Source organism: Myodes glareolus, chromosome 7 (assembly GCF_982192425.1).
Source record: "Myodes glareolus chromosome 7, mMyoGla1.1, whole genome shotgun sequence".
Classification (NCBI taxonomy): domain Eukaryota; kingdom Metazoa; phylum Chordata; class Mammalia; order Rodentia; family Cricetidae; genus Myodes; species Myodes glareolus.
Window position 1 is genome coordinate 55216748 of NC_142032.1, and position 69184 is coordinate 55285931.

The 69184-nt window shown below is 50.2% G+C and overlaps 2 protein-coding genes, 1 long non-coding RNA gene and 1 pseudogene across 6 annotated transcripts; 3 read left to right on the forward strand and 1 right to left on the reverse strand.

The window, feature by feature from the left end:
• Window positions 1-4710: 4710 nt before the first annotated feature.
• Window positions 4711-11260, forward strand: LOC146893560 (uncharacterized). Its single transcript, XR_015003187.2, has 2 exons — window positions 4711-8976; window positions 9159-11260. It is a non-coding gene; the product is annotated as an uncharacterized LOC146893560 (long non-coding RNA).
• Window positions 11261-17823: 6563 nt separating this feature from the next.
• Ccdc88b (coiled-coil and HOOK domain protein 88B) lies at window positions 17824-33605 on the forward strand. Of its 3 annotated transcripts, XM_087908168.1 has the most exons (27): window positions 17825-17983; window positions 18245-18384; window positions 18573-18687; window positions 18760-18829; window positions 18920-18978; window positions 19064-19147; window positions 19716-19859; window positions 20004-20152; window positions 20255-20336; window positions 20455-20613; window positions 21128-21274; window positions 21449-21557; window positions 21708-21853; window positions 21946-23097; window positions 27474-27601; window positions 27673-27790; window positions 28033-28128; window positions 28204-28344; window positions 28773-29029; window positions 29332-29475; window positions 29642-29828; window positions 29934-30079; window positions 30277-30375; window positions 30571-30737; window positions 31252-31458; window positions 31599-31667; window positions 33114-33605. In XM_087908168.1, exons 1-27 carry the CDS (start codon window positions 17924-17926, stop codon window positions 33167-33169), a joined length of 4431 nt encoding a protein of 1476 aa, XP_087764294.1. In that variant the 5' UTR covers window positions 17825-17923; the 3' UTR covers window positions 33170-33605. The 3 variants fall into 3 exon arrangements, with proteins under 3 accessions (XP_087764295.1, XP_087764294.1, XP_087764296.1); XM_087908169.1 differs by lacking the exons at window positions 30571-30737; window positions 31599-31667; window positions 33114-33605 and having other exon boundaries at window positions 17824-17983; window positions 31252-31452; XM_087908170.1 differs by lacking the exons at window positions 17825-17983; window positions 18245-18384; window positions 18573-18687; ... (9 more) ...; window positions 21708-21853; window positions 21946-23097 and adding an exon at window positions 26467-27057.
• Window positions 33606-37007: 3402 nt separating this feature from the next.
• On the forward strand, window positions 37008-48150 carry Rps6ka4 (ribosomal protein S6 kinase A4). 2 transcript variants are annotated; one of them, XM_048458112.3, is made up of 17 exons: window positions 37008-37158; window positions 37246-37317; window positions 37986-38204; window positions 38298-38413; window positions 39601-39708; window positions 39929-40009; window positions 40083-40186; window positions 40290-40440; window positions 43416-43580; window positions 44943-45071; window positions 45243-45376; window positions 45465-45558; window positions 45924-46097; window positions 46182-46376; window positions 46589-46748; window positions 46907-47070; window positions 47258-48150. In XM_048458112.3, the coding sequence occupies exons 1-17, from the start codon at window positions 37104-37106 to the stop codon at window positions 47459-47461; spliced, it is 2325 nt and encodes a 774-aa protein (XP_048314069.1). In that variant the 5' UTR covers window positions 37008-37103; the 3' UTR covers window positions 47462-48150. The 2 variants fall into 2 exon arrangements, with proteins under 2 accessions (XP_048314069.1, XP_048314070.1); XM_048458113.3 differs by having other exon boundaries at window positions 37039-37158; window positions 37246-37271.
• LOC125416020 (U6 spliceosomal RNA) lies at window positions 42230-42367 on the reverse strand (annotated as a pseudogene).
• Window positions 48151-69184: the final 21034 nt, after the last annotated feature.

Below are 69184 nucleotides of genomic sequence, written 5' to 3' on the forward strand. Positions count from 1 at the left end.
TAAATATTTAACTATTAAAAAACTTTTCATAACAAAAAGAGACAGCTTGGCTCCTAGCAGCAGCACCCTAATTCCTCCAAAGAAGACAGAAGACAAATGGGCACAGAACTACGTCCATCTGCAATTTGCGTCAACTGCCAAGCGCTGACCACTGGGAAAAACTGCCTTTCATCTAAACTGAAGATCTCCAGACTGGACAGAATCACTGGAATTGACAGCCTAGCTGCTCAGGTCAAGGTAGGCCTGTCTTCCTACAGATTTCTTAGCCCACAGGATCTTCTGGAGTCTGGCAGGCCCTGTGCTAAACAGAAAAAGGCAAATACGACCTTCAGCGACCGTGGAGGACCCTGAGGAGTAGCTCTGGGTGCCAACCAAGTAAGTTCTCTGTCGTTTTTTAATCAGTAACTCAAGTAAAATTTTATCCTTCCCAAAGATCTCTGATGCAGTTTGACAGCTGAGAGGTTTTGTCAGTTTAAAAAGACAGCCTCACCAAATAAATTTCAGTAAATTACAAATACAAGTTATTAAGGTGTGTACCTGCAAGTTAAAAGGTGTGAGGACAAGTGCACACTATCAAATTTCTCTCTCACACTGCCTTCCATAGTCTTAAAAATACTTTTCGTTGTACAAAAATATCTGCCACAGTCATTCTGACATAAATCTGCTACTGTTTATACAATGTATACGTCTAAAACTTCTGTTTTCACAAACCAAACAAAGAATTCTTGTGAGTTCCTGGAAGCCAAATTGAAGGATCCACCTTAAACAGGTCATATACATCCCTCTCAATTCCCTGGTCCTAAATTTTTTTCCCTAAACTTATCTTTATCCTCTGTTCTGCTAATACCTTAAACAGGTGTAAGAGACACCAAACATTTGCATACCAAAAACGCCAGATAGGAACAAAGAGACCAGCTATGCCAGGATGTGACCAGCACCCAGCTTTCTCAGGTTCTCTAGCCAATGATGATGCCCACAAAAAAGCAGGAAGCAGTCTTGAGAATCCACCGCCCCAATTTCTTTAACCTGTGGTGCTTGACCTCCCGTCTTTTTATTATAAAAAAGAGATGGGAATGTAATGGTCTGTTCTGTCTCTTTAAGAGACAAGCCACGCCCATTCTCTCCCCAGGCCACTGAGGCAAGCTGATCTTCAGCTTCCAGTCTGAGTCTCGTCCTTTTTCCATGTCCCTCTCAAAGAGGCAGCTTCTGCCTCTCTCTACTTCTCTCCTTTCCCCCTTCTCTTTCTTTCTTTCCTCTCTCTCTCTGCTCCTCTCCTTATCCCCCTTCTCTTCCATAACCCACTAAATAAATATCCAACCTCACTCTATGTGGCATGCCTATCCATGTCTCTGTCTCTCACTTCCTTCCTTCAGAGACCTGCAGTATGTTCTCGTAGCATGCCCATCTATCTGTCTGCCCTCATGGCCTGCTGCAGTCACTCAGGGAACTGTGCTGTCCCTGCCTGGGCCTGACTGCTCTTGGGACCCGCTGTTCACTGCCTGCTGGCACATGGCCCACTGCCGTTGCTTGGGGACTTGCAGTATTTTTGTTGCTACAGCTGCTGGGGATCCTGCAGAATTTTTTATTTAATCTGTTATAGTGAACACATGATATTTTTAAGATTTTTTTAATTTCCGTATTGCCTCATTGTCTGTGTTCTGAGAACTACTAGTGATTTTACTCCTTAAAAAGGGGCCCAAGAGGTGGCTTCAGGGCTGCTCTTTTTTTTTTTTAAGATTTATTTATTTATTATGTATACAACATTCCTTCCATGTATACTTGCAGGCCAGAAGAGGGCACCAGATCTCATTATAGATGGCTGTGAGCCACCATGTGGTTGCTGGGAATTGAACTCAGGACCTCTGGAAGAACAGTCAGTGCTCTTAACCTCTGAGCCATCTCTCCAGCCCAGGGCTGCCCTCTTTAACCCGACATGGGAGGCAGTTGCTGGCCAGCTCTTGGGTGCACCCTTATAAAAATCAAGCTTGCTTCACATTTGACTCCAGTTGTGGTGGTGGTCTTGTTCTTGCTGCTGGCAAGTTCCTGAGACCCTAGCGTTAAGTAACACACACCACACATGCACATACACTAGGGATGAAGTTCCTGAGACCCTAGCTTTAAGTAACACACACACCACACATGCACATACACTAGGGATGAAGGAACAGCTCAGTTGGTAAAGTGCCTGCCACACACAGACAAGGACCTGAGTTCAGTCCACAGAATCTGTGTAAAACTGGGTGGGGGTGCTCTTCTAAAAACCCAGCACTAGTGTGTGTGTGTGTGTGTGTGTGTGTGTGTGTGAGAGAGAGAGAGAGAGAGAGAGAGAGAGAGCCAAGTGGATCCCTGAAGTTCCTTGGCTAGCCAGCCCGTCAAGGTTCAGTTTCATGTAGTTTCATGTTTAACAAGAGACAAGTGGTGGCCCGAGTCTGACCCTTGGAACCATGCAAAAGTACAAGGAGAAAATTGTACAAATTGTTCTCCATTTGCCACTTGAGTGCTGTGGCCCATGTTCCCACACGTAAGCATCACACCCACACAGTAGTGTAAGTCATGCTGGACAGCGATTGCAGAAGGGCTCAGTGTCACAGTTTGGCTTCCGCATGTATATGTGCCCACATGCACACATCCACACAGATGCACACACCACAACTCTAACAAATACATATCGTGTACACAAATTTTAAGATTTTTTTTTTAGGCTTATTTTTAAGTATGTGTTTGTTTTAGTATATGGCCTGTGGAAGGGTATCGGGGTGCACCGTGTAGCGCAGTTCGGTTAAAGAAAGAAGTAACCGCAAGATGAAATGTTAAGGCCTATGTGGCAGCAGGAAGGGCCAGCCTCTCCAATGGACCGAACCCTGAACTGCTGTACAAAAGTGTATTTATTGAAAGTTACACAAAGTATTTTCTCATACCAAGGTCCCTCATCTAATTCATGTCTTACTGAAGGGGGTATCACATGGCCCCCATGACTCTAGTCCTTTATTATGTAGCATTTGCAATACACAATAATACAAGAGTCTCAGGTGTGCCTGAGGTGTCTTGTGACCAAAGTCATGGGATGCCTGTTATGCCCTCAGGAAAACAATTCTACCAATCACGAGAAACAGGCACTGTTTGCCACAAGGATTCTTCAAGGTCAAAGTACAACTAAAAACAAAAAACAAAAAAAAAACCCAGTAGTTCATTCTAATATCTACCCAGCTACAGTGACTCTGTTGAATTCTTACAGCAGAGGGGGTGCCCATTAAGGCCATAGTAGAGCATTGGATCCCTGGAGCTGGAGTCACAGTGCCCTGTATGGGTTTTATGAACCCAACCTCTTGAGGAGCAGCAAGTACTTGGAATCCCAGAGCCATTTCTCCAACTCTAACACGTTAACACATTAAACACCTTATGCTGTGGGAACCCGGATGTATAGATGATTGGCATAGAGCACAACTAAACAACCTGCAGCTTGCGGCTGGCGTCTAGGATGGACAGTCTTGGGCAGTGAGCCCTCAACTAGTGGGACCTCATGTCATTTCCTGGAGAGTACCAGAACTGAGCTGGGTTAGAGGTCACACATGCTTGTCATGTGGAGATGCCTGCGTCTGGAGAGTTTTCTGTGTTGAACTCAGTGGCACGAGAACAGAGGGAAGGCAGGGTAGTCCATGCCTGTAGTCCCAGTACCAGCAAGGTGGAAGCAGAGGAGGAGGAGTTCAGGACCAGCCTCAGCTAAGCAGTGAATCTGAGGCCAACTTGGGCCACACGGAAACCCTGTCCAGCCGGGCAGTGTTGACCTTTAATCCCAACACTCAGGAGGCAGAGGCAGGTGGATCTCTGTAATGGATTAAGTAAAAATGCTGCGGATCCCCAAGTAGCTGCAGTGGCAGAAATGCTGCAGGTCCCAAATAGCGGCAGTGGCAGTGGGTTCCGAGTGCAGCCAGTTCCAGACAGAGACAGTACAGTTCCCCAAGTGTCTGCAATGGATCTCAAGGAGCAGCAAGTCTCACGAGGAGAGACAGACAGATGGGCAGACAGGTCTCTGAAGGTGGCTGGTTCCAGGCAGGGAGCCACACAGTGGTGGGTGAGAGACAGAGACATGGATAGGCACACCATGCAGAGTGAGGTTGGATATTTATTTAGTGGGTTGTGGAGGGGAAGGGGAGAGAGGATAAGGGAAGAAGTGGGAGGAGCAGAGAGAAACAGAGAATGGAGAGAGGCAGAACCTGCCTCTTCAGGGGAGAAATGGAAGAGAAAGAGACTCGGGCTGCAAGCAGGAAGGGAGATCTGCCTGCCTCAGCAGATGGATGAGGGAGTGGGCGTGGCTTGTCTCTTAAGGGGATAGAACAGACCTTTACAGTCTCTGTGAGTTCAAGGCTAGCCTGGTCCACAGAGTGAGTTCCAGGACAGGCTTCAAAGCTACAGAGAAACCCTGCCTCAGAAAAACAAAGAAATAAAGAAGAAACCCTGTTTTAGGGGAGAGAGAGAGAGAGAGAGAGGGAAAGAGAGAGAGATTGTTTTCTCCCAATCCTCACATGCATCACTACTTTGTGAGGTCATTATTGAAGTAAATGCCATTTGATCGTGAGTCATCTCTCCAGCCCAGCAAGTGCTATTTGGACCCAAGAACTGTGATACTATGACAGTCCAGCTGACCATCAAGACAGCTACTTAATTACTAATGGGTGGGTTGGTGTGGGATTTCCCTCTGTATGCTGTGAATGTATTTTATGATCATTGGTTAATAAAGAAGCTATTTTGGTCTCTGCTAGGACAGAATAGAGCTAGGTGGGAAAACTAAACTGAATACAGGGAGAAAAAAGGTGGAGTCAGAGAGATGCTATGTAGCTGCTGAAGGAGAAAGATGACAAAATCTTACTGGTAGGCCACAACCTTGTGGTAATACATAGATGAATAGATGAATAGAAATAGGTTAATTTAAGATATAAGAGCTATCTAGAAACATGCCTGAGCCATTGGCCAAACAGTGTTGTAATTAAAATAGTTTCTGTGTGATTATTCAGGTCTGGGTAATGGGGGAACAAAAAGCAGTCTCCATTTACAGAGGGTGGCCTATACAACATGAATATGCTAGCAAGGGTGAAGTAGAATGAGGTTCTACCATATTACTTAGGATAGTACATAGCTTCAAAAGTATGAATTATTTATTTCTGAAAAATTCTATTTAATATTTTCAGACCCTGATAAGTCACTAAAAGTGCAGAAAATTAAACCCGGGTAGAGAGGCTTCTATTATGTACCTTTCTCTCTTCTATCTCATCAGACAGAATTTAGTCTCATGGCCCAAACAGCTCAAGGGAACCTGGGAAATCACTTTCTTCTAAGAAATCGTATCTCAGCTAAAACTGAGGGTACTGTTGCCCTGTAGGGAAGAGGGACAGGACGCTGGGTAGACAGCAAGAAGCATAGGCTACTCAAGGACCACTTCTGAGATGAGGGACCTTGGGGGAGCCCATGGCATCCAAATGGTTAGTGTCACTTCTCTTGTGTTCTACCAGCTTTGGAAGCCAGGCATGGTGGCACGCAGCTCTATTCCCAGTTCTCAGGAGGCAGAGTCAGGCAGACCTCTGTGAGTTTGAGGCTAGCCTGGTCTACATAGTGAGTTCCAGATAAGCCAGAGATACATAGCGAGATGCTCTCTCAAAAATCCAAGTTGTCAGCCTTGGAAGTATGTGCTGAGCTGTCCCAGATCTCTGTGTGGCTTCATCTGCCTCTTGACCCTACCGTAAACCTCTGTTCCATCAACCTTGATCTTCTCCACCACTCTATTTCTATAGTAGTGGATCTTCCAGCCCCTCTACCCCGTTGACATCTCCCAGACCAGAAGACAGTTTCCGGGGTCAGTTCTCTTTCCCTGAGGGTTCTGGGATTGAATGAACCAGATCCTTGGGCTTACTCTGTAGCCACCGTTAATTCCAACAGTGAGAACAAGACCACTACCACAATTGGAGCCAAATTTGAAGCAAGCTTGATTTTCAGTGGGGTGCACCCAAGAGCTGGCCAGTGACTGCCTCCTAAGTCGGGTTAAAGAGAAAAGCCCCAAATCCATATCTTGGGCCCCTTTTAAGGGGTAAGATCAGGAGTAATTTTACAGAAGGGAGATAATAAGGCAATAAGGAAATACAAGGAAAAAAATCTCAGAAACATCAGGTAGTCACCAAGTGATTAGGGCGGGTCAGGTTGTGGGTAATCTTAAAACAAGCCAAGGTCATTGGCTGGGGAAGGTCAGGTTCTAGGAGACAGCAACTCAGCTCTTACAGTAAATAGAAACTTACAATACAGCACAATGGCTCCTGCCTTCAACATGGAGTCAGGCAGGTTCCTTGCCATCTTTGCTGAGTCTGCAGCCCCACCCCCCTCCAGGAGTGTTCTTACAGGTCACACTGTAGTTCAGGCTGCCTCAGGCTCCTGAGTGCTGGGATTACAAATGTATGCCACAATCCCCAGGTCCCAAAATGGATTCTTAATATTGGTGACTTCAACAAGTGAGAAGCTGTTAATCCCACCGGTCAAGAATACGATCGCTACCTTTTAAAGCCAAATTTGAAGCAAGCTTTAATTAACTACTGACCAGATGGATGGGCTCTGGCCAGGTCCATCTCTGGGTTTCCAGAATGGTTTGCAGTGGACTAAACATTTCCCATCAGGCCCAATCAGGGGCAAGCATACATCCTGACATATTTCCTGCCCATCCACAGTGATCAAGCTCATCCGGAGCAGATGGGTCACACAAACTTGTTCTTGCCCGTAAGCAACAGCTCCAGCATTCCAGGAACCGTCTGTCTGTCCTTGGACAAGAGGCTTTCAGATCAGAGGGATACAATTTTATACATTTTTATTTGTTTGTTTTTTGTTTTGTTTTTGTTTTTTGAGACAGGGTTTCTCTGTTTAACAGTCCTGGCTGTCCTGAAACTTCCTTTGTAGACCAGGCTAGGCTGGAACTAATGGAGATCTGCCTGACTCTGCCTCCCAAGTTTTGGGATTAAAGGCAGGCTCCACCACTCACTGCCCAGTAATTTCCTGTATTTCTTAGGCATAGTAATTAAAACTTAAAATGTAACTTTGAATCTTACAAAGCTATTTCTCCCTTTGAGCAGAGGAACTTTGTAGAATTCTAAGGGTAATGTTCGCATGTCTAGGGTTTCACATTCTCACCTCCAGGTCCCCTCACGGTCACACGGTTCTCACCTCCAGGTCACCTCACAGTCACAGGGTGCCTGCCTTCAGCAGCTCTCTGTTGAGTCATGTCTGAGTCCTTGCCTGGCATTCAGGAACTTAGCAGTGAATCTGCCAGGCATGGACTCGGGAGGTAAACACTGGAGAGTGTTCTAAGATGCAGGAGCGGTCTGTGCTAAGGTGGGGAGAATGGGGGAAACCTCGACAGAGTAAGGCAGAGACGTGTGGCTCTCTTCGCTTGGTGGAAACTTGGCATCCCCAGCTTTCAGAGGAGCAGGAGCTGCAGACACATTTCTCTCTTTCTTTCCTCTTGGACTCCTTCCTCAGGGTGTGTTCTTCAAGGTTGTGTCGCCAGGGCAAAGGCTGTGCTTTATTGACCCTCTTGGAGGACCTCATTGAGGATTTTGTACACCTCGCAGTTCACTTTCCTTCCGGACTTGGCTTTCCTGCTTACTAGGTGTTTAATGGTGGTGGTAGATCCTTAACATGCATCTTTAGTTACAAGGCTGGCTGGTGACTCCAGGTGGCTTCGGGCTCCTCTTTGCTACCTGATGTACATGGATGCTGGCCTTGTTCTTTCACTGGACAGTGAGCGGTCAGGGAGCTCTCAGAGCCCAAGGTGGTGGACTTGAGTTCTGCTCCCTCCATCCCCATCCAGTCCCTCAGAGTCTCTCTCTCTCTCTCTCTCTCTCTCTCTCTCTCTCCTTTGCTTAGGTTCTTACTATGTTGTCCAAGCTAATTTTGAATTCTGGGTTCAAGTGATCCTCCTGCCTCAGCTGGGACTATGGGACTAAAGGTGTACACCACCTAGTATTGAGGTGGCCTCTTTCTTTTTTTTCCTTTTTATTTGTTTATGTGTATGAATGTTTTCCCTGCATATACATATATGTGCTTGCCTGGTGATCCTGAAAGTCTGAAGAGAGCATCAGATCCCCTGGAACTGGAATTACAGACAGCCGTGAGATGTCATCTAGGTGCTAGGAACCACCTGGGTCCCTGCAAGAGCAACAAGTGCTCTTTTTTTAATCAAGAAAATTGAAAAATGTTTTATTTTTACATGTATTGGTGTCTTGCTTGTGTGTATATCTGTGCAGCATATGTGTGCACTGTCCTTGAAGGCCAGAAGAAGGCTTTGGATCTTCTGGAGCTGGAGATACAGGTGTCACATGGGTTCTGGGAACTGGATACAGGTCCTCCTAGAAGAGCAGCCAGTGCTCTTAACATCCCAGTTATCTCTCTAGTCCCTTTTTGTTCTTTTGCCAATCTCATGTGACCTAGGCTGGCCTCAATTTTGACACGAAGCTGAGGAGTGGATGACTTTGAACTCCTTATCTGCCTCCATCTCCCTGGCATTAGGATCACAGGTGTGCCCTACCACACCTAGCTGGAGGCTCATTTGCTTTGTCTCTGCCATGGGAATTCTCTTAGGAGCACAAGCTTGACTGCTTCCTGGATCTTGGCGCTGTGACTTCCTGGACGCGTGGCCTTGGGTGACTGAGGAACCTCTGTAAATGGGGATAATAACAGCATGGTTTTATGGGGCAGTCTGCTTGTCAGGTACATCTGTTCCACAGGAAAGATGAAGCCACCACAGAGTGCAATAGGTTTGGGAAGAAAGGAAAAGTCTTCTGTGAGAAGAGGGTAGTTGACTGAGCGGACTGTAGTGAGAAAGAGGGGCGGGGTTCTTGTGAAGAGGGAGAGGAAGAACAGGGAGGACAGAAGGACAGAGGGCAGAAGGACAGAAGGACAGAAGAACACGGAGGGGACAGAGGGCTCCAGGAGGAAGTAGAGGTGAGAAGATTGGATTAATGCATTTCTTACTCTTTCAACAAATAGCTGACAAAAACAAAGGAAGATTTTTAAAATTTGTTTATTCAATTTTTTTACTTCATTTTGAAGATTAATTTATTTTTATTTTATGTGTTTTGTCTACATGTATACTTTTTCACCACCTGCATGCATTGCCTGTGAAGGCCAGAAGAGGGTGTGGGAGTCCCCGGAACTGTAGTTACAAAAACCACCTTGTGGATGTGGGAACTCAGGACCTCTGGAAGAGCAGTAATCCTCTTAACTGTGATGCCATCGCTCCAGCCCCTCACCTATCTCCAGGGTCTCGCCTATCTCAGGCTGACCTTAAACTTGATAGATGACTGAAGATGGTTCTGACCTCCTGATCTCCTGCTTCCACCTCCCAAGTGCTGGGACCCAGGGCACTGGTCTATGCAGTGCTGGAACTTGGACCCAGAGCGTGTATGCTAGGCAAGAACTCTACCAATTGAGCCACAGACTCAGCTCATGATTTCAGAGGCTTCAGTCTATCGTGTTGGGGAAGGCACGGTGGAGCAGCCAGAGTCACAGCATGACTGAACAGGAAGCAGAGGGCAAGACAGGCAGTGGTCAGAAATAATAGGGACCCTCCCCCACCGCAAAGACTAGCCCCTAGAAATCTGCTTTCTCATTGTTTCCAGAACCATATCTGGGGGTCAAACCTTTAAGCCACAAGCCTGCAGGGGACATTTCAGATTCAAATCATAGTAGTCAGGGTAGTAAAGGGGCCTTTTCTACAGGGTCTTGAATGTCATGGACAGAGATTCCAGCTTGATTTGAAGTATAGGGAGGGGCCTAGAGCCCTGGAGACAGGCAGGGAAGGTGCCCAGAAGCGAGACCCTTGGGAAGGACAGGAAGAAACGGTCTGGTCAATTAACAGGTGGCAGGTCTGGGCTGGCTTCACTCCTTTCAGCTGTCAGGGCTACACTGGCACTGAGGGGCACACGGTGGGTGCTGCCATGGGCAGAGGTCAAAGGGCTCTGCTCCAGCTGGATCTGGCCTCCCACCTGGGCAGTATGGGTCATTGGGCATTTCTGGATCTGAACAGCTTCTCCCACAGGTGGCTGGAAAGGAGGGGGTCTCTGCAGAGAGACCAGCAAGCCCTGGAGGTTTTTCATGTTTTGACTTTCTGAGTCTAGGGGCCCTAAACAACCTGAGTACAGAGCTGGGATGCAGCCAGACCACTGCGGTACCAGGTGGGACTCTACACCGCCCAAACAGAGAGAACAAGCTTCTCAATGACTGTGCCTGTGACCCCAGCCGTGGAGCCCGCCGCCTGCTGGGCATCCTGTTGGATCATGGCTACACAGAAATCTCAACGCCGAAAGAGAACTGAGGGCTGCAGCCTTTCCCAGCCCGACTTTGCACCTGGAGAGAGCTCTGGGGCAGGGGCAGGGGGCAGGGGGCAGGGGGCAGAGGGCAGGAGCGCCAAGTCCACTGTCCTGCTTGTGTGACATTTTCTGCTCCTCTCTGATTCTCTTGGATCCCTCTACTGGACAGCTGTGTGAACTGAGCCCCTTTTAAAAACTGCCACCAGTGGGAGCCTGTGATCCCAGTACTTAACAGCCTGAGGCAGAAGGATCTTGAGTTTGAAGCCAGCCTGGGCTACTTATACAGTGAGAGCTTGTCCCGGACCAAGCCAAACCTGATAGCCTTCACTTTTTGTTGGTTCATTTGTTTGTTTTTTCGAGACAGGGTTTCTCTGTGTAACAGCTCTGGCTGTCCTTGAACTTTCTCTGTAGACCAGGCTGGCCTCGAACTCACAGAGATCTGCTTGCCTCTGCTTCCTGCGTGCTGGGATTAAAGGCGTGCGCTGCCACTGCCCAGCTAATTTCTACTTTTGTATTTTGAGACAGAGTCTTGAACTTATGAGACTACAGAGCCTAGCTTGCAATTTTCTTGCTTCAGCTTCCCTTATGGCCGGGAACACAGGTCTGTGCCACAAAGTCCAGGATTTTTTTTTTTTTTTGGACAGCACTTCATGTAGCCCAGGCTTGCTTCAAGTCCTTATATAGCTAAGGATGATCCTCCTTCCTCCTCTTTCCAAGTCTTGGATCATAGGCATGTGCCATGACATTTGGTTTGATTTGACTTACCTAGTATTGGGGATGGTACCTGGGGCTTCCTGCATGGGAGACAAATGGTCTCCTAACTCAGTTGCATCCTCAGCCCTCTAGATTAAGTCTGTACCTTCTCTAATTCTTGTATAAATTTTATGAATCAATTGAAATAAAATAATTAAACTTCATTACATTTATTAATTTACTGTGTGTGTATTGGTGAGAGGATGAATTATGAGAGGTGGTTCCTTCCTTTCATCATGTGGGTCCCAGGGATCAAACTCAGACTGTGAGGCTTGGCCAACAGTGTCTTCTGGCCCTGTTTTTGTTTTCTGAGATAGGGATGTCTTTCTGTATGTGTGTTGCTTTTATTGGTTAATGAATAAAGCTGTTTTGGCTGAGTAAAGGGGGGGGGATCTGCACAGAGATATATATAGAGAGAGTAGGCAGAGTCAAGGAGGCAAATGCTGGAAACTTACCAGTAGGCCACAGCCTCGTGGTGATACATAGATTAACAGAAATGGGTTAATTTAAGATGTAAGACCAAGCTAGGAATACGTCTAAGCTATTGGCCAAGCATTGTTATAATTAATATAGTTTCTATGTGGTTATTTGGCTCTGAGCGGCTGGGAAACCGACGAGGAGTCTCTGGTTACACTTTACAGCTATGGCTAGTCTGGAACTTGTTATTTAGACTAGACTAAGCTTGCTTTGAACTTCTCTTGATCCCCTTGCCTCTTCCTCCTAAGAGCTGGGAATATAGGCATGAGCTACCAGGCCTACTATTATTTTTTTTTTGAGGGGGGCAGAGTCTCTCTCTATAGACCTGGCTGCCCTAGAACTCATAGAGATCCACCTGCCTTTCCTGAGATTTAAAGGCATGTGCTACTATGCCCAATAGATTTTTTAAAATATTTATTTATTTGCTTATTATGTATACAGTATTTCTTCAGTCCAGAAGAGGGCACCAGACCCCATTACAGATGGTTGTGAGCCACCATGTGGTTGCTGGGAATTGAACTCAGGACCTTTGGAAGAACGGGCAATGCTCTTAACCGCTGAGCCATCTCTCCAGCCCCCAATAGATTTTTTTAAAGGTAAGTTTTGTATGTAGCCAAGGCTAGTCTTAAACTTACCATTCTCTTGGCCTCCTGAATGGTGGGGTTACAGGTGTGAGCCCCCATGCTGAACTGAGGAGTTAATTTCATTGAAAAGGAGCTGATCAAGAAAGACCTCTGAGAAAGCCGGTTCTTGTGCCGCTGTCGTTCATAGTACAAGATGCAAGTGTGTCCAACATACATCAGTGGGAGACGAACGAAGCCAGTCTGGTCTACAGAGCAAGGTCCAGGACAGCCAAGGCTACACAGAGAAACCCTGTCTTGAAAAACATACACACAAAAGCAGGAGACTAAGTGGAGAAGAGATAGCAGAAGCCCAGAGCTGTGAGTTCTTAAAATGTCAAGTCTGGGTTGGGCTAAAAAGTGTTAAAAACAAAACAAAATAAACAAACAAACAAAAACCCCCAAAAAACCAGGGCTTTAGTGACCTGTGCCTGTGATCCGAATCTGGAAAAATGAGACAGGAAGACTGCAAATTTGCAGTCAATCTGGACGATATAAGTGGTACTTTGACAAACAAACAAACAAACAAACAAAACGTCATAGTGGTTCATACCTGTAATCCTGGTGCTTGGAAAGTCTGAGTCTCAAGACATCACAAGTTTGAGGCTAGCCTGGGCTATGTGGTAAATTCCAGGCCAGCCAATCAAACGAGTTTGAGAATTAGTTTGAATCACCAGAGCCCATGTAATGACCAGATGTGGGGCCTGTGCATCTGCAGTCCTGGAGTTCTGAGGAGATGGAAGGCTGACGCAGGAGACTCTCTGGAAGCTATGGGCCACATACCCTGGCACACCATTCAGAAATGAGGCCCCATCTCAAAGACGGTAGAAAGTGAAGATCAGCCTGCAAGGCTCCACCATGCCTGGCTCCCTGAACAAAAAGACAATAGATCTTAGCTGCCTGGGACTGCAGCTCAGACTGTAATTCTGTGCTACTATGTGCTTAGCATGTGTGACGCCATGGCCACCTCCCAGCACCACCAGAGAAACAAGACTGTAAAGTATTGTGAAGCAAATCAGAAGGCACACGGCCACTTGTGCATGGCCTCTGAGGTCCTCAGAAAGCAGACAAAAGTGTACCAGTGACTATCTCTAGCTAGGGCAGTGGGAGTGATGGATGATAGACATTTGAGTTTCTCTTTGTCTTTCTTTTATTTTCAAGATAGGGTTTCCTCTGTGTAGCCCTGATTGTCCTGAAACTCACTTTGTAGACCAGGCTGGCCTTGAACTCAGAGATCTACCTGCCTCTATGCACCCTAGCCTCGGCAGTGCTGGACCTTATTGCTTAGCCTGCTCAGACTGGCCTCTGACTTACGATAAACTTCCAGACTCAGTTGTCCAAAGTCCTGGGACAACTGAGCCACTATGTCTTTTTATTTATCTATTTATTTTGACAGGGTCCTGCTATGTAGTCCAGATTGTGTTTCAGAATATTTTTTTCCCACTGTGTGAAGATGTGTCACTGATTTAATTAGGAGCTGTGATTAATAAGGAGCTGAATGGCCAGTAGCTAGGCAGGAGAGAATAGGCGGAACTCAAGACGAATCTAGGCGCACTAGAGAAGCCAGCTCCGAGACATGGAGGAAGTGAGATGTACAGAATGAGAGGGAGGTAAAAAGTCATGCGACAGAAGGTAGATTAATAAAAGCAGGTTAAGTTATAAGAGCTCGTTGGGAACAAGCCTAAGCCAAAGGTCAAGCTTTCATAATTAATAATAAGTCTCCATGTCCCAAAAAAAGTCCAGCAAAAAGCTTGCTACAAGATTGGCTACAAATTTCTAGTCCTGCCTCAGCTTTCTAAGTTCCAGTTCCAGTCAGATGCCACCAAAGCCCTGCTTTTTAAACATTTATTATTGTCTCATGCATGGGTCTATGGCTGGGATAAAACGCCACTACCAAAAGCAAAACCTGGGGAGAAAGGGGTTTATTTCATCTTACCATTTATAGCTCATCATCCAGGGCAGTCAGGGTAGGATTCCAAGGCAGGGACTTGGAGGCAGGACCCGAAACAGGGGCCATAAAGGGATGCAGCTTGCTTGTTCAGTCTGCTACTTAGAGAACACAGGCCCAGATGAGGCACTGCCCACACTGGGCTGGGCCCTCCAACATCAATCATCAATAGAGAAAATGCACTAGAGGCTTACCTATAGGCCAGTAGAGTGGGGATATTTTCTGAGTTACCAAAATGACTCTAATTGGTGTCAAATAGGCATAAAACTGGTTAGCAAAATCATGCATATGTATATGAAAATGTTTGAGGGAAGATTCAAATCAGGGACCCCGGCCAGCCTCCTGACATGAATTCCACTCTGTATTTAATCCTGGGAATCACAGGATGTCAGTGCTGATGGATTGGGGGCTTCACTGCCCATCCTGCCTTACCTGACTCAGCAGTCTGAGGACAGACCGAGGTACAGCCAGTTTTATCTAAATGAAGGAAGTAAGAGCAATCAGACATGGTCCTTGCCTCAGGGCGCAGGAAGGGTGTGACTCAGAATTGAGCAACCCAGGGCCTTCCCTCTGCCTCGGTGGAGGTGAGCAGCAGTCACTGGTTCTGACTGACTGTGAAGGACCTTCTCGGCCAGTGTGGCCATACCTCTAGGAATCCTTGAACTAAAATTGTTGGAGAAGGCAAGAGGGGACAAGATTCAAGTCAACAACCCCTGGATAGTGTTACTAGGAAGGCCCAGGGCACAGCTGGGTCATTCAACAACTTCTTGTCTGAGCCCCATTGTGAACGTGTTTCAAGAACAAGCCTCTCTCCTAGTCTGGCATGACTTCCCACTGCCTGTCACGCCAACTTGCCTTGCCTTGACGTCCCTAGTTCCTTATCCTCTGGCCTTGCTGCCCTATTCCACACTTAATAGCTGTGTGACCTTAGGCAGGTTTCTTAAGCCTCTGTGCCTTGGGTTTTTTTCCCCTCTGCAAAATGAGAAATATTCCATAGTTTTTATTTCACAGAGGTGTTCTGTAGTGATATTTTGTTTGTGTTTTAACAAATAAAGCTTGTCTGAAGATCAGAGTACAGAGCTAAGCCACCAGAGGCCAGGGAGGGTAGCACACACTTTTAATCCCAGGATTTGAAAAGCAGAGGCAGGTGAATCTGTTAGTTCAAGGCCACTCTGGTCCTGAAATTGGTCCTGTTTAAAAGAAACAGAGCTCACACAAAGGTAATTCTAGCACTTGGGATCCCACGCCTTTAATCCCAGTGTGCTAGCGCTAGCTAGCAAGGTGGAGATGGGAGTGATATGGCTGGGCGGAGAAAGGACTATAGGGGAGAGGAAACAGGAGCTCAGTGCAGTCTGAGGCAGTAGTCTGAGCATCTGTCAGGATGCAGTGTGAGGACAGGACCGCCCCTTCGGTCTGAGCATTGGTAGAGGTAAGACCTAGTGGCTCCTGCCCTGCTTCTCTGATCCTTCAGTTTTCACCCACGATAGCTGACTCCAAGTTTTTATTATTAAGACCAATTAGAATTTGTGCTAGAGTCCAGTACTGATTAACCATGCCCAGCTCACGTGAAGCCTTGTTTGCTATAATTCACATTATTTGTATTTACTGCTTTAATTTTGGGTCACATTTGTGGGGCCCACATGCCACCATGAGTGTGGAGGTCAGGATGGTTTGCAGGAGCTGGTTCTTTCCCACTGTGCAGGTCCTGGCAATTGAACTTCAAGGCCTCCTGAACTGTCTCACCTGCTCTTAGATGAAGAGGCTGACCTGCCATCTCCTGAGTGCTGGGATTCCAGGCCTGCACCACCACAGCTCCATTGCTGGTATTATTACCTCGTATCATATCAACTATCAGATGTCATCAAGTGTAAAAAAAAATGCCACTAAGGAGAAAGTTAACCATGCCCCAGGCTCTTCCTCACTAGGATGTTTCTATATTTCCCAGGAGACCAGCTTCCTGATTAGATGCAGGCTCACATCACATAGAATTCTGATGCACACGCACACAGGATGATAGCATCAAGATGAATGGGTGAACGCAGTGGCAGAGTTCCCATGGAGAGGAGAGGCCTACGATCACTTCTGTTGTGAGTCCTTATGTCTGTTTCCTGGCTGCTTCCCACTCGGGGACATGCAGAATACTCCATAGAGCTACACTTCAAACAGGTCGTACCAGCTGGGGGGGCTTGGGAGCCAGACTTCTCTGTTGGGATGCTGGGAGTAACTCAGATCAGCCAGGTCCCTCCCGAGGGCGCTCCCACCATTTGCAGGGCCTCAGGGTCCTCTTCTAAGTGGCTCACACCTCCTCTCCAGAAACCGCTGAAGCTGAGATGTTGGAAGTGTGGGCTTGTGCCTGCAATGACAGCTCCGTCAGGACTGAAGCCAGCTGAAGGGCAACAGCACCTTGCCACCTGATTTCAGAATGCCGGCTGTGGCAAACAAGACATGAGTAGTTCCTGATCTCTGCCTCTGGCTGTCTCCGCGCATTCGTGCATTGATTCCTTGAACATCTTTCCTCTCAGTAGGCTGTGAACTCAGCACAAATCTCCTACCTCCTCAGGAAGGGCTTCCCCAATTGTCCCGGGAAAGCACTTTGTAGGGCTACAATGTCATATTTTGTGTGACTATTATCACCATAATTTTAAATTTATTTTTGAGGCAGGGTCTCTTTAAATAGCCCTGATGGTCCTGGAACTCACTGTGTAGGCTTTGAACTCACAGAGATCCACCTGCCTCTGCCTCCCAAGTGATGGGATTAAAGGCGTGCTCCCGGGCCCAGCATCATCATTATTTGGGGAGACAGTCTCTCACTAAGTTGGTTTAGCTGGTCTAGAATTCACTGTAGGTAGTCCAGCATGCTCTTGAGCTCCTGATTCTCCTGCCTCCACCTCCCACATGCTGGAATTACAGGCGTGTATCACCACACCTGGTTTATAAGATGAACTCAGGTCCTTGTGCATGATGAGCAGGCACTTGACCGAGCGAGCCACATCTCTGTGTTGTGTTGCTTCCCTTTAAGAAGTTTACAGCTGGGACAGTCAGGCGGTGGTGGCGCACATCTTTAATCCCGGCACTCGAGAGGCAGAGGCAGGTGGATCTCTGTGAGTTCGAGGCCAGCCTGGTCTACAAGAGCGAGTTCCAGGACAGGTTCCAAAGCTACAGAGAAATCTTGTCTTGAAAAAGAAAACAAAACAAAACACCCAAAAAAACAAAAGCATTTGGGGAACTGAGGCTGGCAACTGAGGCTCCTGGTCCACAGCCATTTCTCAGTGTAGTATATACTAAGTATAGCTGGGTCAGTGTCCACTCTCGCTGGCCGGGACAGGCAGCACCTGCAGCAGGCGTCGGGGTTTGAGATGAATTGCCATGAGGCTGAAGGGAAGAAGGAGATGTGGCACTACACTCAGACTCCATGACAAAGCCAGAGCCTCTTTAGTGAGCAGAGTGCCAGGCTGAGGTCACCCTCTCTCTCCTAGAGAGGAAAGGACTCGCTATCATTGCCACGGAGTCTGGAACCCTGAAGGCCTCCCCTCATCTAGTCTTATCTGAGACCCAGGAAGATTCTGTGTGTGTGTGTGTGTGTGTGTGTGTGTGTGTGTGTGTGTGTGTGTGCGCGTGTGTGCTGCTGAGGCAGGACACGTAGCCCGGCAGAACCCCGGAAGAAGGAAGCTGTACAGGGTCTGTGGCTGGGCCCCTGGGATCCCCCAGCCGGGGACTTCCTCTTCCTCTCAGAGCAGGTGTAGCTGCCACAGCGTGACAGGGACTACACCCTGACCCCCAACATGGAGGGGGCCAAGGGGCCTAGACTCAAAGACTTCCTGAGTGGGAGTCTGGCCACCTGGGTGAGGATCAGGTGGGAGGGCTGGGTGAGGAAGTGAGTGTCAGCACAGACTGAGGGCTGGGGGCGGGTGGCTGGGGGGTGTAGTGTCTAGTAGGCGGAGGAGAGTGAGGCGGAGAGAGTCTAGGATCTGGGACCAGAGGCACTCAGGGGCACTGGTGAGGAGAGGGATCCTGTGCTGGGGCAGACGAGGGGCTCAGGATGGATTTACTGGTTGCTGGGAGTGTCCACCTCTTCATCCAACCTCTGCTGTTTGGCCCGACAGGCGCTGGGACTGGCTGGGCTGGTGGGGGAGGCAGAGGAATCAGCGGGGACAGAGGAGGAGGATAAGGGGCCTCTTTGTACAGAGAAGAGATTCCTGCAGCTGAGTGATGGGGCCTTACTCCTTCGGGTGCTGGGCATCATGTAAGTGACATGGGGGCGGGGGAGGCGGGTCTGAGGGAAGCGGGGGAGGCGGGTCTGAGGGGGGGGGAGGCGGGTCTGAGGGGAGGTGGCTGCGGAATGGTGGGAGGACCCTGACGGTGGAGGGTAAGGCTTGGGGGTGGGTGGGTCCTCCAACCAACCTCTCACCCCTGTTCCCTGGGTGGCCACAGTGCTCCTAGTTCCCGAGGAGGAGGTCTTCGGGTGATCAGGAGCCATGATGGTCCTGCAGCCTGTCGGATGTGGAACCTCCATCATCTGTGGGGGCGACTGAGAGATTTCTATCAGGTAAGGCATTGGGAAGCCCCGACAAGGCAAGCCCTTGTGAAGGTGGCTTTCTTACTGTTGGCCCCGTTCTAGGAGGAACTGCAGCTGCTGATCCTGTCACCGCCCCCAGACCTTCAGACACTGGGGTTTGACCCCCTTTCAGGTGCTGTCTCCTCAGGTGGTGTTGCCTTCTGCCCTCTGTCCCTGCCCTGTGCCCCCCCCCCCTTAACCCCTTGTGGCTTGTGCCCAACAGAAGAGGCAGTGGACGAGTTGGAAGGCATCCTTCGGCTGTTGTTGGGGGCCTCCGTGCAGGTGAGGAGGGGAAGGGAGAACAGAATGGAGTTTGGGCGGGAGGAAGCCCCCTGTGTGCCAGCTTTGGTCCTCCTGTCTACCGCAGTGTGAACATCGGGAGCTCTTCATCCGTCACATCCGGGGCCTGAGTCTTGATGTCCAGAGCGAACTGGCCACTGTAATCCAAGAGGTACTGATGCAGTCTAGAAGTGATACCGTCTAGGGGTCTTGGCTGGGTTCGTTTTCTCTGCTAGTTAAAGAATTACAGGTAGGAAAGATCTGAAGGGCTCCAGGTGGCAGCAGAGAAATCTCACGCAGTTAAGAAAGGCATTTATTGGGGTGAGCGAACACACGCAGCAGGACACACAGAGCAAAGCCCGGGGCTTTACAGCCTCTGAGGAGTCCTGCTCCCCTATTTTAGGGCTGGTCATTTGAAGACCGATGGGAGAGCTGACTGGTCTGAAACTGTTGTGTGGCATGTCCTGATCAGGCCTTGAACTTGTTGAGTCAGAATCAGCAGGGGCCTGCTGGTGGGAGGCAAAAACTGCCAGGCTTTTGTCTCAAATCAGGAGGTTGAGGGAAAAGATGGCTAGTTTGGAAATTTGCCACCACCTTTATTACCTAGTCATGGCTCCTCTCCCAGTCTGTCTGCCTGACTCCTTGGTCTCTCAGTACTGTGGTGGGTGGCATGTGGGACTATCACGACCACTGAAGTGACCCTCACCACCCTTCTGATGAATTGTTCTCCATGCCCACAGGTGACCCAGCCTGGTGCTGGTGTAGTACTGGCTCTGGCTGGACCAGAGTCTGGAGAGCTGGTGGCTGTGGAGTTGGAGATGCAGTTACGGAACCTGATGGGGACGATGTCCAGGCTGGTGCGAGAACGTGATCTGGAGGCACAGGTAGGGAACAGGCAACAGTCACACGGAGCTGAGCAGGGGGATGGGGTTCGGAGCCAGTCATAACCGCGGGTGATTCTGTGGGAATTGGAAGGCTTACGTGCAGAGGTTTTGGAAGGCGCCTCTTGACCTTTGCCTTCCCTCCAGCGGTTGGCTGAACTGCTTCTGGAGCGGGAGCCAGCCCGCTTGCTGTTGCCAGAAGCTCCTGCTAATGCTTCTGCGGAGGGTCCCTCACACCATCTGGCTCTGCAGCTGACCAACGCCAAGGCCCAGCTGAGACGACTGCGGCAGGAGGTGTGAGTGTCTGTAGGCTGGGGAAGGGGTCAACCTGGGGGCGCGATAGGGCCCAGGTGCGGGTTTGCGGCTGGCAGACACTCTCCATCACTGCATCCCTTTAGGGAGGAGAAGGCGGAGCTGCTGCTGGACTCCCAAGCAGAGGTGCAGGGCTTGGAGGCTGAAATTCGAAGGCTCCGCCAGGAGGTGCGCTCCAATGTCCCCCACTACTGTCCCCTCCCCATCGTGGTCCCATTTCTCCCAGCTGCCCCTCATCCCTTTGTCCCGTGGCTGGCTGATCCTAGTTTCACACCATTTGGATCAGGCCCAGGCACTGTCCGGACAAGCCAAACGCGCCGAGCTCTACCGCGAGGAGGCAGAGGCACTGCGCGAGCGGGCCGGCCGCCTGCCACGCCTGCAGGAGGAGCTGCGGCGCTGTCGTGAGAGGCTGCAGGCAGCCGAAGTCTTCAAGGGCCAGCTGGAGGTGAGGTGGGGGCGGAGCTGTGGGCGGAGCACGCTGGGTCGTGGTCTGGAGGCGGGGCGTGCAGGAGGAGACTGGCCAAGGGAGGAGTGGGTCCAACTTTTGTTGGGGAGACCTTGATAGCAGGAAGAAATGGGTGAGTATAAGGCAGTTGGAGTCTGAGACAAACCCTTTAGGATGGGAGAAGAGGAGACTATGGAAGGGCAGGTTTTGAAGGATGGGGCTGCGGGGAGAGCTGAGGAGTCTGCAGTGAGACCCTAACAGGAAGGGGTACTGATAAGTGTGGTCTGGAGGGATGTGGCCTTGGAAGGAAGTTCTGGAGGGGGTACGGGAGGGTGGGTCAGGAGCTTGGGAAGGGTACCTGGGGAGACTCTGGAGAGAGCTGCAGATGGAGGGAAGAGGTAGAGAAAAGGAGGCAGGGTCTGAGGCTGTCCCTGTAGAAGGAATCGGGAACTGCCAGGTGCTGAAGAGCGTAGGGATTGCGGCTCACCACGTATCCTCCCTGCTTTTCTACCAGGAGGAGCGGGTGCTTTCTGGGGCCCTGGAGGCCTCCAAGGCAATGCTGGAGGAACAGCTGGAGGTGGCCCGAGAGCGCTCGGCAAGGCTGCATGAGACCCAGCGGGAGAACCTGCTGCTGCGCACGAGGCTGGGCGAGGCCCATGCGGTGAGCTAGGTTGACCCGATCATCTGTTCGTTGTTCCTGTTCTCCCATGACCCCGGTGATGCTCGCTCAGCTTTTCTCGAAGTGGTTTCTGTGCTTGTTGGGACACCAAGACTTGCACATTTGGCCTGGGCCAGATGAAGAAGGCTGCCCTGACCCCATTCCTCCACACCGCAGGAGCTGGACTCTCTGCGGCATCAGCTGGAGCAGTTGGTGGAGGAAAATGTGGAGCTGGAGCTGGAGCTTCAGAGGGGCCTGGAGCCACCCCCAAGCTCCCCTGGGGAGGGTAAGTGGGGCCTAGGGGTGGGGGTGAGGGTCTGGGGTGGAGGCAGACTATGAGTTGGGAGGACTTGTTTTCATGGCCTTACTAGGTCTGAGAGGCGTTGATAGGGAGTCAGGGAGGGTGGGTAGAGTCCTGACATGACCACATCCCTAGCCCCCCTAGCCCCCCTACCCGGAACAGCACCTTCACTGCACGATGAGGTGAGGGAAGCGGAGGCTGGGCGGCTAAGGACAGTGGAGCGGGAGAATCGGGAGCTTCGAGGCCTGCTGCAGGCGCTCCAGGAGCAGCTTGGCAGTCAGGTAGGTCCCTCCAGCATCCTTATCCCTGCTGGTTACCACCCTGAGCCCTAGCCTAATGCTCCCTACACTGTCTCTCTCTCATATGTCCTCAGCACCCTCTGCTGGAGGAGCAGAGCAAGGACTCCGTGCTGGCTGTGCTCAATGGGGCTTCCTCAACTCCCCTGACCCCAGATCACAACCTCAAAAACTGGGCTTGTCAGAGGGGAGATGAAGGCTCTGAATCCTTGGACCCGGCTTCCTCGGCGACAGACTCTGACATCACAAGATCACCTGAGTGTCCCCAGGAGCCTGATTCACACCCGGAGGAGATGGAGAGTTCTTTTAAGATGATTTCTCAGGATCCCCAGACCTCAGCCCTAACTCCTCAAGAATCAGACCCTACTGCGGAGACACATGGGTCTCCGGAGAAGACCAGCCACAGAGTCTCTCTCCAGGGCCCCATTGTCTTGGCCCCACCACAGGGTCCAGAGATGAGAACTGAGGTGCAGGAGACTGGAAACAGGGAGGTTCTCCAAGGGGAACTGGTGCCTGAGGCCCAGGTCCCGAAACAGGAGAGTCCTCAGTGCAGGCCCAGATCTTCAGAGTTCAAACTCCGGGAGCCGCGGAAGGATCAGGAGACGCTGGATCAGGAGGGGCTAGAACCGCCCAAGCATCAGGCAGAGACAGGAGAGCATGGACAGAGGCCCAAGGGGCTGGTCAGTTCACAAGTCCCTCAGAAACCGCCGCAGACATCAGAAGAGGCTCCCGATGCCTGGTTCAGGGAGGAGTCAATCCTAGGAGAGACCCTGGTCTGTGCTGTCCCAGAGGAGCAGGCCCTCAGAGAGGAGGTGGCACAATTAAGAAGGGAGGTTGTGGACCTTGAGGCTAAACTACAGGCCCAGGCCCAAAGACTGGAGGCCCGAAGTGCAGAGGCCTTCTGCCTCTCTGAGGAGCTGGCCCAAGCACGCAGAGCAGAGGCAGAGGCACACCAGGAGGCAGAGACCCAGGCCCGGGAGCAGGCCCGTCTGCGTGAAGCCCTGGACACAGCTAGCCTGGAGCTGGAAGCTGCGTCTCGAGAACGGGAGGCACTGGCAGAGGCACTAGCAGCTGCAAGCCGTGAGCGAAGGCAGTGGGAACGTGAGGGGCCCAGGCTGCGGGCTCAAGCTGAGGCCGCTGAGCAGCAGGTGCAGACTCTGGAGAGCCAGGTCCGTCGTCATCTGGAGGAGGTGGAGAGGGAGCATCTGGAGAACCAAGACCTCAGGGAGGTATGTTGGGTACGGCAGTGGGTCAGGGAAATGAGGAGCTGGGCTGGTTTCTGGGATGTACATTGTGGGTTCCTTCACGGCACTGAGATGGGATGGAAGGTCGGAAGTCCAGGCCGCTCTTGATGCTGCAGGATGCAGCTGATGGCCAGTCCTTGATGGGGTAGACTACAGGAGGAACTCACAGCCAGTCTGCGGTCTATCCTGCACTCAGTTGTGATAGTCTCTGCCCTTTTGCCCTGGCCCCCCCTCCTGTATAAAACAAGGATGTTGTGCCTTGCAGCCCTCATAGTCTTTGGCAGACCAGGATAATTGTGGCAAGCACTTGGCTTATACCTGGCCAAGGCCTGCTGTAAGTGACCGAACAGTGGTTCCTCAGGAGCTGGATATGGGGTTCATTTTGTAGAGAGCTTGCCTGGCAGGCACAAAGTCTCAGGTCCACGTAAACTAGGCATGGTGACACATGCGTGCCATCTCAACACTCAGGATGTGGAGGCAGGAGGATTAGAAGTTCAAGGCCTTTGTTCTAGTTTGCTTTTCTGTTGCTGTGTTAAGCACCATGACCAAAAAAAAAAAGCAAGTTAGGTAGAAAGTCAGGGCAAAAATTCAAAGCCAGAACCTGGAGGCAGGAACTAAATGAAGCTGAGGCTGGGAAAGGGCCCTGCTTATTGGCTTCTCTTCATAACTTACTCACTCTTTTTTCTTTTTTTTTCCCTTTTTTTTTGGAGGGGGGGACAGGTTTCTCTTTAGCTTTGGAGCCTGTCCTTGAACTTCCTCTGTAGACCAGGCTGGCCTCAAACTCACAGAGATCCACCCGTCTCTGCCTCCTGAATACTGGGATTAAAGGCGTGCGCCACCACTGCCCGGCTGCTTACTCACTTTCTCTATAACTCAGGACAATCTGTCCAGGATGGCACCACTCACAGTGGGCTGGGTTCTCCCACATTAATCATTAACCAAGAAAATGCCTCCCAGACTTCCTCCAGACAATCTGACAGAGGCGTTTTCTCCGTTGAGGCTCCTGATCTCAGATGAGTGACTTGTGTTAGGCTGCAGCACAGAGATCCTTGACTATATGATGAATTGGAGGCTAGCCTGGGCTACATGAGACTCTGTCCAGAGAGAAAACAAAAACAGTTACTAGAAATGAAGCGCCGCAGAGTACCCAGGAGGGTGTGGAATGCCCGTCTGGGTGGGAGGGGCCTCCAGGGAAGGTCACCAGGATTCCACTTCATGCTGAGAGCCTAAGAGCTGTACTGAGGAGGGCATTGGAGATGCCGGGGGACCCAGAAAATGTCACAGTTGCACGGGACGCCTCAGGGGTTGAGTTTGAGGAGGGTCACCTTGGTGGATGGGAACCTGAGCCCCTTAAGAGGCAATGACAGTGGTAGCCATGGCAGGTAAGGCAGACAGGAGCACAGGGCCAGTGATGGAGAGGAGAGAATGTCTAGGAAGGCTTTCATTCATTTATCCATTCACATCCTTCGTGAGGTCAGGCCATGTGCTCAGTGATGACCAGGTGGGGGAAGACAGGACAGTGCAGGGGACCATGGGTCCATACTGGATACACCAGGGAAGGCTTCCCGGAGGAGGCTGGGAGGAGGAGATCCCATGGGTCCATGCTGGATACACCAGGGAAGGCTTCCCGGAGGAGGCTGGGAGGAGCAGATCCCATGGGTCCATGCTGGATACACCAGGGAAGGCTTCCCGGAGGAGGCAGGGAGGAGCAGATCCCCATGTGAGTTAGAGATGTCAGGAGAGGTGAGGCTGAGGAGGAATTAAGCAGGGTTCTTGTTGGGTGTGGTGAAAGCTTCCTTCTGTGCCGAGGGAGAGGCTGGGGCTTTTTGTGAGTGAATGGTACCTCTGGAGGTTGGAGACCAAAATGGTCATCCCCCACTGGGAGACGAAGCCAGGGGCAGCAGGAGGCAATGGCAAGGGTGGGGGAGCTGTGGGCTGGGAACTGGGTGCCCCAGTGTGAGGAGTTTGCCAGGGCACAGGCAAGACACTGAGGCTCAGAGAAAAAAACACCTTGCATGGACCCCTCCCCGTGGTGAGGACAGGGAGCAGGATTGGGGGGCTGGTTGACACAAGTTGAGCACTGCCCAGGGTAGCTATGGGGGTGATCCATAGGGTAGTGAGAACTGATGCACATGAGCCAATGAAGAGAGAGGGTCTCTCTGGGGTACATACTGTAGGATGGGGCCCGGAGATCTGTCAGTAAAGAACTGCATGGTGTCTCAGCTGAGCCCCCCATCATTAGCTGTGTGGCTTGGAGCAGGTTACTTCGGAGTGTCATGTTCCTCATCTCTGAAGTGGAAACAAAACTGCCCGGCCCTCCTGTGGTGGTGCCTGCCTGCAGACCTGCCCTTGGGAGGCTGAGGCAGGAGGATTGAGAGTTAGAGGCCAGCCTGAGCTGTGTAGCAGAGACTCTGAGGATAAAGAGGAGGCTAGATGGGGTAGTGCACACCTTTAATCCCAGTACTTGGGGGTGGGTAGAGGCAGGCAGACAGATCTCTGCCAGTCTAAGGTTAGCCTGGTTCATAATGACAGGAATACATAGAGATACCCTGTCTCAGAAATAGATAACCAAGGAGGGAGAATAAAAAAGTTAACCAGGGGTGGGGGGCAGAGAGAGAGAGAGAGAGAGACAGACAGACAGACAGACAGACAGACAGACACGAGAGGAAAACCAAAAACTCTTCCTGTCTGAAAGGCTCTCATAAAACAATGTGTGGCAAGAGCTTAGGGTGTGTCTGGCTTCTAGTACACGTTTGCTTTTTGGGGAGACAGACTGGTGGTAGATAGGCTGGCAGTGAGGGCAAGGGCAGGCCTGGAAGAGCTGACTCTGAGGACGTAGTGTGGAAGAGACTGGGGGTGGAGAGAATCGGGATGATTTCCTGACTGGAACACTTCTGGGCACTGCCTGGATGTGGCACGGAAGGAGTTGACTAGCAAAGCAGACAGGAAAGGGGTCCTGTGCCAGGCGGTGGTGGCACACGCCTTTACTCCCAACACTTGGGAGGCAGAGGCAGATGAATCTCTGTGAATTTGAGGCCAGCCTGGTCTACAAGAGCTAGTTCCAGGACAGCTAGGGCTGCAGAGAGAGAGAGAGAGAGAGAGAGAGAGAGAAAAGGGGGGGGGGTAATCCTGAGGCTTTTAGGTGGGCATGGAGGCCTCTCGGACTGGGCAGAGGGGCACTTGGTGGGGCTATAGCCAGAACAGGGAGTGGGCAGGGCCCTGGTCTCCACTAGTCTCCATTTCATCTGCACTACAATTCTCTTATCTCTAGCAGTACCAGGGCCCTAGTTGCCAGCCAGACAGCAAGGCCTTATGGGAATTGTAATTTTCTCCTCCTCTTTTTTTTTTCTTTCCCAAGACAGGGTTTCTCTGTGTAGCGTTGGCTGTCCTGGAACTCATTCTGTAGGCCAGGGTGGCTTTGAACTCAGAGATCCGCCTACCTCTGCCTCCTGAGTGCTGGTTACAGAAGTGTGCCGCCACCGCCTGGCTGAATTGTGGGTTTTCACCCCGAAACCATGCCGACATCTGTTGGGAACTGCAGAGCCCAGTGAGGACGTAGAGAGCTGTTAGCTAGGCTAGGACGATGGCTCAACAGCAGTTTTGGTTTCAGAGGCCGGGTGTGGCCAGGGGCCGGTACACTCACCTTTGTTTAGCTTTATCTTCTAGGGTCCCCGGGAGTCAGAATGGTTTGGCCTCCCTCCCCTTCCCTTGGAATGTTGTGGCCCAACTGCCAAATGCCACAGCCCTGACCCGACCTCTGTGGCCCTGCGCTGTGGTTATGCCCGAGACCCTGAGTTCCTATTCTGACTGCTCTCAGTAGCCAGCCCTCTGTGGTGGAGGGTGTTCTGCAGGCCTATCTCCATTGAACCCCTGCACATGGCTGGTGTGGCAGCTCGCGGGGCTCCTCAGCCTCCTGAGTACATGAGAAACTCTGGGCTTAAAGAGGTGAAGCCACTTGCTTACTGTGCATCTCAGGGGCTGCTTCCACACCCTACCAGAGTTAGGGGCTCACGCCTTTCATATCCATTCTGCAATGCCACCACACCCCATTTCCAGGTCTTTTATACAAGATCTCACATCGAGCCTAGACCTCATTATGTAGCCCAGGCTGGCCTTAACTTTGCAGTCATCTTCCTGCCTCAGCTTCCTGAGTGCTGGTGTTACAGATGTGAACCACCATGCCCGCTAGATGGGAACACAGAGATCCAAAGGATTAAAGACCTTTGCCAGGGTAAACAGAGCAAGGCAGAGAACAGGAGGACCCCTTCTCAGTCCTGTCTCTAGCTCTCCTCTGTCTCTGGGGGACAGGTGTGTTCCCCATTTTCATCCCCACCTGCTGAGCCTGCCCTGCCTGCCCCCAGGAGCTAGAGAAGGCTGTGGTACGGGGCCAGGAGCTGGGGGCCCGGCTGGAGCATCTGCAGCGAGAGCTGGAACAGGCAGCCTTGGAGCGCCAGGAGTTCCTTAGAGAACAGGAGAGCCAGCACCAGAGGTGGGCACAGTGGCTGGGGACAGGGAGGGACAGGGAAGTGAGGACTGGGTGTTCAAGGTTTTTCCTGGTAGGTACCAGGGCCTGGAGCAGCAACTGGAAGCTGAGCTGCAGGCAGCGACAACCAGTAAGGAGGAGGCATTGATGGAGCTCAAGGCCCGAGCCCTGAAGCTGGAGGAGGAGCTGATTCAGGTAAGGTTGTCCTGGGAACTGAGGTGCCAGCCCCTTGCCCCAACCTGGGAGTGGACAACCAGGGCTGCCAGGACTCAGGTCTTACCTCTGAATTGGTGGCTAGCTGCTCAGCTCATATGCTGGTGGGGCTGCTTCCTCCATTCCTTAAGTGGATGGAGCCTCTTGGGGTGACTGCTCTGCTTTTTCTTGGGCTCCAATACTCCCCTATGAGTGCGAGACACCTGTTATCCATGTCCCTGCAGCTGCGACAGTACCATGTGGGGCTGGCGACAGAGGTGAGAGCTGAGCCTCCGACTGTGGAGACCCAGAGTGGCCGGCTCATCGAGGTGGAGCGAAGTGTGAGTTGATAGAGTGGGGACTACCCAGGGGATGGGAGGACTGGCCACTTAGCCACTGACACCCTTTTCTGGCAGAATGCCACACTGGTGGCCGAGAAGGCGGCTCTGCAGGGGCAGCTGCAGCACCTGGAGGGGCAGCTAGGGAGCCTGCAGGGCCGGGCACAGGAGCTCCTGCTACAGAGTCAGCGGGCACAGGAACACAGCAGCCGCCTGCAGGTGGGTGGCAGCCTGGGGCCATCGTCCCCTCCCCATTTGTGTCATTTTGGGCCCTTTCCCGTACTCTAGCCTGCTGCCCCACCTGTTTCCACAGAACTTGTCCTCTGACCTCAGCCATCCCAGTCTGTCCCTATCTGTCCCTGTTTCCATTCCCCGTCACCTCACCCTCTCAGCCTTCTCTTCCATCCTAGCTGTTAGCCTTCACTGCCTTTCCTATTGTCTACCCATCGATCCCATCCCTGTGTCGGGCTTCTTGCACGGCCCAGCTTTTCCATGCCACCATGATGCCTCTCTACCGCATTTAACCTCTTCCTGTTCTTCAGCTGTCCCTCTGCTTCCTCCGTATGCCCTCTGGTCTCAGGTTATGCCCCTTACTTCTTCTGGGCGGGTGCCTACTGCCCTGGTTCTGCCCATTTGCTTCACCCTAGGCTGAAAAGTCTATGATGGAGATGCAGGGCCAGGAGTTGCACAGGAAGTTGGGGGTGCTAGAAGAGGAGGTGCGGGCAGCAAAACGGGCCCAGGAGGAGACTCGTGGGCAGCAGCAGGCTTTGCTTCGAGACCATGAGGCCCTGGCCCAGCTGCAGCGGAGACAAGAGACCGAGCTGGAGGGACTGCTGGTACGGCACCGAGATCTCAAGGCCAATATGCGCGCGCTGGAGCTGGCCCATCGTGAGCTGCAGGGCCGGTAAGACTCCCCAAGTGCCACTTCTCTCCCTAGCATGGCCACTTGCCTGTCTCCCTCATTAGGTTTGACCCAGGGGGTAATTCCATACTTTGAATATCTACCCTATTGCTGATCGGTTTGGGGTGTGGGCTCCCCGACTTTGAGGCTAGGAACGGTAGCACCTGGCATGCTGTTCTGCTTTTGGGGGCTTTGCTGGGGTGTAGTGCTTATGCTTAGGGGGTCAGATTTCCTGATCGCCACAATGCAGTGCCTACTTGCCAAGGCTGAAGTCCCCTACAGCCCTTTGGGCCTTGTCCATATAGGCATGAGCAGTTACAGGCCCAGAGGGCCAGTGTGGAAGCACAAGAGGTGGCCTTACTGGCTGAGCGTGAGCGCCTGATGCAGGATGGGCAAAGGCAGCGGGGCCTGGAGGAGGAGCTGCGGAGACTTCAGAATGAGCACGACAGGTACCAGCTCTGGTTTAGGCCTGCCTCCCACTCCGCATATCAGCATTCCCACAGGCGACGTGGGTTGGGGTGGGTTAGTCACTGCCCACTGTGTGTTCTGCTTCGTCTCCACTCCGTGGGTGTGGCCCTCCTGGCTCTTGGAGAGCAGTTGTCTTTGCTTCTAAAGAGCTCAGAAGCTGCTGGCTGAGGTGTCTCGCGAGCGAGGGGAGCTCCAGGGTGAACGTGGGGAACTGCGGGGCCGCCTGGCGAGACTGGAACTGGAGCGGGCACAGCTGGAGATGCAGAGCCAGCAGCTGCGTGAGTCCAACCAGCAGCTGGACCTGAGCGCCTGTAGGCTGACAACACAGTGCGAGGTGTGACACAGTGTTAGGGCCGCCTAGGGAGGCCAAGGCAGGCAAGCCAAGCTGGGACAGTCTCGAGCCAGGTATTCATCCTGGCCTTGCTGCTGCCGCCCGCAGCTGCTGACCCAGCTTCGCAGCGCCCAGGAGGAAGAGAACAGGCAGCTGCTAGCTGAGGTACAGGCCCTGAGCCGGGAGAACCGAGAGCTGCTGGAGCGCAGTCTGGAGAGTCGCGACCACCTGCATCGAGAGCAGCGAGAGTACCTGTGAGCATGCGCAGAATCAGGGCCACGCCCCCTGGTCCTTCAGGGAGCAAACCCACCACCTCCACCCCGCCCAGGTCCTAGGAAAAGATCCCAGGCATAGGGGAGTTTTATCTGCAAAGTGGTTGCCCTGGGTTACACCCGTTTTGCCAGGGCTTTGCCGGGATTTCTGTGAACCCATTCTCTTCTCTTCCTACCAGGGACCAGCTTAACGCCTTACGCAGGGAGAAGCAGAAGCTGGTGGAGAAAATCATGGACCAGTACCGCGTCCTGGAACCTGGGCCCCTGCCCCGCACCAAGTGAGGCCCCACCTTCTGAAATGGGATCCTGCTAACCTTTGCCCTGTCCTACCCTCTGACCCCTCGTTCCCTAAAAGCCAGGCTGGGATGCAGGTCTTAGTGAGGGTTTTCCTGGCCCTTTTTATCCCCTGACACGACTCTCCTTTCCCTCCTTCTCCTGTTCCCTTATCCCTTCTTATGCCCTCTTGCCCCCAGGAAGGGCAGCTGGCTGGCAGACAAGGTGAAGCGGCTGATTCGGCCCCGGCGGGAGGGGGCCCTCCATGGGGGGCCGCGCCTGGGGGCCGATGGGGCTGGCAGCACGGAGAGCCTGGGGGGCCCCCTGGAGACGGAGCTCCCTGAGGGCAGGGAGGCAGATGGGACAGGTGGGTTTGAGGGCCTGGTGACCAGGATGCCCCTATCCCATGTCTCCCATCCTTGGCATCTCCTTACTATCTGGCCTGCACATGTGCCTCCGAGACTTTTCCTGCTACCTGCCTCCAACCTGCCTTGATGATGTTGACTGCTCTCTCTCTGGGCCTGCGGAGTCCCCTGCCTGCCTCCTCCTTTCTACTTATATTGCCACCTCCCCATTTCTACACAACCCACACCAAGCCTAAGACCTCATAGCAGCAGGGCACATTAGGGAAGGGACATACATATCCTTGATGGTACAAAAGGAACCTGAGGACCAGATAGGGGGAGGTGCCTTGCCCATGGCCACACAGGAGCTATTGTGTGAGCCAGCAACACACTGGCCAGGCTCTTCTGCCAGGTCCCTTCTCTCCTACACTCTGCTCCTCTTTCTGCCCTGTGCAGCTTCACCCACTGGCTCTCTGTTTGACTGGCCTCTCCCTGTACTTTGATGACATCCAACCCCTCCACATATGCCTCTCACAGGGTCCTCGTCACCGGCACCCATGCGCCGTGCCCAGAGCTCTCTCTGCTTGGGAGATGAGACCCTGGCAGGTGCGCAGCGGCGGAGACTCAGCTCCCGGTTTCCTGTCGGGCGAAGCTCTGAGTCATTCAGTCCAGGGGACACCCCAAGGCAGCGATTCCGACAGCGCAGGCCAGGCCCCCTGGGGGCACCCAGTGCCCATAGCAAAGGTGAGATATAGAGTCCCTGAATATGAGCCCCCATCATCCTCCAGTGGACCCAGCCCCTTTGGGGAGGAGATTCATTCCTGTTAGTCTCTGTGTCCTGTGTACCTGGCACCATGGCCCAGTGGCTACCTTTTGATTCCCAGGATCTGGTGTGGAATGGGATGGCTCCATTAAGACCCTCCCGGAACATGAAACAGATGCCAGTCGAGAGGGTGAGTTGGGGGGTTGCTGGCAAGTCTTATCACCAATTCTCTCTTCTGATGGGGAAGGATACCTTACCAAACACCAGATGGTACACTCCTGGGGATATGGCAGAGAGCATTTTGGTGTAGGGAGACAGACAGCAAACACTGCCTGAAAATACCCACTGTCTACAACAGCCTGCCCTGATAGCAATACAGTGTGAACAGGGTATAACCACTGTCTACCGCAGCCTGCACTGATAGCAATACAGTGTGAACAGGGCATAACCACTGTCTTCCCACAGCCTGCACTGATAGCAATACAGTGTGAACAGGGTATAACCACTGTCTACTGCAGCCTGCACTAATAGCAATACAGTGTGAACAGGGCATAACCACTGTCTACCGCAGCCTGCACTGATAGCAATACAGTGTGAACAGGGCATAACCACTGTCTCCCACAGCCTGCACTGAGAGCGATGCAATGTGAACAGGGCATGTGTGGCACATGCCGGTCATCCCAGGAGTTGGGAGGCTGAGGTAGAAGGATTGAAAGGTCAAGCCCAACCTAGACTCTATGACAAGACCCTGTCTTTAAGGAAAAAAAAATACATTGTTGTGAGCTACGTGTGTATTTTTTCTTCCTTTTTAGCAGAAAACAAAGAGAGACAGGGACAAGGCTTTTAATGACATGACCCATTTAACTCTGTCTGCCTAGACAATTACCACTTTCAATGTGTACGCAGTACAAAGAATTACAAATGAGATTTTCTTTTTAACATTATTTTACTTTTTGAGACAGAGTCTCACTGTGCAGCCCGGCTGGTCCAGAACTTACTATGTAGACCATAGTTTGAAGCCAGGCTCAGACTCGAAAAGATCTGCCTGTCTTTGCCCCATGAGCGCCAGGGTTACAGGCATGATCCACCATGTCCAGCTCAAGACTTTCCTTTCTTTTCTAGGTTAGCTTTGAACTGATTCTCCTGCCTCCACCTACCCTGCGCCTGACTATGCCTTACTATTTGCTTTGTTCTTTTGACACAGTCTTCTTATATAGCCCAAGATGGTTCAGAACTCACTGTGTAGCCCAGGCTGGCCACAAATGTGTGGCAATCCTCCTGCCTCAACTTTCTAAGTTCTGGGATAAAAGTTGTGCATCACCACACCCATTATTTTTTTCATACTAAGTTTTTAAAGTCTGTCAAGCTTTTCACATGTAGGCATGTAACAGTGAGGGCTGGGAGAGGCTCAGCCCAGCATGTCAGGAGTACTATAGTCCTGGGGAAGAAGTGTGTGTGTGTGTGTGTGTGTGTGTGTGTGTGTGTACAGGCTGGGGTTTGAAGGAGGGAGTTGGCTGGGGACAGGCTTCAGAGAGGAGCTGAGCATGGGCTGGAGGGATAGCCAGTGGACAGAAGGCCCAGGGTCCCGTGGGCCACTTTGCTGGAGAGGAAGCCTGAGCCCAACTTTTCTCTCTAGCCCTCCAGGAGCAGAAACCGGAGAAACATCCCCTTACCCCTTCCCTCAGCCAGTAACGCTGAGAGGACAGGAGGCTTAGGAGTGCAGCCTCCTCCTCATTGTACCATCGGTGGGTCTCCCAGGCAACCCAAGTGCCAGGGTACCCAGGTACCTCAAGAAGAGTCCTTGAACAGAGAGGCCTGGACTCCCAGGCCCCCCACAACCTGTACTGGGGCCCTGCAAAGGAACTGGGACAAGTCTGTGGGCAGGGACTATGACTGGTCCCAACAGGTGGCTCATGTCCGGGGCTCTTGCTCTGTCACACAGCCATCATTGAGGAGACGATCTCTAGGGGATGTCCCAGCTGAAGGAGGATGGCAAGAGTGGGCAAGAGAGCCCTCTGCCTGTTCTAGATGGGACGTCAAGGCCCATTCCCTGGGGACAAGCCTAGGCTGATATCTAAGCCTTGCTGGGGACACGCAGGAGAGGAAAATAAAGCTATAATCCTTTGAATCTGGGCTCTGTGTCTGCTGGCTGCCTCTGAGAGCCTGGAAGTGCTGGGTGATTCCTATCGGTGGGCTTCTGTAGCCAGGGAGCCATGCCTGGACCAGTTAGCAAAAGGAATTATAGTGTGGCCACTTGGACTTGCCAAAACCTGGATGTGCTGTCCAGGTGGATAGGTGGGCAGGGTCTGGGTTGGCACTCAACAATGAAAGGGACCTGGGATCTGGGAAGTGGGACACGATGACCTTGGTTGACCCTGACCTCGTGTCTCAGGGCACCTCTTCTCTCCCTATGTCTTCCAACCTCCTCATTTTTCCCCACCCCTTTGGGGGTTGAGCCTCTGCCTCAGGGAGCCCACAATCTCACAAGGGGGTGCTTTCTAAGAGGTCATGCTATGTCTCTGACCTGAGTCCCAAGGATGATGACTGGGAAGACAAACTGTCACAGCTAGCTCCAGTTGTCCACCTGACACCTGGAAAGAGGAAACTCTACTGAGGAATTGCCGCCATTAGATTGGTTTATGGGCATGTCTATGAAGGCATTTTCCTGATTGCTTGCTGATGCAGGAGGGCCCAGTGCACCGGTGACACATTCCAAGGCAGGTGAGCCTGGGCTATATAAAAAAGCTAGCAGAGGGGCTAGAGAGATGGCTCAATGGTTAAGAGCACATGCTGGTCTTCTGGAAGATACAAGTTCAGTTCCCACTACCACACTGGGCAGCTCACAGCTGTCTATTACCCCAGCTCTAGGGAATGCTTCTGGCCTTCTTGGGTACCTACTCACGTGCACATACCCACACGTAGACATACACATGACATGTAATTAAAAATAATAAAAATAAACCTTAAAGAAAATAAGAGCTAGCCGAGCAAGTCAGAGGGAGCAAGCCAACAAGCAGGGTTCCTCCACTGCTCTACCTCAGTTCCTACCTCTGCGTTCCTGCCCTGGCTTCCATTACAGGAGGACAGAAACCTGTAAGCCAGATACACCCCCTCTTTTCCAAGGTGTTTTTGTCATAGAACAGAGAAGCAAACTAATAATAACAACCTGGAATGTGGGGTGCGGCTGTGATGGATCTGGCCATCTGGCTTTTATGCCTTGGGCTGCCTTATGGGACGAAGGCAGAGGATTTTGGAACTTTGTGCAGGAAAAGCTGCCGAGTGCTCAGCTTAGAGACCTGTTGTGGGGACTCGGAAGACGGTTGAGAGCAACGCAGACAGTGGAAGTGAAACCTTTGCTCTATTGGAGCAATGGATGTTTGTTAGCTAGGGCTGAAAACATCAGAGGCAAAGTCTTCTGGGAAGAGTTTCTCAGGGTCACCACACAGAAGCCGTGGCCTAGTAGGGGCCCAGGCTGCATCTCAAGCTCTCAACAGAACTTGGAAAACCGTGTGTCTTCCACGTGGTATTGGTTTTGAAGGCACTAAAGTGTCATGGGGAGCAGCTGAGGTCTGGTACCATGTGGCAGGGTAGGCCAGGAGGCCACGGATGAAGGTGCAGTCTCAGTCACAGTGGAAACCTCAGGGTACTGGAGACGTGAGTGTGAGATGTGTGCCGAGGACAGCAGCAGCTGTGGAAAGGAGCTGATTTTAGCCTGCAGGATGAGCAGTGTGTGCTGCAGACGGCAGGCCACAAATGCTGGACCCTAAGATGCAGGCTTTGATAGCTCTACTGGATGTTGGACTTTGCTTGATCTGATCTGTGTCCTGATTCTTCCCTTTTTTTTTTCTTTCTGGTTTTTCAAGACAGGGTTTCTCTGTAGCTTTGGAGCCTGTCCTGGAGCTAGTTCTTGTAGACTAGGTTGGCCTTGAATTCACAGAGATCCACCTGCCTCTGCCTCCCCAGTGCTGGGATTAAAGGTGTGTGCCACCACTGCCCGTATGGTTCTTCCCTTTTGAAATAAGAAAGTATGTAACTATTTTGATTTTACAACAACCCACATTTAAGAGACTGGATATATTTTTTTAAAAAGATAACTTCGACTATCAAGGTACTGTAATTTTTTGTTTGTTTGTTTGTTTGTTTGTTTGTTTTTGAGACAGGGTTTCTCCATCCTGCTCTGTAGACCAGGCTGTCCTGGAACATAGAGATCTGCCTGCCTCGGCCTCCTGAGCGCTGACATTAAAGGTGTGCACCATTGTCCGGCTGGACTGTTTTTCATATTGTGATATTGACATGAGATCTTGGGAACAAACAAGAAAGGAAAGGTTATGCTTAAACAGAGATGTGCTTGGGTGCCACAGTTGACAAGGGGTGGAATATCATAGTTCGCTTGTCAAGCTTGACACCTAGGAAGAGGGAACCTCATAGCCGAGGAATTGCCTCCATCAGATGGGCCTATGGGCATGTCTTCAGAGGCATTTTCTTGGTTGCTAATTGATGTAGGCGGGCCCAGTCCTCTGTGGGTGGCACATCCCTTGATAGGTGGGCTAGCTGATCAGGGGAAGGGATGCAAGCGAGTAAGCAGGGTTCCTTCATGGTCTCTGCTTCAGTTCCTGTCTCCAGGTTCCAGCCTTGAGTTCTGAGTATGAACTATAACCTGTAAACCAAATAGCTCTCCCTTCCCCAAGTTGCTTTTGGTCAGAGTGTTTTATCTCAGCAAACTAGTACAGGGACAATTAGGCTGGGTGGCAGGATGTGAGTCAGGGCACCTGAGGCTGCCCAGGGAGGGTGGGGCACCCTGGGAAAGGTGGAGCTGGGTCCTTGAGTAATCAGCCCTGCAGGCTCCCTCTTTAATTTTTTTGAAATTACATTTATTTTATATTATGTCCTTTGCTTGTATTGTATGTAGGTGAGGCATATAAATCTAAGGACAACTTGTGGAAGTCAGTTCTCTCCTTCTACCCTGTGGGAACCAGGCATCCAATTCAGACGGTCTCCTTTGGGGCAAAAGTACCTTTACCCATGAAAAGTGGCTTCCTGTCTTCGAAGCGTACTCTCAAGACCCCTCCCACCCATTGCCTGCCCAGCATCAATAGCCTAGGACTCCTGTGTCCCGGGGAATATAAAGATCTCTGCTGTATTTGCTGAGGTTAAGGTGTGGTCCTAAGGAAGGAGGTGGGCTATGATTTGTTTCAAGTGACTAAAAGGAGCAGAAGAAGCATGGCTGCCACGTGGGAGGGAGGGCTCTATGAGCCTGGGTGGGCAGCTCTCCCAAAATCATGAGACATAAACCTCCGGTGCCCTCCACGTCCTTCTGGGCAGACACCTGGCTTGGAGGCTTGCTTACCCCAGCAGAGGCCAGGTGTCATCCAAAGACCCTGCACGACTCTCGCCGGTCCCGGGGCTGGGGAGACCCTGCCACCCATTCTAGCTGCCCACCCACAGCCCCGCTCCGTCACGTTCCAGCCGCCTGACTCAGGACGCGCGGGGCGGGGAGCCGGGAGGCGGTGCCGGCGCCCGCTCGGCCCTGGAGGCGGCACCAGGAAGCACCCGCCCCGGCCGGAGCCGCCATGTAACCGGCGCCGCCCGGAGCCCCAGCCGCGCGGGCCCCAGAGACCCGCCCGCCATGGGAGACGAAGATGAGGACGAGGGCTGCGCCGTGGAGTTGCAGATCACTGAAGGTGGGTGCGGGATCCCGAAGCGGCTGCCCCGGACGGGTGGCAAGAGTCAGCGACCCGCTGAGCTCATTCGCCCCCCTGTGCCCGCAGCCAACCTGACTGGGCATGAGGAGAAGGTGAGCGTGGAGAACTTCGCGCTGCTCAAGGTGCTGGGCACGGGAGGTGAGGAACCGCGTTCACTGAGCCAGTGCCCCTGGCATGGTGCTTTGGGCCTTCTGCCCGCTCACCCGCCTGGGCCTGGGCCTGGCTTTGGGGAGGTCCCCCCACCCTTTCCCGGCACAGCTCCCCTTTCCCGCCCCGCCCTACCGTACCAGGGTTCCATGCCCACTTGTAGGGCGTCCACGTTGGCATCACTTCTCTCTGCAAAGTCCTGTGCGTGCATGCCCCCCTGCCGCGATTTCCTCGTCTCTTTGGGGTTTGACTCCTTCCCAAGAGCTTTGTATAGCTTCTCCCCTTCTCCCCTTGAGAGCCCCACTCTTGTATTTTGCAAATCCCCCAGTCCGGGTTTGCACATCCCTCCGCTGTTTGGGAGCGCGCCTCTGCCTCCGGTGCCAGCCTTTTCCTCCTTTCTCAGCTCTCTGCTCATCCCAGGTTTGCACGTGCCCCGCCCCCTCTCCGCCCCGCAGGCCTTCTGGAGTTGCAAGCTCCCCAGGCTAGTTTGCACTGCACATTTCTTCTTAGGCTTAACTTAGCACCCTCCAGGGAGGTGCTCACCTTTTCCTTAGAAGGCTCTGTCAGCCTTTTGCACCCCTGCACCCCTCTTCCCACCAGTCTGCACCGCCCTCACATTTACAGCCCACCTTCCATCCGCTTGCTTGCTACTCCTACAGCCTATGGGAAGGTGTTCCTGGTGCGGAAGGCGGGTGGGCACGATGCGGGCAAGCTCTATGCCATGAAGGTGCTTCGCAAGGCGGCGTTGGTGCAGCGCGCCAAGACACAGGAGCATACCCGCACCGAACGCTCGGTGCTGGAGCTGGTGCGCCAGGCACCCTTCCTGGTTACACTGCACTACGCCTTCCAGACGGATGCCAAGCTGCACCTCATCCTGGGTGAGGGCCTGTTACATCCTGGCTTTGGAGGGGGACGGGAGTTAGGTTAGGCCACCTTATAGGGGAACATCTCAACCTCTCCTGCACCCCTAGACTATGTGAGCGGTGGTGAAATGTTCACTCACCTCTATCAGCGCCAGTACTTCAAGGAGGCTGAGGTGCGAGTGTACGGGGGTGAGATTGTGCTGGCCCTGGAACACCTGCACAAGGTAAGAGGGTCCTGGCTTCTGGCTGCTCTCTGGGGACTGCCCTGATCCTGATGAGGGGCTTCCTGTTTCGGGGATGGCCAGCACCTCCTGGTAGGGTCTCCTTCTGGAAGGGGCTTTCCTCTAAACAGGAACTCAGGCTTATCTTCACCGGACTTCCTCAAGTGGTGACCTCAGACCTCAGTCCCCAAGGCCTTTGAAATGGGGCTTTTTGTTCATTCCACTCCTCTTGGAGACCTTGGCCACAGGGCCTTTTCTCTTTATAACGTCAGTGGCCCCTTTCTATGCCTTTCTTTTTTTGTTGTTTATTTAATTTTTTTATTGCATGTGCGATGTGTATAGGTGCATATGTGTCACAGCATGTGTGTGGGTGAGATTAATTCTCTACTTCCACCTTTACATGGGTTCTGGGGGTCAAACTCAGCTTGTCAAGCAAGTATGTTCTCTGCTGAGCCATCTTATTTAACTCCCCGCCTCCCAGCATCTCCTGTTGCCAGAGCTGGCCTTGAACTCCCTATGTAGTCAAGAATGACCTTGAACTTTTTTTTTTTAAAAAAGATTTATTTATTTATTATGTATACAGCATTCTGTCTGCATGTATGCCTGTAGGTCAGAAGAGGGTACCAGGTCTCATTATGGATGGTCATGAGCTACCATATGGTTGCTGGGAATTGAACTCAGTATCTCTGGAAGAACAGTCAATGCTCCTCACCTCTGAGCCATCTCTCCAGCCCCTGACCTTGAACTTCTGATCCTGCCTCCTCTTTCTCACAAAAGCCCAGTTTTGTGTGTTGCCGGGGATCCAACTCAGGGCCTCCGCTAGAGAAGCCCTCCACTGACAGATCACACCCAGCCTTAGCCGTTTCTTCTTTTTTCTCTTTTGGTTGGTTTGGTTTTGTTTTAGACAGGGTCTCACTCTGTAGCCCAGCCCTCTGGCTAATTGCTGACTAGTCTAGGCTGACCTCTTGCCATTTCCCCTACGTAGTAGGATGACAGGTGTGAGCTTACAGGCCTGGGTCCAGTGGCTTTTCTAATAGTGAACTCTGCCCGGGTTTAGGCCTCTCTTGGAGATTACCCTGCAGGCTAAAGATCTTCAAGATGCCTCTTTATCCCACGTGGGAACCCGCAGAGCTGTGGCTGTGTAGGGTGTCTATCAAGGGAACACTCAATGTCCCTTTTGTTCCTGTCAGCTGGGCATCATCTACCGTGACCTGAAGCTAGAGAATGTCTTGCTTGACTCGGAAGGTCATATCGTCCTCACAGACTTTGGACTGAGCAAGGAGTTTCTGACGGAGGAGGTGAGAGGATGGGGAGCTTGGTCCATGCTGCTGCCAGCCAGGCCTTTGTCCTGCTCCCTCTGCATCAGCACCCTGAGGGCTGCAGAGTGGACGGGTAGAGAGGTTCCCACTGTTTCCCCGGGATCATCTAAAGCTGAGAGCAAATTGTACACTAAGCCTTTAGGACCTTTGGGGCACGGGAGAGGTTGAGGTATCCACATGGGTCCTCTCGGCTTCTCAGAAAGAGCGGACCTTCTCCTTCTGTGGCACAATCGAGTACATGGCCCCCGAAATCATCCGAAGCAAGGCTGGACATGGCAAGGTGGGTTATTCGGGTAAAGGTGGCGGGGTGAGGTTGCGTGCACAGGGCCTTCATTCTGGGCCTGCCCCCATAGGCTGTGGACTGGTGGAGCCTGGGTATCCTGCTCTTCGAGCTGCTGACAGGGGCCTCGCCCTTCACACTGGAGGGAGAGAAGAACACTCAGGCCGAGGTGTCTCGGTATGTTGTACGGGTCATGGAGGGCAGCTGAGGGCTATATGGCATGCCTGGGCTGGGCTGGGAGGGGGCTTGCTGCCCCTGACACCCCCACCCATCCTCCCAGACGGATCTTGAAGTGCTCCCCTCCCTTCCCCCTCCGGATCGGGCCTGTGGCACAGGACCTGCTACAGAGGCTGCTGTGCAAAGACCCTAAGAAGAGGTTGGGTGCGGGTCCCCAGGGTGCGCAGGAAGTCAAGAGCCACCCCTTTTTTCAGGTGAGTTTTAACCTATGACCGCCTCTCATATCCTCCACCTGGGCTGCAGCGTGGGTAGCATAATTGTATCCATGTTTTTCTGATGTTGCATACAATAAGAGGTCAAAGAGCAGAGTGTGGAGACCCCGCTGTTCTCAGGCCACCCTCACCGGGCAGCTCCCTGAGAATGCAGGAACTGGCACAGAACCTTCACCTTAGACCTCACTGCATGGGTTCCTAGCTTTTGCCTTCTTCTGTGTACATGTAGGCATCCTAGTTGGCATCTGTCTGATACGGCAGCAAGAGCATCCATTTGTGGGTATTCCCTGCCTCCCTGCTGGGATCCCAGCCAAGGAGGGCCTCCTGGGTTGCTCTCAGACCAGAGTCTTCCTCTCCCAGGCAGGGTGTGGGCAAGAGTGGAGCCCAAGATGCAGATGAGCAGGGTCTACTTCCTTCAGAGAATTTCTGAAACACCACCAAACTCAGACTAGATGCTGGGAGAACACTCACCTGTCATTCTGCAGAGGTCTTTGAGGCATGACACTTGGAAGGGGTGTTCCCTTCCTTCTCTTTCTTTGGAAAGCTCTTTGGAGGCTCCTGTACACACCACACACACACACACACACACACACACACACACAAACCTGACCACACACATACACACATATATGTGTACATACAGTGGGTGGGTAGGTGATGGGGAGAAAGAAGTTGTCTTTGAGAATTGAAGCTTTTTTTTTGTTTGTTTGTTTCTCTATTCTTAGTATGTGGCACCCAATCCCAGGGTTGCTTTGTGACTCTAAAGGGCTGCTGAAGCTCTTGCTATCTAGACTGCTTCCCAGGCAAGAAGCAGGAGGAGGGAGGGCATCTGAAAGCTACTGGTACCTTTCCTTCCAGGTACTTCCCAAGGCTCCACCTAACAGCATTTGCTTGCAAGCTATTGGGCACAGCCAGCTAAAGGAAGTGTTTATAAGATGGTGCATCTTGGTTACGTTAAAATTATGGTGCTAAAAAAAATAGGGAGGATGGATGCTGGGTAGAGATTAGTTAGCTCTGGCACATTAGTCTAGACCTACATAAAAGGGTAGGTGCTCACTCCCAGAAGTGGAAAATTCAAAGAAAAGTGTTTTTTATTCAGGAATATTTGTTTATTTTTACTTATCTGTGCAAGATGTGTGTGTAGTGTCTGTGGAGGGCAGAAGGCATCAAACTGGAGTTACAGACCCTGTGAGCTGCTCTGTGGATGCTGGGGATTGAACCTGGATCCTCTGGACGAGCAGCAGCCGAGCTCTTGCCCACTGAGTCTTCTCTCCAGGTCCAGCTTGTTTGTGTTTGATGTCACTGTCACTGCAAGTTCAGGGACTTCCAGTGTGGCAAGTGAAAGCTCTCTAAGAGCAAGGGGAGACAGTGGGGCAGGGAGGCTCCTACTTCAAGGTCAGAACCTTTGCCCTTGGGTAGTTGCCCAGCAAGGGTAGATGGAGGAAAGTGGGGTCTCCACATCTTGTCCTCTGACCTCTTATTGTACACTACATCAGCAACACATGGAAAACGTGGACTCCTTTGCATCTCTCCACAATGTCAGAATTTACTGTGGGACAATAAGCTCACAAGCTGCATCAGTGTGATTGGTCGGTGACTGTCAGGTAGTCCAGTTCCACTTGGTAGTCCTGGCGGTCCTGGAACTGGCTCTGTGGACCAGGCTGGCCTCGAGCTCACAGAGATCCACCTACCTCTGCCTCCTGAGTGCTAGCATTAAAGGCATGCACCACCACCACCTGGCATCCACAGGTTCTTTCAGTCTAATTTTTTTTTAAATATGAAATGCTTCGCAAATTTGCATGCCATCCTAGCTCAGGGGCCATGCTGATCATCTCTGTAGAGTTCAGGGGCTATGCTGATCATCTCTGTAGAGTTCCAATTTTAGTAGATGTGCTACCGAAGCGAGCACTCTTTTTTTAAAACTTATTTTTGCACTGGGTGTAGTGGTGAGTTCAAGGCCAGCCTGGTCTACACAGTGAGTTCCAGGACAGTCAGGGCTGTGTAGAGGACCTTGTCTCAATAAATCAAAAGACAGGACATGCATGTGGAGGCAAGAGGACAGTTTGTTGGCTTTCTCCTGCCACTGTGTGTGTCCTGGGGGGTGAGCTCAGGTTGTCAGGCTTGGTGGCAAGTGCCTTCACCTCTGGAGCCATCTCACCTACCTTTTAGTCCTGTCTGAATTATGAATATCAGCTCTCCAATCACTGGTCCACATGCCACACGATATACTAGTATTAAGGCTGTAGAAAGACTAAGAAAGGGTTAAAGAGGCTACTGCTGAGGTTGTCCTGAAGGCACAGAGCAGATGCAGGGCCAGGCAACAGGTGGTTTCTGGGCCCAGTCTGAAGTTTGCTGAATGTCACTGCAGGAGAGGCTGTGAGGGAGCCTGTCTTCTGCCGGGACAGTTTTCCTGGATGAGGTTGTTGCCTATGACCCCGTGACTTTTTAGCAGACCAGCCGCATTTGGGTCGTGGGATCTTTCTTTCTTTTCATAGTCCCAGGTGAGGGACTTCCTTTAAATGTGATATGTTCATGTGACTGATTTTTTTCATATCCCGCCAGGGTCTCAAACTCCCTACGTAGCTGAGGAGGACCTTGCATTTCTGATCCTCCTGCCTTCATCTCCCCAGTCCTAGGATAGGGTTGGACCTAGGGCTTTGTGCACATCTTGGGCAGCACTCTCTACCCTGAGCTATGTCCTGGCTCCTAGACAGGTATATTTTCAGGTGTCCTCACTTATCAGATACAAATATTTATCAGCATGTGCCTCTGGCTGTGCTGGCAGATGACAGATGCTTTCTTATATCAACAAGATGTAAAGCCAAATCTTTCTCTGCAGTTAGACTCAAAATGGAGTAACTCAGGTCAGTCATTCAAGGCTAAACACAGCCTGAAAGGCCCTAATCAGAGTGATTCAGACATGTTCTCACCTCTTACCCCTGACCCTTCCTCCCCAGGGTCTGGATTGGGCTGCTTTGGCTGCCAGGAAGATCCCAGCCCCATTCCGGCCGCAGATTCGCTCAGAGCTGGACGTGGGTAATTTTGCAGAGGAATTCACTCGGCTGGAGCCTGTCTACTCCCCTGCTGGCAGCCCTCCACCTGGGGACTCTAGGATCTTTCAGGTGAATGGGAACTCACCAGACCCCGATGAAGGAGATGCAGGACACTACTGCCTGCTTCAGTTCTGCGGGCAAAGTTACTGCACAGTCCCCGGGTCATGCTGAGGACACATCTTCACAGACCGTCCCACTTCCTAGGGGGTGCCTGAAGTTGTCCTCAGGAAGAGTAGTCAGTGTGCTTAGCTGCTGAGCCGTCTCTCCGACCCCTGTTCCCCCTCTATATGCCGGGGATTAAGCATAGGGCCTTACTTGTATTAGTGAGTGTTCTGCCACAAAGCCACGCCATTAGCCCCCTCTCGCTTTTTATTTTGACATGGCATTGACGAGTTGCTCACGCTGTCCTTGAACTTTCTCCCTGCTTCAGACCCCTAAGTAGCTGAGATATAGGTCTGCACCTCCAGGCCTGGCTTTTCATTTCCTTTCCATTCCACCATCTCCTTGTTATATAAAAAATTGCTTTAGGGCAGTGTTTTTCAACCTTCCTAATGCTATGACCCTCATGTTGTGATGACCCCCCCAATGATAAAATTATTTTTATTGCTACTTCATAACTGTAATTTTGCTACTGTTATGAGTCGTAATGTAAAGATCTGATGTTCCTGATGGTCTTAGGTAACCTCTGTGAATGGGTCATTCTACCCCAAAGGGGTCATGACCCACAGGTTGAGAACCCCTGCTTTAGGGTCTAACGAGATTGCTCAATGTTTAAGGGCACTGCTGTTCTTCCAGATGATAGGAGTTCAATTCCCAGCACCTACATGGTGGTTTACAACCATCTACGACTCCAGTTCTAGGGGATGTGATATCCTCTTTTGGCCTCGGAGGGCATTGCACGCATGTGGTGCACAGGCATTCATGCAGGCAAAACACCCACACTTACAGAATAAATAAATCAAAAAATAGTGCTTTTGCCAGGTGGTGGTGGTGCATGCCTTTAATCCCAGCCCTTGGGGGGGGGGTGAAAGCAACACTTTATGATCCAGCCTGGTCTACGGAGTGAGTTCCAGGATTGCTAAGGCTACATAGAGAAACCTTGTCTCGAAAGATACTGCTCAATTTAGTTAAATGTGTGTGCAGCCCTTCTGTACAATCCTGGGCCACTAGGCTGTGCTAGGTACTCTGTGGGTGGAGGACTTCATGTGATGAGAAAAGTGGGGTGTCACACACTAGGAGGATAGACAATGGCCCTGTGATTATAAAACAAGGTGAAATAAAATGTGTCCACGCAGGCTGTGCGCACCCGGATGTAAGAGTTCCTTACTGCCCCTTTGTGGAGGTCTTCTCTGTGATGAGCTCAGCCCTCCTCACTGACTTGCACAGCAGCCCCCATGGGCGGCCAGCCGACCCTGACATTCTTCCTTGCAGGGATACTCTTTTGTGGCCCCGTCCATCCTCTTCGACCACAACAATGCAGTGATGACAGATGTGCTGGAGGCACCTGGTGCTGGACACAGGCCTGGCAGGGCAGCAGTTGCCAGGAGTGCCATGATGCAGGTGGGCTGGCCTGAGATGGCGATGGTATTGGCTTTGTTGGAGTTCTCTGGGTTGGGGAACTCTGACCAGGTTCTACCCGTTGCTGATGATATGACTTGGTTGGAGGCCATCAGCCATGGACATGGCCACCCAACTCTGGAGTGAGAACCTGACCGCCCCCGTTGCCTCCAGGACTCGCCCTTCTTCCAGCAGTATGAGTTGGACCTTCGGGAGCCTGCTTTGGGTCAGGGCAGCTTCTCCGTGTGTCGGCGATGTCGCCAGCGACAGAGCGGCCAGGAATTCGCTGTCAAGATCCTCAGCCGCAGGTGGGAGCTGGCTTTGAGCAGGGCTCACAGAGAGACCTAGGGATGAGGGCCCGGTAGGCCACTGTAACCCCTCCTGCTTGGTCCCTAGGCTGGAGGAGAACACACAGCGTGAGGTGGCTGCCCTTCGCCTGTGCCAGTCACACCCTAACGTGGTGAATTTGCATGAGGTGCTTCATGACCAGGTGACTGACGTTTGTTAGGTGTGGCCTATGGAGTGGGAGACGGGAGCGAAGAGGGAGACCCTAGAAGTGGGATCTGAGGGACGAGGGGCGTAGGACCTGAGGACTGTGGGGCACTGCTGAGGATGGAGGAGGAATGGAATGTAAGGAGTACGCTCAGGAGGCGGAGCTTAGAGGACATGGAGTAAAAAGTAAAATGGGATAAGGAGGTTCTGGAAAGCAGTTTGTGTGTGTGTGTGTGTGTGTGTGTGTGTGTGTGTGTGTATGCGCGCGCGCGCGCGTGTGCATGTGTTCAGGAGTGGACTATGAGGGCTCCGGAGATACCGAGGTCGGCAGGGGGTGGCGGTGACCCGCTGCGCCTTCCACAGTTGCACACTTACCTGGTCCTGGAGTTGTTGCGAGGAGGGGAGCTGCTGGAGCGCATCCGAAAGAAACGACTCTTCAGCGAATCCGAGGCCAGCCAGATCCTGCGTAGCCTGGTGTCGGCAGTGAGCTTTATGCACGAGGAGGCAGGCGTGGTGCATCGCGACCTCAAGCCGGAGGTGGGCGCGGCTCGGGCGACTGGGCAGGACTGCCTGACACCTGCGCCGAGCTGCCGCTGATTGTCGCTCACCTCCCTCCTGTAGAACATCTTGTACGCAGATGACACGCCCGAGGCGCCGGTAAAGATCATCGACTTTGGGTTCGCGCGACTGCGGCCTCAGAGCCCGGCGGGGCCCATGCAGACGCCTTGCTTCACGCTGCAGTATGCAGCCCCAGAGCTACTGGCACAGCAAGGCTACGATGAGTCTTGTGATCTTTGGAGCCTGGGTGTCATTTTGGTAAGATTCTTGAAGGTATCTGGGGTGACCAGGTGTGTTAGTGGCGGTAGCAGTGTCTTTGAGGCCAGCATGCGAATCAGGGTCTCTGTGATACTGGGATTGAGGGCCCATCACTCTCCTACAGTGGAGAGGGCAGTGATGCTGTAGGTGGGTTGAGGATGCAGCCTTTGTCTTGCATCTTGGACCCGTCTCACTCCTTCCTCTACTCCTAGTACATGATGCTGTCAGGGCAGGTTCCCTTCCAAGGGTCCTCTGGCCAGGGTGGGCAGAGCCAGGCAGCTGAGATCATGTGCAAGATCCGTGAAGGGCGCTTCTCACTGGACGGAGAAGCCTGGCAGGGTGTGTCTGAGGAAGCCAAGGAGCTGGTTCGAGGTGCGGAGCTGGAGAGGGCTTGGGCACGGTTGAGGGGTGGGGTAGGGTGGGGTGGTATTTGTGTGAAGCAAGCGAGTCGTTGATCAGGTCTTAGTTGAGGGGCAAGTGCGGGAACAGAGGGAGTTGTCCTTTCCAGCATGTTCCTTCCTCGCCACCAGGGCTACTGACAGTGGACCCCGCCAAGCGGCTGAAGCTGGAAGGGCTGCGAAGCAGCTCGTGGCTTCAGGACGGCAGTGCGCGCTCTTCTCCTCCGCTTCGGACGCCCGATGTGCTGGAGTCCTCTGGGCCAGCAGTGCGCTCTGGGCTCAACGCCACTTTCATGGTAAGGGGCAGACCGCTGGTAGTCGGAGCCTGGCCTTTGGTGGGTAGGGAGGGGGTCCTGACCTCTAGAGGCTGGGGACCTGGGGCCTGTAGATCTGGGCACTATGGGATGCGCTCCAAGACTTCAAGACGAGGATCAGCAAACCCAAGCCAGGCCAGGTGGGGACACTCATCCTCATCTTTCCCAGGCGTTCAACCGAGGTAAGCGCGAGGGCTTCTTTCTGAAAAGTGTGGAGAATGCGCCTCTGGCCAAGAGACGCAAGCAGAAGCTTCGGAGCGCAGCAGCTGCCTCCCGCCGCGGCTCCCCAGTGCCTGCCTCCTCCGGTCGCCTACCAGCCCCTGCCACCAAGGGGACACCCCGCCGAGCCAACGGCCCCTTGTCCCCCTCCTAGCTCCCGCCACTGTGCCCCCCTTCCCCTTAGGAGCTGTGACCCGGGAGCCCGGTGCTGCCACCAGACTTGTGCCAGCGGTTCCCACTCTGATTCCCAGGACTTGCCCTCCCCTCCCCACCCAGTCCCAGACAGAGCAGAAGTATTTTTATAAGCAGAGATTTTTTAAAAAAATGTCTTACCAGATAAGAGTTAGGGACATAGGGAAGCAAGTGTTGTGAGCAGAGTGGGGTTTGCCCCCCTCCCAGGGCCTACTCCACTAAGGAAGGGCATCCTATCCCATTCTTAAGTGCTCAGATGCCGTGGGGAAGAAATCAGGACGCCCTCTTGTGCTTCCCTGGGGCCTTGCTCCTGGGAAGGGATATCTGTCAATATGATGTTGCTTTATGGACCATGTGCAATTATGTCCACCAAAGACCTGTGTTGGGAACAGGAGAGAGACCCTGGGGGATCTCTAGAGCATTTCTGACATTCATCACTCTTACGTCACCGGCTTCTCCCCCAGTGGGGCTAAGGAAGGAGGTAGGTGCTCCCCTACAAGAGGAGCCCCTTTCTCACTCACCTATTCCCCATGGGCACAGCTGCTTCTGGCTGCCAGTGGAGCCTGGGGGGTCTGGGCTGGGCATCCACAGTCAGTGCCTCAGCCCCTCTAGGCTGTGCCTTTGACTTTAAAATAAAACTCCATCCAGTGCTGCGTGTGGTACCGGTGGCCTGTGTTCATGGTGGGGATGTCTGGAGCTGGGGGTGTCAAAAAGGTCACCCCCATCCTTTGTCACTTAGCTGTGTGTGTGGTGTGCACTTGTGTGTGCATATTTGTGTGTGGAGTCCTGAGGTCCACGTAGGCTGCCTCTCCTTGATTGCTCTCCATCTTTTAATATTAATTAATGTTTATTTATATATTTATTTATTGCTTTTGGTTTTTCAAGACAGGGTTTCTCTGTAGCTTTGGAGCCTGTCCTGGAACTTGCTCTGTAGACCAGGCTGGCCTCAAACTCACAGAGATCCATCAGCCTCTGTTTCCTGAATGCTGGCATGTACCACCTTGGTCAACCTCCATCTTTATTTTTTGAGACAGTATTGCTCACTGAATCTGAGATCGATCTACTGGGTGGGTGTGGCAGGTTAGTCATCAACTTTCAGGACCCACCTGTCTCTTTCTTCTGTAAGGTTGAGGATGTAGACACCCATGCCATGCCTGGCTTTTTTTTTTTTTTTTTTTTTTTCCGAGACAGGGTTTCTCTGTAGCTTTGGAGCCTGAACTGGAACTCAGTCTGTAGACCAGACTGGCCTCGAACTCACAGAGATCCACCTGCCTCTGCCTCCCTGAGTGCTGGGATTAAAGGCATGCACCAACACTGTCTGGCTATACCTGGCTTTTTATATGGGTTCTGGGGATCCCAACTCATGTCCCCTCTCCCCCTGTACTAGATGTACCTTACTGACTGATTTGCCTCCCCAGTCCATCATTTTGTTTCCTGTGTGTGTGTGTGTGTGTGTGTATGTATGTATGCCTGTTTATATCACAGAGGATGTGCATGTGTTCAGGTGCAGGGACCCAAGGTTGACGCTGAGAGTCTTCCTCAATTACCCCCCCATCTCACTCACTGAATTGCAGATAGAGCTGGTCTGGCCTGCCAGCTAGCTCCAGAGATCCCTACTTAGCCTTGAGGGGAGGGGGTCAGCAAGCCCATTCACATTCATGTGGATTGTTTTCTTCCACTCCTACCCTCCACCATCTTTTGCTTTTTGAAACCTTAGTCCCTGTTCTGGAACTCACTACATAGTTGAGGGAGTAGTTTGGACCTGACACTCTTTACCCTTGTGAGTGCGTGCACCACCATGATCCAACCTGGTGTTTGGATGATCCAACCAGCTCCTGGACTTAAAAATAATCTTTTTTTTATTTTTCCCTTTATTTTTATTTATCTGTATCGTATGGGTATTTTGCCTTCCTGTATGTCTGTGCACCACGTGCACGCAGTCGCATCTGAAGTCAGTCAAGTGGCCAGATCCCCCTGGAACTGGAGTTACTAGTTGTGAGCCACCATTTGGGTGCTAAGAATCAAACCCAGGTCTTTTGGAAGAGCAACTGGTACCCTTAACCTCAGAGCTATCTCTCCAGCCCTGCTTCTGAGCTTTTCACATAAGCCAAACTCATCTTGGGTGTGTGTCTGGGCAGCTCTGGACAGGTTTGTGACTAGCAGATAGCTTTGCTCACTTAAGCAAAATATAAGCCCACTTTAGATTCTTGAAACTACAGACCTCAACACAACTTCTGGCCAGGCCTGGTGTGGGTGAAAGCAGCCTTCTGGACCAGTTTCCAGTGTTTCCTCCTTATTCAGCTTCTGTTGGTATTTGGGCCTGGAGGCCGTTTTAGGCAAGATGACCTCTGGCCCGACTGGAATAATCAGGTGATATGTTCTTTTTTGGGGGGAGGTGCAGAGTTTTTCTGTGTAGCCTTGATTGTCTTGGAACTTGCTCTATTGACCAGGCTGGCCTTGAACTCATAGAGATCCGCCTGCTTCTGCCTCCGGTGTGCTGGGATTAAAGGTGGGTGACACAACTACTCGGCCAGGTGACAGGTGTTTAGGAAGCCTGGTGCTGTGCTCTATTGGATGCCATTAAGTCCTGTGGCCACACTGAGCTCATCTTTATAGTCAAGAATGCCATTGCCGATTGGCTTATGACATAGCTGATTAACTGTGGATCACAGACTTCCCCTTTCAAGGGTGGAGAGGTGACTTAGTGGGGTCCCTGGAGTTACCAATGTCAGGTTGAGGCAGGACCGCTGATGGGGGGTTGGTATCCTCAGGGGGGAACCCCGACAAGGATCCTGGGAGATGCTCTATCTGGGAGCAACTCTGACTCCTGTGCTGTTGGTTATTGACTGTGTGACATGAACAAGCCTCCCAGTAGCCCAGGCTTCCCCGTCCATCAGAAAGAGTTGCTTGGGAATCAACAGGTGTTGGGATGTGAACACTCAGCCACTAAGTGTTCGCTTAGTTGTTCTAGTGTGCAGGGCTCTTCCTGAGCACTGTGAGCGGGAATCTCACTTAAGATGGGAAAATGGGACTGGGCATTGGTGGTGCACACCTTTAATCCCAACACTCGAGAGGCAGAGGCCCACAGATCTCTCTGAGTTCAAGACTAGCTTGGTCTACACAGTGAGTTCCAGGACAGTCAGGGCTATATAAGAACAGACCCTGTCTCTAGAAAAAAAAAAATAAGATAGGAAAATGGGGGCTGGGGATGCAGTTGGTGGAGGTCTTTGTAGTATGCATGAAGACCTAGGCTCCATGCCAAGTACTACATAAACCAGATGTGGCGGCACACACCTGTAATTCAACAGGCAGGAGTGAAGTCAAGTAGGATCAGGAGTTCAAGGTCATCCTTGGGTACATGGCAAGTTCAAGGTGATCCTGGACTTTGAAAACTAACAAATGAATGAGGAAACTGACACATTTCATTAGCCATTCACTAGCACAGAGTATTGCATTAAAAAAGAGACTCTGAAGGAGGGAGGGAGCGATGGCTCAGTGGTTGCTCTATCAGGAGACCTGAGCTTGATTCCCGCATGATGGCTAACAATCGTCTGTAACCCCAGTAGTTCCAGGGGATCCGACACACTGTTCTGGCCTCTGTGGGCCCCAGGCATGTACATGGTGTACAGACATCCATCCAGGAAAAACACCCACCCACTTAAAAAAATAAAAATAAGTAAGTCTAAAAATGTTTGCAGGGCTGGTGAGATGGTTTAGTTGGCAAGGGCGGTTGCTAGGCCCAACAACGTGGGTTCTATCCCTGGGACCCACATGTTGGAGGGAGAGGACCAGCTCACTCAAGTTGTCCTCTGCTCTCAAGTGTGTACCATGGTATGTTTGTGTGTGCACATGAATTCTTGAGTCGTTCCAAATTACTCAAATAACTAGATAGTAAAACTTCATATTAATTGAATATTGCTTGAAGGAAAAAAATCAGAAAATATGGGGAGAAGAAAGTGAAGAGTCATTTGGCATGACTCTCCACAGATACTCCGAGCGTACATACGCACGCACACACACACAGACACACACACACAGACACACAGTGTTTTTGAGACAGGGTCTCTCCATGTAGTCCTGGCTGTCCTGGAATTGGCTATGTAAGATCAGGCTGGCCTCGAACTCACAAAGATCTGCCTCTGCCTCCAGAGTGCTGGGATTAAATGAATGCACCACGACACCCGACTGACTTCCTTCCTTCCTTCCTTCCTTCCTTCCTTCCTTCCTTCCTTCCTTCCTTCCTTCCTCCCTTCCCTCCTTCCATTCTTCCTCCCTCTGTCCCTCTTTCCCTTCCTCTCTCTTTCTCTCCTTCTCTCTCTTTCCTTTTTTAGATTTTTCTCAATATTTTGAAGCAGACACTGCCACATTTTCCTTTTGCTTTTGCGGAAAGGTCATCTGTAGCCCAGGCTGGCCTGTAACTCTGTGTGCAGCCCAGGAGACTGTGAGTTCCTGATTCTCTGCTTCCTTCCTCCTCCTAAGCACTGCATATACAGGTACGTGTGGTGCTAGGACTGGAAAACAGGGCTTCCTCCGTATGTACCAGGCATGCGCTCTACCCACTGAGCCACATCCACAGCTCCCCCATTTTAATTGGAATGACATCAGTATGTAACTAGATCCTCATAGCATTCTTCAAACTCAGAGGCTGGTGGTTGACCATTTCCATTCCCAGTTACATTTTGTAATTACTTTGTGGAGCCACAGGCATTCCTTCACACAATTTATTTAGATTATTTCTATTTTTGGCTGTCAGACCACTTCAGTTTCCCGCTGTTCTGAGCAATGCTGCACAGAGTGCTTGTCCGGCATGCGAATTGTCTTTGATTCCCAGCCCTGCATGAACTGGGTGTGGCGGTGCAACCCTGTAATTCCAGCACCGGGAAGGAGGAGGCGGGCACCAGGAGTGTTAAGGCCGTCCTTTGAACACAGTGCACTTGAGCCTATATGAGACCCTGTCTCCCCTCCATTCTCCTCAAAAAGCGAAGAGAAGAAAAGAACAGAGACTCTGTTGCCAAAAGCACCCTCTGTCCTCACTGGGCAGTGCTCCAGAAACTGCTGGTGCGACCAGAACCTTGACTCTTCCCTTCTAGAGTGTGGCGGGTGGGGTGTGTGGGGGCCATGAGCCAAGCAGGAGGCTCCACAGGTGATTCCCTCCTCTGCTGGATGGGCTGGGGTGAGCATGCTTCAGGGATGGGTGCATGGCCCCGGGGCATCAGCAGGTGTCCAGGCTGTGGGCCTGCACTGAGTACAGTAGGAGGGTACATACCTGGTCCTGCAGAGATGCTCAAACTCCAGCCCGGCCTCTCCTACTCCTGTTTTTCACGCCTCACTTGGTTTTGAAAGCCTCAATGGGAGTGAGGACAGACACACTGCAGGTATAAGTCTGGGTTCTAAAGGTAATTCTGGTAGTCTACGACTTCCTCCCAAGAAGGAAGAAAAAAAAAATCCTGAGTTCAGGGGAGATCAAGTGACAGGCTCAGTCAAGGTCCCCAAGGCTGTGGATCTTATTTTCTATTATTGTTGTTGTTGTTGTTTTGAGACAGGGTTTCTCTGTGTAATAGCCTTGGCTTCCTGGAACTCTGTAGACCAGGCTGGCCTCGAACTCACAGAGCTCCACCTGCTTTTGTCTCCTGAGTGCTGGGAATAAAGGCCTGAGCCACGATGCCCAGTTTATTATTTTGTTTTTGAGACAAACTCTCACTATGTAGCTTTGGCTGTCCTGGTCACTCTGTAGACCAGGCTGTTCTCGAGCTCACAGAGATCCACCTGCCTCTGCCTCTGGAGTACTGGGATTAAAGCTGTACACCTAACTTTTCCTGGAGAAATGACAAAAACAGCTGCATAAGCAAAGCCCACCCCAGCATGGGTGACGGCTCACAGAGCAGGGACTTTGGAGCACATAGCACAGCCTAGGCAGCTTAGCAGGTTGGAGATGTCGGTTCCCAGAGCCTCAGTCATTGAAGCCTCTCCCAGGCAGCTTGGCTGCTTTCTGCCTCTTTAGGGCAGCTGATCTGGTCTCACCGCTCTTTTGAGAGGGACTCTCAGCTGTTATTGCTTACTCTGGCAGCATAGTCCTAATGAATCTGATCGGTTTCAGGAACTTCCTGAGGCTATTTTTAGTTCCTTACCTTCCTGTGTTAGGAGCTTCTGGGCAGGATGGAAAGTTTCAGTATTGGAGGAGACATTAACACAATACACATGCTTGGCCCAGTGTCGTGGGATGTTCAGTCACACGGTGGACACCAAGTTTGTGTTGGTGTTAATTAAATAAAATCAACCTTGTTTCAGTTGGTGGCACCACAACTAGTTTCCTGGAATTAGCCATAGAGAATCCAGGGGAGCCAGGAAGACGGATAGAGACACACACAGGAAGGAGTAGGGAGGGACTTTGAAGGTGGCAGGCATTTTTGGTTTGGGATGGCAGAAGAGAGTCCTTTCTAGGTTGCCAGTTAAGGAGGAAGGTCAGCTAGTTGCTTCTCGTCCTCTCTGATCTAGTAGGTTTTCACCCCCATATCTAACTTCCGAGTCTTTGTTGGTAAATAGAATGATAGAGACTTAGTTTTTCGGGGTTCGAGGAAAAGCTGAAGAAAGACGCTGGACTCAAATAGTATGTAAGAACAAAGAAAATTTAATATTCCATCATGCAGTGATCCACACCTGTACAGACTGGCAATGACCCTGAGGGGTGTGCAGGCTTCTTCTAAGCACAGCTAAAGGGAGTTGCAGGGACAATTACATTAGAATACTTTTAATTGACTGAGGTTTAGTCTTATCATTTTTAGATCCACTTGCACAAGCTTGGGCAAGTCTGGTTGTGACTCAGAAGGGGGCTGCTGGATTTGTCCTTGAGACACTGTGAGGCTGACTGAGGTCCCATGTTTGTTCTCTCCCTCAGCCCTGAATGTAAGGACATTGAGGATAAACAGCCCTTTGTTGGAAGGGACACCTGTTTTCCCCTTCTCAGAGAGTTGCAGCTTAAATTCAGTTACGAAAAGTAACAGAGTTTAAGCCCTTCGGTTTAAAGCTCCCGCGGCAGGGCTGGGGCCACCTGGTCGGAAGTCCCTGCAGGCCATGGCCAGAGTGGGAAGTGTGCTGACTATGGGGCCATGGGGCCAGAGGTCGGAATTAAAACATCAGTAGATTCATGTGCAGTTGCTAAACTGACAGAAAAAAACATCACTTGGCATCCAACACAGGCACTGCCACACAAGGGAGAATTCATGCAAAGTAGGCTGCGGCCACTTTCAGGGACTCCCGAAAGCAGGCTCTCACCTGGTAATCACGAGAGGGGCTTGGACCCACCATTGACCGTGCTATTGCTGCAGACAAATTGAGACGTCAGCAGATTCGGTGAGACACCTGGGAAGTCTTAAGGAAAGAGTTAAATGATATTAAAAAGAAAAATCTTTTCCATGTTAAGAATGAGAAATGTCACAGTTCAGGAGTTAGGACTCTGTATAGTGCTACTACGGAGGGCTTGAAAATGGAACAATAAATACGGGGATGAACCATCTAGTGGGGGTTGGCATGATGCCAATGGTAATTACTATGATTTTGGTAATTCACATTTTATCTTTTAAAAAGGTTTGATAACTGTAGCAAGTATAAAAATCTGACTGATAAAATCTCTACTGTGCCACTGCATGATGAAATTGAAGAGGGGTGGCCCAAAGATATGAGAAAAGCAACCTTAGGTTATGAAGAGGCTGAATGGAATCCTATAGAAATATTAGCCTTGAGGAGATTGGAGAAGAGGCTGCTTCATATGGTGTGTGCATTTACCCTGTGTGAAGCAGAAAATAAACTCACGGGCAACTCAGAGCCGAATTATCCCCAAGACTGGAAAGATTTGGCATCAGCAACATTGGAAGCTGGTCTCAGTTACAACAGCAAATATGTTGGAAAGAGGAAACTAGGGCCACAGAAGAATGAAACAGGGCTAGAGGAATTAATATTTCCCAAGATCAGCAGCTTGAATCTGATGATCACACCTTGATGCTCTTTTGTTTAGGAGCCTTAGATGCTTGGAACAAAGGACTGGAGAGGTTACTTGGAGGTAAGGGCACTGGCTGCTCTTCCAAAAGCCTCAGTTCAATTCCCAGCAACCACAGGGTGGCTCACAACTGTCTCTAATAAGATCTGATGCGCTATTCTGGCCTGCAGGCACATATACAGACAGAACGCTGTATATATAATAAATAAATAAATCTTTAAAAAATGCTTGGGACAAGGTTGAAGAATCAGGAAAGAGGTCTGAGTCACTTACTAAAATTATAGAAGGCCCAAAAGAAACCTTCACTGAGCTTTTGCAAAGATTGACCTCAGCTGTATATAGAACACTATCAGACCCAGAAATCAGACAAATATTAATTGAATCTTTGGCTGTCTTTTGAAAATGCTAAAGATTAGCACCACTAGATTAATGGATTAAAAATACAACTGATATTGGATCTCATAATTATGATTCAATTTTAATAGGAGAAGTAATCTCTAAAGGGTCTGAGAAAATGTCTTTGCTGTGGCAAACAAACTCATTTCAAAAGGGATTGTAGGCAAGCATTCCTAGAAACAATGTTTTCTCTAGAGATAATTCAAAAAGTTTCCAGCCTTCTGGAGTATGCGGAAAGCGTGGCAAAAACTGACGAAGGATGAATGAATGTAAATTAACAAGGGAAAATGAAACAGTTTTTTTCATATCACAACATAAAGTATATTACAGGCATACCACACAATCCTACAGGATAAACAGTTATCTCTAATCTAACGAATCGAACTGAAATAGAAAGGGGTATCAAAGACCTCCAGAGTAGATTACATGGTGCTTTGTTAACTTTAAAGCTTTTAAATGCTGATGAATAAAGTAACAACAGCAACCGAGAAACATTGGATTGTGGGGAAAAAAACTGCTGAATTAAACCAGCCTATATGTTTTAAGGATGTCATAACTTCAGAATGGAAGTCAGGAAATGTTGCATTGGGGGAGAGGTTATACTTTTGTTTCCACAGGAAATAAAATGCCATGGATTGCTTCAAAATCAATAAAGATTAGATTTGAACAGAAGAGCCCTCTTGATTAAGGAGAGGTGAGAGTTCATCAAATAGCTTGATCATCCAATCCAAACTGAATTATAAGACTAACAAATGCCTTTCATTTGATCAGGTATGAAAATAATAATAATAATAATAATATTTTTGAATGATAATTTACCAAAGGCACAATTGCCTTACTGGCTTGAAAGGAAAAATGGAGTTTCTTAAACCACATGTCTTAATTCCATATTAAAATGTTAAACTGTAGATTGTCATGTGACCCACACCATCTTGGACATCAGTTTTTGAATTTTCTTTTCAAATAAAAAGGGTATTTTTGTTGCCTGGTATTAAAAACCTAGTTAAGAGATTTAAAGTGTTTTAAGTAAATTCAAAGGGTTACTTTTTAGACAGGCTAAAATTCAAAATGATGGTCCCTTATGATCTAAAAGTAAATATACCTTAACCATGAATTTATGTATATGTAAAGAGAAAGGGAAAATAGGTATATTTACCCACATATACCAAGGTACATTTAATTTTAAAATTTCAAAAACATTTTTAGAATTTAAAAGACAATAATCTTTTTCTGTTGCCGAAAACCGTTTTCCTTAACAAAGATATAACCTGCATAAAAAGGAGGGTAGGGGTGGGACAGGATTTTGTTTTTGCCTTTCCAGGAGAATAAAAGCATCCAACTAAGGAATCCAGAGACCACTGGACAAATGAGACATCTGAAGAAAGGAGAATCATCCAGAGAAAATGTCCCAAGAATGAGAGTAAGCTGGCCTAATGGTATAGCACACCTCTTATAGGGTAGAATTTTATAAATCTCCCCAAATTCTTGTTTTTGATGCTCTCTACAAACATAAAAGGCAAATGGTCTTTCTGTGGTTCCAATTCAATTGAAAATCAAAACTGACTGGGTGGTGGCGGTGCACGCCTTTAATCCCAGCAATGGGAGACAGAGACAGGCGGATCTCTTTGAGTTCGAGGCCAGCCTGATCTTCAAGAGCTAGTTCCAGGATGGGCTCCAGAAGCTATAGAGAAACTCTGTCTCAAAATAAAACAAAACAAAACAACCCAAAACAACAAACAACCCCCCAAGCCCCTCAAAACAAAAACCAGGCAAACAAAAAACAAAAACAAAAACAAAACAAAGCTGGCTTTGGAGTTGGAGTGTGACCCTCTACTTCTCTAAACCCAAGCATGTTTATTAAAGAAAAATCCAAAATCTCTGTCTCATGTCAGAAGAGCCACCTGGTATGGGACAGAAGAAAATCAAAATTAAGTGACTATTTTATTGCTACTAATCTTATATTCCTTTGATTTTATTTTGACTCTTTAATTTTTTTCTTTTTTTAAAAATGATTTACTTATTTTTATTCTATATACATTGGTGTTTTGACTGCATGTATGTCTGTGTGCCTGAAACTGGAGTTACAGACAGTTGTGAGCTGCAATGTGAGTGCTGGGGATTGAACCTAGGTCAGTGCTCTTAACTGCTCAGCTATTTCTCCAGCCCCTAAATTTTTTCATATGTATATGTATATATATATATACATATACATATATATAATCTTACATATATAATATACATAATCTTACAGAATTTATTATATAATATTCAGACAGGCAGTTTATATATTATCTTAAAATCTATAACTTTGTATATGTTCATACATATTATATATAATAGCCTATAAGAATATACAGATTCTTATGTATTATATATATACATAATCATATATATATACATATATAAATTTTCTGTCTGGAGTTTAGTAGTCATACAGAATACTAATTAATTCTAGGAATAAGCTTCATCTAGCTTCCTGTACATATGTTTGGGTTTAAGTCTGAAGCAGGTAATTAGGAACTAAGTTCATGTACCCTGGATGTACTTAATAGATTGTGGCCCTCTAACCTCTTGGAGATCTACATTTAAAATGTTTAAGTTTTCCACAGTGAACTGTGACCTTTGAAGTCTCCAAAAAGATGATGGGACCCTGCAATGACAAATCTACCTTTGATGTGAGATTCCCCTCTATATGCTGTGAATATGTTTTATTATCATTGGCTAATAAAGAAGCTGTTTGGGGCCTGTGGAAGAGTAGAATAGAGCTAGGCAGAAATACTAAACTGAATGCTGGGAGAAAGAAGGCGGAGCCAGAGAGATGTCATGGAAGACAGATGTTACCGAAGGAGATAGAAGCTGGAACCTTACCGGTAAACCACAAGCCTTGTGGCAATACACAAAATAATAGGAATGGGTTAATTTAAGATGTAAGAGCTAGCTAAAAATATGCTAGAATCATTAGCCAAGCAGTATTGCAAGTAATATAATTTCTGTGTGATTATTTTGGCTCTGGGTGGCTGAAAAATGAACAAGCAGCCTTCACCAACAGATTGGGGCCCAATGTGGGGTAACTACATCCACATAAAACCTGAGAGAGCTTCAAAAAATTCTAGACATACAAAAAACCCCCGGAGTTTAGCACAGCTTCTTGGTAGCCGATCCCCCCCGCCAATGGGCTCTGTTTGCTGGCAGCGAGCAGGGGCACTGGGCTCCTTTAAGAGTGGTCTTCCTAATTTAACATTAACAGCAAAAAATGTATGATTTCTTAAAAAAAAAAAAAGGTGGCTTCCTGGTTCGTGCTAGTTGCATGAACAGCTCTGGCTCTTTCAGGAACCCGTGCACTTAAATGGGGCCTGTGAGCAGCATTTTACCAATTGCTTAATGGTGACATAGACCCACTGTGACCCTGGAGCTGGAGTGGTGTACATGGCTCTCAGAGGCAATAAACATGCCTCTGCCATGTTAAACTGGGTGGAGAAAGTAGGTGGGACTATGGAGCTGGTTCTAGCCATGCCCACTTGTTGTAGGAGATTACTTATTCGTTTCCTGGCTGCCCAGACTCCTGAAATAACCACACAGAAACTGTATTAATTAAATCACTGCTTGGCCCATTAGCTCTAGCTTCTTATTGGCTAACTCTTACATCTTAAACTAGCCCATCTCCATTAATCTGGGTATTGCCATGTGACTGTGGCTTACCAGGTGAAGTTCCCAGTGTCTGTCTCCAGCGGGGCTACATGGCTTCTCTCTGACTCCGCCTTCTTTCTCCCAGCATTCAGTTTAGTTTTCCCCACCTACTTATATTTTGTCCTGTGCAAGCCTAAGACAGTTTCTTTATTAACCAATGATATTCACAGCATACAGAGGAGAATCCCAATCACCTGCTTAGCATTAAAAAAGAAAAAGGGTGCTCCTGGTCAAAAATTGATTACAGATACACACACAGTAAAGACAGATTCAGATAAAAAAAAAAAGACCTCTAAATGAAACACAGTGTGTTTTAAAAAAATGTACCAAAAATGAACAGCCTCCACCAACACACCTTGACTGTGATAATGCCATCAAGCTGACAAACACCACTCAAAGACCAGTTCTGGACTAAAAACTGCTCAGGAAAATTTCAAAACTGTTAGTTAATATGGTTCAGCCTCATAGATTACTCCAGCCAGGACTTCAGATAAGCCACACACTTTCCCGTCACACAAGAGACTGAACAACAAATGAATACAGCTAGCTTTCCCAAGACTTGACCATTATCCCAACTTTCTCAGGGTCTGCTAGAGATGCCATTACCGCCAGACAACAGGAAGTAATTTTAAGAACACAATGCCTACATTCCCAAGAGATGGGTTGGGTAGTTTTTGATCATTCGGTGGATTATGGATGTTTGTCATTATATAGGAAGGCTAATTGCAAGTTGTTTTTGGTCATGGTCAGGGAGGAAATGAAGCAAAGAAGGTTAGATTCAGGGATCTCTTTCTGAAAAGAAGAAATGGGGGATATAGAAATGATAAGATACAAGGGTAGATTATCGAATATACTTTTAGACCAAAAAACAACTACTAGTAGTAAATATTTTACATTGGTATGGATTTTTGTTTATTGATACAAATTTAAGTTGTTTCTTTTTTTTGTTTGTTTTGTTTTTTTGAGACAGGGTTTCTCTCTGTGTGACAGTCCTAGCTGTCCTGGAACTAGTTCTTATAGACCAGGCTGGCCTTGAACTCACAGAGATCCACCTGCCTCTGCCTCCTGAGTGCTGGGATTAAAGATGATTGCCACAACTGCCCAGCTTTACGGCTAGGTTTTATTGCAGCACACTGTATATATGTTACTATATATATATGTTACAGCACACTGTGTATATGTTACTGTATATATGTTACTGTATATATGTTACAGCACACTGTGCATATGTTACTGTATATATGTTACTGTATATATGTTACAGCACACTGTGTATATGTTACTGTATATATGTTACAGCACACTGTATATCTGTTTCTACTCTTGTTTAAGGTGTTGAACCTGTGCAGCTTATTTAAAAATGTGAAGTTCTAGTCATTGAAAGCTACTATTACAAACTGTTTAGGATAATTAGAAAATGCAGGTTAGTGGTTAATCATCTATAACAATCAAACTTGTCATTTAAGGTATGTTTTCAAAATTAAACATTTATTTTAGATGGATAGGTGGTCTTCAAACACTTCAGAGATTTGTAGCATATGGCATTTAAGATGTTTTAATAACATAAGGCTTTTCATAATAGTGAGACACATCTGCTCCTGTTAGCACTAATTAACTTCAAAAAAAGAATGATGGGCATCAAAGAACCTCCAACTGTCGCAAAGTTAGCCACTGGGCAAGAAACTGCCCTTGCCTTGACTGCTGATAGTGTGCTATCCAAAAGTAAGGACTTTAATTACTGAACTTTGGCCAGACAAGGTAGGACAGTCCTTCAAAATTCCTGCTTCACAGAAAAGTCTGTCAGATATTCTAGGCCTGTAGGCTGATGATGAATGCCCCAATATTGCAAGGGAATCCTGGGTTTAGGCAGCCAACTGTCTCTGTCATTTCTATTGTTTTGGAAGTTGCTTGCTCTGCATTTCCTGATTATTCAGGTAATATTATATCCTTCTTGAGTCTCTGGGGGAATTGAAGACTAGACAGTTATAGTTTTACCATTTTTTTTGTTAACAAATTAAAAAAAATGACAAAAGAGATGTAAAGTTTATAAAGGTTGGAAGACAGAAACACTTAAGTTGTTTATCTAAGAAAATGTTTTAAGGTCTAAAAGGAAATTTTTAGGCTGGTAATACAAAGTTATGATAGAAAGTGGTTTAGCTATAAAACTTTGAACTCACCAAATAATATTAAAAAGAAAAAAAGTACACCACTGCCCAGCTACATTTTATTTTCAGTGAGGTGTGTCTGTGTGTGGGTGTGCACAGAGCAGTGTGTACTTCTAACTGCTGAGTCATCTGCCCCTGGATCCTGCTTTTGTGTCTGCAAAGTTGGTGTCCCTCTTTTATTGTCTAGGACCTGTGGAGCGGCACACAAATGTCATAGTAGGTGGGGTAAACCTACAGGGCTACACCCTGGAGTATCCTTTATTTTTCCAGGTTTCCCCAGTGCCAAGCTGGAGGTGGGAACTTTGTAGTCATAGGGACTTGGGATGCTAGGGGCCCAGCTTGGTTACTGCAAGGTGAGCTGTCTGTAAGGCCTGGAGCTGCTGGGGGTAGGTCACACGAAGGGCCCAATGGGAGCCTGGAGTGCTGAAGGAAGAAGACGCGTGCGCGTGCGCGCATGTGTGTGTGTGTGTGTGTGTGTGTGTGTCCGCGCAGGGAGTGGGAGGTTAGGCTGGTGGAGAGCCCCAGGCAACTAAGCTTCAGGTGCCTGGCTGGCTCTATGACAAACATCTGTGCAGAGCTGTTACCAACAGCTCATTGAAGATGGGGGATGCCAGGCTGCAGCTCCAGGCTCCTCTCCCTGCCTTCCAGGCAGACCGTCCTTCTCTTTTGTGAAACTTGGTGGGAGAGTAAAAGTGGGTGGGGATTTCTGGGCTGAGGGGAATAGGGCACGGGTGGGGGTGGGGCAGAGGTGCTACGTCTTGGGCCACTGAGTACTGTTGATGCCTCTGAGTCCCGGCCCCTGAACCCCATTTGCTGCTTTCATGACCCCTGGGTGAGCCCCGAGAGGTGCTCTGTTGCTAGCCCTTGGCACCAGTTCCTTCTGGTGTCTGGTCTCCTGGCTCCACGGGCTGCTGTAACACAGGGTGGGGGTCCTGTGCATTAGGACCTTCAAGGTGTCTACACTCTATCTCCTCCCACTAGAATTCAAGACTTTAGTGAACAAAAATCAAGAAGGCCCCCAGGTGTTTAAGTCTAACATGTGGTCCTCCCAAGCCACGCCCCCCGCCAGGTGCTCAGCTGATGGTTGCCGTGTCAGTAGCCAGGCACATTTATGACTGAAACCCTGGTGAAGCTCCTTTCCTGATTTAGACCCTAGTTGTCCCTAGCCTAGTTCCTCAGGGTGGACAGCTCAGGGTGGCCTTGAAGCTGCCCAGTAGGTCCCGCGTCTGGCCAGATGCTGCCAATAGCATTACTGCCAGCCCTGCACACCATGCGGCCTCGGACAGGGACATCATAGTTCCTCTCTTTGTCTCACACTTTACCAGTCACAGGGACTGGGAGATGACCGATGCTCAGATCCAGTTCTGTCTGGAGAAGGTCTTCCTGAGCTGGAGAGGGAAGGCAGGATGCCAGCGTCCACTGATGATGGCTAAGGAAAGCCTTAGCTAGTCTTCAGAGCGCAGCCCTGGGGACCTTTGGCCTGGGTGTGAACAGGCTCTCTGGTTTTCAGCTGTTTGATCTGGGGCTAATTCCTGAAACTCTCTGTGCCTCCAAACCTTAACTGACAAATTCAAGCAATGGAGCTGGCCACTGCAGAAGCTTTCTGAGGGGACAATGAGGTGGTACAGCTGTGGCAGCAGGGATGGGACTGTAGAGCCAGGGTGGGAGACAGGAGATGCTGGCTTCTCAGATAGTGGACTTCTTATAGGGGAGGGCGACCGGCAGACTGATCTCTGAGCTCATACAGCCTGGTATGAGAAACACCATGACCCAGAGCAATCTGGGGCAGAAAGATAATTTCATCTTACAGCTTGTGGTCCATCACTGAGGGAAGCCAGGGCAGGAACATGGAAAGACATGGAGGAACTAGCTTATTGACTTGGTGTGGTGTTGGCTAAGGCCCTAGGTGTCCTCCCTTCCACCTTTGGACCCTCCCTGCCCTCTTACTTCTCCTGAGGTCCCTACTGGTTGTGGGGAGTTCCAAGATACCTAAGGCCACTTACCACTAATCAAGAGGTCAACAAATTCTCTGGGAGAGGCCTATGGTTCCTGGACTCCTGGAATATAGGCTGTGATTGCTCTTAATCAGCACTGCTGGCTCCTGTCAGGGCAGAGAACAGTCCCATGATCCCCAAGGGAACCAAGGTACACAGAGGAAGGGACTCACTAGAGCAGCCTCATTGACCATGCTGCCTTTGCTAGAAGTTGCTTTTCTTTGCCTTCACCACTTTTATCTTTCCTTTTTTCCTTCAGGATATCATGTAGCTCAGATTGATGTTGAAGTGCTGAATAGGTGAGAAAAACTTTGGGCTTCAAACCCTGTTTTTCTTTTCTATTGCTGAGGTTATGAGGTTGTAGGCAAGCACTATCATACCGGCTTCATGCAATGCTACAGATTGATCTTATGTGCATGGTAGGCCAGTGCTCCATAGGCCAGAGCTCCATAGAGCTCCATAGGCCAGCACTCCATAGGCCAGAGCTCCATAGGTCAGAGCTCCATAGAGCTCCATAGGCCAGCACTCCATAGGCCAGAGCTCCATAGAGCTCCATAGACCAGTGCTCCATAGGCCAGTGCTCCATAGGCTAGAGCTCCATAGGCCAGAGCTCCATAGAGCTCCATAGGCCAGCACTCCATAGGCCAGAGCTCCATAGGCCAGAGCTCCATAGAGCTCCATAGGCCAGCACTCCATAGACCAGTGCTCCATAGGCCAGTGCTCCATAGGCCAGTGCTCCATAGACCAGAGCTCCATAGGCCAGTGCTCCATAGGCCAGTGCTCCATAGGCCAGTGCTCCATAGACCAGTGCTCCATAGGCCAGAGCTCCATAGGCCAGAGCTCCATAGACCAGTGCTCCATAGACCAGAGCTCCATAGGCCAGTGCTCCATAGGCCAGTGCTCCATAGACCAGTGCTCCATAGGCCAGAGCTCCATAGGCCAGAGCTCCATAGGCCAGAGCTCCGTAGGCCAGAGCTCCGTAGGCCAGAGCTCCATAGACCAGTGCTCCATAGACCAGAGCTCCATAGGCCAGTGCTCCATAGGCCAGTGCTCCATAGGCCAGAGCTCCATAGGCCAGAGCTCCATAGACCAGAGCTCCATAGACCAGAGCTCCATAGGCCAGTGCTCCATAGGCCAGAGCTCCATAGGCCAGAGCTCCATAGGCCAGTGCTCCATAGACCAGAGCTCCATAGGCCAGTGCTCCATAGGCCAGAGCTCCATAGGCCAGAGCTCCATAGGCCAGAGCTCCATAGGCCAGAGATCCAATACATTGCTATGACTTCAGCATTTTTTCTTTTTTTAAAGATTTAAAAAAATTTTTAAATACATTTTTGAGACAGAGTTTTACTTTGTAGCCTAGGCTGACCTAGAACTCACTATGTAGTCCAGGCTGGTCTGGAACTCTTGGCATTCCTCTTCTTGTTTCATTCTCTTGGGTGCTGAGGTTAGATGCATGAGCTAAGGGTCCAGCCTTGTGCCAGGACCTCAGACATCCACCCTCCTGCACCCGTCACAGAAGAGCAAGCTTTCTACAGAGCGAGGAGGCGCCTGCCTCTCCCAGCTTCCCTGAGGCAGCCACAGACATCTGACATCCGGTCACCAGCAGTCCTGGGCAGGTGTTGCAGATGCGGGGCTGACTCCAGGATCCTCACCTCTCCCCTGGGTGGAGGCAGATATTCTTGTTTCTGTAAAGCCAAGTTAGGGGACGTTTCTGGGGTTGAGTGGAGAAAGAGGAAATGCTCTCAGGGAATTTCCTCCTGGGACACCAGGAGAACAGGGCCATGAAGCCCAGCTGTGGAGTATCAGCGTGCCAGGCTGGGGGCCACAAAGATCTGAGGTCCTGTCATCACTGCAATTAGACAAATGACTCCCCAAGTTGGCTCCACTTCAGAAAAGGAACTGTCACTGTCTGCATGGAAGAGAACAGCGAGGCTCAGAGAGGGTGCACGCATTGTCCACCCGTTCCACAGCAGCCCCTGAGGACATGAGCCTCTTCACACCCCAGCCTAAGCGTACCTCCCAGAGTTACCCTTGCCTTCCGGAAGATTCCATGGCCATTTACCTTCCCTTATTACACATCTCAGCTCGTTGGCACTGTGGGTCTAGTTACCGCTCTGACTTTGCGCAGCCTGAAGCAGTGCAGACATGCTGGCTTGGCGTGCTGTCTAGTTGAAGCATACCCCACCAGTCAGCATGGGACATTGCCTTGTCCCTCAGCTAGCTCAGCCTGCCATTCTGATCGACAGCTCGGGATCACACTGTGAAGATTGTGTCCTGGAGCAACTGGGAGCTGCATGGTGGGATAAACTGTTTCAGAGAGGAAAAAGCAAACGCCACAGAGGGAAGCTGGACAAGAAGCAACACTCTGAAAACTCAGAGGAAGACCAGGGCCCCAGCGGGCTACCAGCTGAGCCAAAGGGTGAAAGTGAAATAAATTCGTTTAAGTCCTTCATCAATTAAAGACCTTAACCAGCCTTAATCAGCCCTTCTTTTCTTTTTTTCTTTTTGAGACAAGATCTCATTATGTAGCCCTGGCTGGTATGAAATTTGCTAAGTAGATGAGGTTGGCCCTGAATTTATGTGACATTCATTTCCTCTACCTCCACCATACTGGCTTGAGAGTCAGGCACTTCATCCCGCAAGAGAGTAAGTGTCCCAGTGAGCGAAAGAGAAAAGGGCCGAGGTAAAAAGAAACAGGTCAAAGAGATCGGTTTAAAAAGCATCTCCTTATACTGACAAGGGGGCTGGGTGGGTAAAGGCCACCAAGCCTAATGACTTGGGTTCAATCCCTAGGACCAACACGGTGGAAGGAGAGACGGACTGTGGGAACTCTAGCCTCCAGTACAGACACACACACAACAAACAGATGTAATTTCAGACTTTCTTTCTTTGCCGGGCAGGAGCAGGCGATGCAAACGAGGAGTGGAAACTGGACAGGCAGCTCTGGCAGGGGCCCCGTGGAGGCCACATCTAGGGCTCCACTTAGTTCTCAGGCCGGGAATGCTAGCAGGGAGCTCCAGTTCCTTAACCCTCCTAAAGGGCCGTTCCTGCCTGCGCTGCAGGGTGCGGGCTAGAACTCCAGCCCAGTTGACAATGATCTCTTTTGCCAAATAACTGTGGAGACAAATCCTGAGATTTCTCATGGTGAAAATGGGTTAAAGCTAGTTCCCAGCTTTAGCCCACATCCTTGATGATTTTGGGGTTACCTCTTCAGAGAGGGGGCTGACACAGCAAAGCCCCTGACATTTCTGTCCTGGGTGGAGACTGAGCGTTCCAAACTACCTAAAACATAGTTAATCCAGTTGGGCCAGTAGATCACCTGGCTTAGCGCCCACTCTGAGGAAGGGAGGCCCTCTTTAAGGCAGGTTAAGAGATGGGCGGAATAACTACTCCTTTAATGAGATACTGTACTCACTCTCTAGAATTCCTGCCTGTTTTGCAGTGCCTACGAGGGCTATGAGGTTCAGCTGAGTTTGCTCTTCCTCCTGATTCAGAATGGTGCAAGGCTTCCTTTTCCTGTCTCTTTCTTTCGCGTGTGTGCATGTGTGTGCACGTGTGTGTGTGTGCACGTGTGTGTGTGTGTGTGTGTGTGTGTGTGCTTCCCCCAGTACTTGGGTTCCCTCCCTCTTTCAGTTCTCCCCCTGCCTCACAGCCGCTCGTCCATCCCAAAGCAACCTCCTTTCTTGCTTAACTGTTGCAGCATAGACTTTTTTTCTCTTTCTCATCGCTGTTCTCCTCCTCCAGGCAGCAGCCGAGATTTACGTCATGCTTACTCTGGGTTTTTTTTTTTTTTTAAATTGTTCCCTTTGGGGCTTTGTTTCACTTCCAAACTTTTTCTGCCTTTTAATTCTTTAATTGGCAGAGAAAACAAACCCCATTCCTGCATGCCCAGATGGTATCACACAGGGAGAAAGTGTGGAAATATGGACCTATCAACTTTGGTTACATGAAGTAATTCTAAAAGAAATTTGATTGATTTATTGATTGGTTGACCTGGGGTTTCATTGTATGTCCCAAGTGAGTCTTGAACTCCTGGGCTCAAATCATCCTTCTGTCTCCACCTCAAGTAGCCAGGACCACAGGCAGGTGTCACAGAGCCTAGGTTTATAGTTCTATTTCTGGTAAACTAAGGCAGAGAGGATTTTATTATTGTCTTAATTGAAAGCAGTCTGTGTTGCCAGGCAGTGGTGGTATAAGCCTTTAATCCCAGCACTCACAGAAATCTGCCTACCTATCTTCCTGTGTCAGGGAGATCTCTGTGAGCTTGAGTCCAGCCTGGTCTACAGAGAGAGTTCCAGTACAGCCAAGGCTATACACAGAGAAGCTCTGTCTTGAAAAGCCAAGAAAAAAAAGAACAGAAAAGGAAAGGAAAGGAAAGGAAAGAAAGGAAGAAAGAAAGAAAGAAAGAAAGAAAGAAAGAAAGAAAGAAAGAAAAGCTATTATCTTTGCCCTGGTTTCCCACAATACTTTGCTTGAGAAAGCCGGGAACAAGTGAGGCCACTTCGATCTTAGCCTGCTCTGTTGGGCCCCAGCACAGGGGATCTAACACAACTCCGAAGTTTTTATTTACACCCTCTCGACGGTGCAGGACTTGCAGCAAGTTCCAGGAAGGAGGCTGAGTCTTCCGAGCTTTGTGGGACAATTTCTAGGCTGCATCCTTCCCTTGCTGAGGCCCCACAGCATCGGGGAGAAGCTTCCAGAAGCTCTCAGGCCTGTCTTTCGTCCAGGATCAGAATTATGTGGGGGTGGGAGGTGGTGGGAGGGAATTGCTAAGGTCACACCCAGTAGCCACACCCTTGGTTTTAGCAACAACTAGCTGAGCTGATCCTTGAATTTCTAACAATGCCCTTCCCTGCCCTCTCAGAAGAGGTCATAAGATTTAAGTAGAGGAGGGCTCTGCAGAGGAGGCTGACTCAGCATTGCGTTGGGCGTGAGGGGTGTTGAGGACTTCTGACCTGGTGTGTGGATGTGTTGTCTGGAGCTTGGAATCAGGAGGTGTCCTGAAGAATGGGAACCTTATGTTGATGGTGATGGAGAGAGGGGACCTTGCTTCAGCCTCAGCCCTACAGCAGGACTTTGAGACTTCTTGGAAAATTAAAAAAAAAAAAGTGTGTTCATTGTGCATATGCCTGTGGAGGCCAGAAGAGGGCGTCTGCTCCGCTGAGATGATTGTGGGCCTTCCAACTTGGGTGCTAGGAACAGAATGCAGGTCTTCTGCAAGAGTAGCGTGTGCTCTTAGAAGCTGAGCCATCTCTGCAAGACCCTGGACTTTTTTAAAAAATATATTTATTTATTTATTATGTATACAATATTCTGTCTGTGTGTATGTCTGCAGGCCAGAAGAGGGCACCAGACCTCATTACAGATGGTTGTAAACTACCATGTGGTTGCCGGGAATTGAACTCAGGACCTTTGGAAGAGCAGGCAATGCTCTTAACCACTGAGCCATC

Excerpts from the sequence above, each read along its gene's own strand:
- Ccdc88b (XM_087908168.1), top strand. The coding sequence starts at position 17,924 with ATGGAGGGGGCCAAGGGGCCTAGACTCAAAGACTTCCTGAGTGGGAGT. Across the intron at positions 18,979-19,063 it reads TGTTGGGGGCCTCCGTGCAG|TGTGAACATCGGGAGCTCTT; the intron begins GTGAGGAGGGGA and ends TGTCTACCGCAG. Across the intron at positions 19,860-20,003 it reads AACGTGATCTGGAGGCACAG|CGGTTGGCTGAACTGCTTCT; the intron begins GTAGGGAACAGG and ends CCTTCCCTCCAG.
- Rps6ka4 (XM_048458112.3), top strand. The coding sequence starts at position 37,104 with ATGGGAGACGAAGATGAGGACGAGGGCTGCGCCGTGGAGTTGCAGATC. Across the intron at positions 38,205-38,297 it reads CAAGCTGCACCTCATCCTGG|ACTATGTGAGCGGTGGTGAA; the intron begins GTGAGGGCCTGT and ends CTGCACCCCTAG. Across the intron at positions 46,749-46,906 it reads AGCCAAGGAGCTGGTTCGAG|GGCTACTGACAGTGGACCCC; the intron begins GTGCGGAGCTGG and ends CCTCGCCACCAG.